This window comes from Diadema antillarum, unplaced genomic scaffold, assembly GCF_040938485.1.
Source record: "Diadema antillarum isolate AM-2024a unplaced genomic scaffold, OU_Dant_1.0 seq00001221_RagTag, whole genome shotgun sequence".
NCBI lineage: Eukaryota > Metazoa > Echinodermata > Echinoidea > Diadematoida > Diadematidae > Diadema > Diadema antillarum.
Window position 1 is genome coordinate 1,145,946 of NW_027272011.1, and position 72,089 is coordinate 1,218,034.

General features: G+C 37.7%; 1 protein-coding gene across 1 annotated transcript; it reads right to left on the reverse strand.

The window, feature by feature from the left end:
• Nucleotides 1-10,182: 10,182 nt before the first annotated feature.
• LOC139744944 (uncharacterized) lies at nt 10,183-54,596 on the reverse strand. The gene is made up of 5 exons (XM_071655357.1): nt 54,488-54,596; nt 37,146-38,459; nt 34,627-35,128; nt 13,547-13,998; nt 10,183-10,956 (listed from the first exon to the last, which is right to left on the reverse strand). The coding sequence occupies exons 2-5, from the start codon at nt 38,283-38,285 to the stop codon at nt 10,297-10,299; spliced, it is 2,754 nt and encodes a 917-aa protein (XP_071511458.1). The 5' UTR covers nt 38,286-38,459; nt 54,488-54,596; the 3' UTR covers nt 10,183-10,296.
• Between the last annotated feature and the right edge of the window lie 17,493 nt (nt 54,597-72,089).

Genomic DNA, 72,089 nt, shown 5'->3' on the forward strand with positions numbered 1-72,089 from the left:
TGTAACCTTTAGACAAATATCCATCCAAACAGGTTATCCTTACAGACACTACAATTCATCAATCACAAAAAAAAAAAAAACATACTCAGTCATGTTTTTTTTTTTTCTATTTTCTTCAAGAGGTACACATTTCTTGTAAGACAAGTATTTTGATCAAACTGCAGCACATCCGAGTCTCAAAAATGGCACATATCGACAGTGGAAGCATTTTCTCGGTAGTGAAGGAGTCGTTGTAACCCTTTTTCACATCACCCCTTCACAGGAAGCAGTATGAACCCATGCATTTTGCATCCATATCACGATGCACCCTGCTCCTTCCACTACAGCCCAAGACATTGTAATAATTACCAGTGGTAACCCTTAGCATTACACATCCCTCCAACACACCCCAGCTCTTCATGAGAACCCCAGGGCGCACAGCATCGGTAGTGGTGGTGTATGTGAGCCCCATCTCTCTACCCGTTCTGATACACCCTTTACTCTGAAATAAGCAACAACACAAAATTCAGTTGTACTAACCCTCCCCCCACCCCCATCATCTTACAATTCTACGTGCACCCCATTACTTCAGACAAACCAAGAACGGAGCATTAGTGATGACTGTGAGCCCTAAATATATGGGGTATCAGTTGTGGTTTAAATCTGACCATTTACCCCCCCCCCCCCCCCCCCCCCCCCCCCACGTCCCACCATAGACCTTTCGTTGTAGGTCCACGGTCCCACCTATCCCAGTGAGCCTAGGGCAGAGCACCGGTGGTGGTGAAACTAACTTCAGTGTTTTATACCCTGTCCTGATACACCATGCACATCCATGTGACCACTGCCCAGTAACCTTCATAACATCACAAGTCTTGAAAAGAATGCACTGTAAATTGTTTTGCCCATCACTGTACACAAACCTTGCACATCTGAACTCCAGATTTCGTCCTTAAAAGAGTCTGTAAACCCTAGCCACTATGTCACAGTACTCTGGTGGACAAAAATGGCACCACGGAGTTCCAGCTTAGGTTTCACAGAACATCCAAAACTCCTGGAAGGATTTCATGTACACATGGAAAATTGTTGTCTAGTAGAAAGGGTGACGCCATCACTTTTCAAGTCTGAATACACTCTTGCCCTTTCTACGTCCCCTCCGTCCATATATTGCGACTCTTTATGCTGAAAATACCAGACATCTCTCACAAATTTTGGTCATATATCAGACTTTGTGAAAATACCATGGGTGTGCAGAATCGGTATGAAGCTGTGGTCATTGCATGCCTGATACCCTGAAATAGAAATAAAGAACTTTCAACTTTCCCCCTTCCTGTCCAATTAAAAGACTGTTTTGGCTTTTGAAAACAGATATCCTCCAACTTTTCTTCCACCACACATGTCAATCATTTTCTATCTGCTTTCTTTTAGTATTATACAACACAAGCCTCACCAGTTTGTTTCTGCACTGTATGTTAAATGTTATATACACCCACCTCCCTCCCCATAATGTGCAGTAATTGTGGAAACATCTTGCCGATCGACCCAAGAAAAAGAACATGTGAATAAGCCCTTCCTTCCTAACTTTTGTGGTTCTAGTTACACATTGCATTGGAAATCACACAGTTTTCTACAGGTCATTGATGGTAGCACAAGTGACAATAATCTGTAACATCACATAAAGGTAATTAAAAGTATCACGAGACTAACGCTAGACATTGTACAAAATATCTGATTGGACACTAGGTAACAATAATCACTTCAAACTTTGATACGAAAAAGCATTAATACTTATAAATGACAGTAAAAACAAAATAAATTAACAACTTATCAATGTTCTGTAATCAAAGATACTGATTAATAAACTCCTAAATCCATCACCTACATGAATGAGCATTACAGATTATTCAATGTGATATATAGATACAATGTACCTGTGTTTGAAAAGAACTTTTTAGTTTGTAGTGTTCACTTTTGCATTAGGCATGGTTTATGTGTGCTGCATTTTTCTTTACTCTTTTTTTTTATTGTTGGAAATAACTTCAGCTTTGGTATACATCAGTTGTGCTGTTAAATGTGTTTGAAATAAATAAAAAGAAGAAGAAAAAAGAAGAAGGACATAAACAGGAAAATTAAGATGGTGAGGATACTAATTTGCCCCTATTCTTGTTAGTCATTGGTTGTAGTTGATTCCTGTAAACAGAAAGTCACTCCAAGCAGGCATAAATGTCGCCAGCATGACAGCATTAGTTTCGAGCTTTAAATCACCGGTCACATAGAGACTGCATAGCGACTGAAGGTGCTTTTTTTTGCTGTTAGAATCCAGAGGAGTATAAAATACACATTTATTGAAATAACATCACCTATGACACTCTGTCAACATCCCATGGCCTCATTTTCCATGCAATTCCCTCAGAGATGCAATACATAGTCAATAAAGCGTCGAAGACACGAAAGAAACAAAATCCTGGAGGCTGCTAAAAAGTACTCTGACAGCTCACAAAAAAGACCCATGGGTATGTTGCATTCTTAAGTCATCAAAATGCAGCTCTTCCTCAGAACAGTAAGAATTTTTTGCCCTCATTCACACAGGCCTTACCAATAGTATATATATGATTGTCTTTTGACGGTTCTTCCCTGTTGCAGCAGTTTATAATGCTGATAACTTCAATTATAAAGCTCAACTTCTGCTGTTTCCAACATCCAGCTGTGAGATAATGCTGGTTGCTACACAGACGTATAATAATCATAATTTGAAAAAATTCTACTACTAAAAAAATTATAATACATATTCTGGAAGGTTCAGTAATGCAGCAGTGATATCCTTGTGTACTGCTTACCAATGTGAGTACATGTACGTGATTATTATCATCCTTCCAGCGAACACCTGTTTGATATTATATGCAATATAAATCTCACCCTTTGTGCCTCTATGCTAGACCATCTGACCAGCAGTATCCAAGACAATTTTCTCGTAGGTCCTACAATGCACAATCACACACCAAAACTCTGCCGATCCGATGCGAGAACAACACGCACCGATTCTCTGCAACCACTCCAAGGCACATCCGTATCTCTCTAACTTGTAGTCCACCCAGCACTCATTGTTGCCTAGCAACCATCTGTATATACACCTAATAACTCCCATCAACTAAGCCATGGCAAATGTGTCAGACAAGCTCATAGACAGCCTTTTACGCAGGCAGCCAAAACTCAAAGGGGGTCTACAAGCTGCCCAAGACTGCTACTATGCCTTGTGGAAACTATGATTCAAGAATAATTGTTATCCTTTTTCAAGATATCTTACTGTTACCGGTATTTCAACAGCCGGGAAGCACCAAAAGGAAAAAACAAATAAACATGAAAATCATGAAAATCTTGTAACAAACTGATGCTTTAGGCTGTTTTCTTTGCGAAGTATCATACGTCATATGCCTCTGAATTATTCATATATTTTTTAAGGGAATGTTCTGGCTTTACCAATAGCTAAAAGATTTTACAAGATTAAACAAAAATATTGTACAGTTACTTGTTTTTGCTGTGTGTGAAGTAGAACTGGCATATGCTACACAGAGGTGATATCCACAATACTGTGATAATGCAATCACATTTAAAGCCATCAAAATAACTTGCTACAGAACAATCAGAAATTGTTTTATACATTGTAGTGTTGTTTTCACTACTTGATGTCTCCGTTATTGATATCGAATAAGATATCACGGATGACCATACAATTTGAATTTAGTGAATCTCCATTCTCAAACCCACATGGCAGCTTTGAGAAAAACAAAATAAAAATAAGAGAAAGAAAAACAATACTGAATAATACTCTACTAATTGCCCTGCTTCTATGATTATTTCTTGAAAGCACAACTTGCTCTTAGAAGCAAAACACCAACAAAATCAAATCAATTCAAATGCATTTTTTTTTCTGTGTTCATTCTTTGACATTAGACACTGAATAGATGTTAAATACACATATATGCACACACACACACACATGCAAATTGTTTTCCATGGTTACATATGTTACAAACAGGCAATATATTCATAACTTGTCAATGTATATTCATCACATTTGATAAAACATGCCGACAGTTTAAGATTTTTCTTTTTACAGTGCTGAGACATCTATGTTAACACGATCTTTCCTATGAGACCAAATTTGAATTTATCCATTTCAAACATTAATTTACAAGGGCTCTACTCCTATCACAAAATATAAATGTCTACAGGAATATATCACCTTTGTGCAGATGAGCCTTCTCAGAAGCGTACCACCATACATTTGAAGATTTTTCACAACTCAAACCAATCTTTTATCTAAATGGCACCGAAACTAAAGTTTTACATGATACATTCAGAGTAACAGAGTCACATTTCAAACAGAGTGATTAAATAACTTCAAAGTTTAAATAAATACAGACACAAATCTATTTGAAACATGACGATTATGTTTCTACTATTATAATAGCATGTTCACTCATATTCATCAGAGAAATATAATCATATTCCAACTTACATTTCTTTACACTTTCAAAAATTTGTCTCTACATACATAGTCTTTCATATCATACACTTGTGAAGTCTTGACTGACACAGCTCATTGTAGAAAATGAAACGTTCTCTAGTGCTGATTTGATATAGTAATAAGTAGGAAAACAGTCTTTTGTGATAAAAACTCCATTTTTTGCATATCGTAATCACACACAACCCCAATTAAGTCATCACACTTTTTATTGAAAACACCGCATCGCCCATGCTGAGGTCAATCCAGAGAAAGTAGGAACAGCTAGAGGCCAATAAGGTCACTTTTCAATTTCCAAACCCGTCATCGACATTTGTTTTTTTTTCGTATACTACCTGTTTTGTTTTGTTTTTTCACAATACATCACAATGAAATACCAAGTAGGACTCAACATTGGTAGACTCATGGCTGTTTCCATGGAAACATTCTCGTCTTTTACGCAGCGAGCCATACACAAGTGAATATCGTTATCCATGACCCAATCGAAGGACAAAAAAATCAAAACAAAAGATCTTTTTTAAAAAGTAACATATTATTAATGAGTTATTGCTTTCTGACAACATAGATTGGACTTTTGGTTGAAAGATTTGTTTTTTCTTTGCTGTATGCATATCATGTAATCTGTATAGGGTCTGCGTTTTATCTGCATTTATACGAGTAAATAATTAATCTTTTAGCGCATACCGAGTGTCCACTTTGTATGCATAAATTGATGAACTGAATTTTCATTCTTTCACTGTATTCTTTTATGGATGTTGGTTCTTACAAAATTATTAATTTCTAAAAAGAAAAACCATACAGTATTCACTGCGTGCACTACAAATTACATATGGAAGATCTCATTCACTTATTCTTCTCTGCAATTAGCATATGGCACTGCCAAGCAGAAGTTCTTGTTCTGCTTTTCCATATCTTTCTTCTTCTTTTTTTTCTTGGGGGGGGGGGGGGGGGAGTATAAATGGTGTAAATAGAAGTGTCATTATTACAAAAGCAAACTGTCACATAGTAGGTGCTGAGAATTCTTAAGATCAGAAGACCACATGTACTTCTGGTGATTGGAACTCATTTTTCCCTACATTTGAGCATTAGCTGGTTCTAATCGATTTCCAAAACATCCTTGGGACGGTAAATATGCAAACACCCCATGTGCTTTGCAATTAATGAAGGTATTAGACCTCAATACTGCCATCAAATGACCTTCCCCCTAACTCACACCAACATCAATACAAATTTGGTGTTTTCTTTTAAATTAGGAATAGTACAATGCTATCTTTATCTCAACATGCTGGGCCAAAGCATGCCTGAGCACAAGAGTTCACCAATGCGGATTAGAATCCCAGTATAGGCTAGCTAACATTTACAAATTTTGAATGGGCAGAAGTCACGCTGCTATGTCCTTTAGGGACAGCGATATGAATATACAAGTTCCAGGAACATCTTTCATTGTAAAAATAATCAATGAGAGATTGTAAATCTGTGCAGCTCAGCTCAGTCCACTGACCGACAGCTACCAATGTTGAGTCCCATACAGCATACAATGAAAGAATCAGTATTTTTTCTTCCCCATGTCCGCCACTTGCGCTCACTCGAATGACACTCTACATTCTGCTGCATTGCATTGCATTGCATTACTTCATAAGCACAGTTTTGTCCAATTTTTTCCTGTTGTTTGTTTCTTGTTCTTAGTCCCTTTAGTCTGTCTAAAAAAGGAAGTGTGCCACAATTTTGCGTTACGGCATGACATGACATCACTCACAGTGTGCTAGACTTGTGATCTGATTGTCGAGAAAATCCAACTTGAACATAGGGATTTTTAGGGCAAATCCAAGCTTAGTGCTGAGCTAATGATGGGGCAAGCTTTTCTTTAATTTCATTTGACCTTCATATGGACATAGGAATATTGAAGGCAAAAAAAGAAAAAAGAGGCAGAACTATCAAAGCGGTCAAATAAAAAACATCCCAGCAGTCTACTGGAGTAATGTATTAACAGGTTTTAAAATGTTGCAGTGAAAAAAAAAATAAACAAATTGAGAAATCACGATTTGCTGAAAAGGTAGAGAAATTCTTAGTCTTTGAGATACAGACACTACATAAACACAAGAAATTGGCTAACTTCGCATGGTGAATTTGGTTTGTTTGTTGTTTTTTTTTTTTTTGCTTTGAATAGTCATCATTTGCATGTGTAACCAATAATGTCTGAAATGATTATTTAAGAAGAGTGATGGACACTCACATCAACTTCTTCCAAAGTTCAATTGGTATTGCAAGGAAAATAGAGGTGAAAGCCCCAAACTGCATTCATAGATACAAGGTGCATGGGCCAAAGCTGGGACTTGCCCTGTGTTGAGAGTGACGTCGCTTCACTCTGAATGAATGCAATTCCCTCTCTACAAATAACCCTTCATTTCATTGTCGCATCATCTTGCGACATCCTACGTGCCGCATACAGACTCAGTCACAAGCGGTTTCTACATCCAAGCCGTGCAATTAAAGTGGAACCAGTAGGACAAAAATTTAACTCATTTAATCGTAGACTTGTATTCATCCAGGTTGCGATCTATGGGCAATGAGCCTCACATGAAAATCTCATTATCCTTGAAGAGTTAAGGTGAGATTTGATCTTACACTTTTCCTGACCTCGTAAAGTTCCACAGATTAAATGCACAAAGGTCACACAAAGATCCTGTAATGGAAATCAATCACTTTTTTTATGCTTCTTACACTGATGCAAGGCAGAGTATTATGTTTGATTGTTTTGAAGTCTGATGCTCAGCTCAGGTTCTCCTATTAAAAATTGTCAGGGATTTGTATAGTTCCCTCTGAAAGTTCTCCACACTCTCTTCAGTTGAAACTTATGCCAATAATTTTCACATCTTCAGAAACTGATTTTTTTTTTTTTAAACCAAAATGGGCATTTTGTGTGAAACTTGAAGAGGTAATGTTACATAGCTGGAGAGGCTATTTAATTCAGGATGGTATCTTTGCTTTCTTGTAACAAATGTCTCTCATGTAAATAATTTACCTTAAATGTGCATAGAACTTACCCCACCTTAACTCTCACACAAGCCCGGTGTATTATGCTTCAGTATTCTGTTGGAATTCTGTGCATTTTTTCATTCTTTTTTCTCTTGGTACTGGCTTTTTCAAACTGCACTTAATTGTTTTGATTGTGAGGATTGAGTGACAACAGTTATGCAGCAAACAGTCCACATTATAGAGTGAGTTTCAGAAATTGATATACACAAAAGGAATAGTTAATTCTCATATCCAGACAGTAATTAAAGTAAACTGTAGATGAACATGGTACCAGTATTTTTCTTGAACTACTGAGAAACAGAAAAAAAAAAAGAACTTTGTGAGAATGAAAAAATAAATTCAGTTTCAGTACTGTGTGACTACATCCGAAGACACCAACATTCTAGAAAGTCTCCTGATTTTTTTTTTTTTTTTTTGTTCGTATTTAATCCCTCAATGCAGGTCCCTACTTGCAGCATTTACATGAGTGTGATACCAAGAAACATGTGCACTCACAACCCAACTTCAATCAAATATGATATTCTACTAGAGTTCGATGGAAACAAACAAAGAGAGAGGGACATGCAATGACCAAGACACGAATAAAGGAGGTCTGATTTACATGTGGGATACGAGACAACACAACTCTAGGAAAATATCACATCCCTTTACTGCTAAAAATTCATGACAATCAGTCACGAATTGAGAGATTCTTGTCTGTAACACCAGCAGTCATTTGAGCTTTTCTTCAAAATCTTGACGCCTAATTTGTGTTTCTCCTTTTTACGTTTTGCGTACATTTACTATAAAGATGTTTAAGCGTTTCTTTGTCAAAGGCAAAGAATGTTCCATGCTCTTCTAGTTTGTCGGCGACTTCATTTGCATTTAATGTTCAATGGGCCTGACGACATTCAAAGCCCAGAACGGCGATACCCAAAACATGCCAAATATTAACATTCCCTTGAAAAGGCACCTTAATATTAAAGTGCATCGCGTAGCAAATCTCCGGTTATCCGCAGTTGTGTACAAAGCAGAGTAGAATCTATCAAATCATGACCGCCATGAAAACACATCATGTCACCTTTCCAGTGCGCCTGGCGATTACCAACCCTACACACTTTTGTGTGCTGTGGCGTTCACCAGACGCACAATATTTGTGAGACAGGTACTTGCATAGTATTTCACCTTTTCATCAGCTACAAACATGTGCAGTGTAGAAAGCCCTCTGTATTTACAATGCCACCATCCATGTCAAGTTTCTGAAAGAACTCATTCTGTTCAACCCTCTAAAAAGATGAAGCTGTTGCTGATGAGGTTATGAAGTGAACGGGAAAAAAAAAAAGAGGTGATCATATGACATTCTTCTTGAAGTCCCAAAAATGTATCGAAATACTTTTTTAAAGAACAGAACAACACAAAAATAAGGCTTGTACAAATTCATTTGAGGTCTATCTTGCATTCTATCGTACTTCCTTCAAGATGACATCAAGTTTTACCCTCCATCTACATTGAGTTTCATCGCATCATCTACACAGTAACGGATGGTGCTAGTCTGTGCCTGCAGACTAAACACCTTATGGTATGTTTTCCCAACACTAAGTTACACCCGCACACATGGTATATTGTCTCTTTTTTTTTCTTGCCACAAAAATAAGACAAACAAAAGGAAAGAAATAAATATATCAGGTCCCAGGGAATATGTGTGTACACGGAGGGAGATGCCCCACCTTCTGAGTAAATGATTTAAGTTTCTGTGTATTAAATAACCTGCCTCTCATTTTGCGTTCTTGTCTGTGCTACCCTCTGAGACACACGTTTCATACATGCACTGGCCCACCCCCAACCCACATTTTGGCTGTATTTTAGTATTTCATCCACTTTTCGCACTGCAATGGGCTAATCAGCACATGTCTGATATACGTACAAGTTTGATTTTCATTGGTGTATGCATGCGCATGGGCACACTTTCCAGTCGGCTTTCTAGTGCTGATTTCATGGGCTGAAGTAAGCTTCTGTTTGCTCCACACAAAATTTATAATCTTCCTTCAAACCTTTCAGCATATGAGCCGAAATCCCCCTACCCCCTCCATTTATTGCAGATATCATGGAGGAATACGTCTCACTATTCCTTTCATCTAAAATGAGTCTTTAATGTGTATATGTGTTTGTATACACACAGGCATATTTCTATGTGTGTAGTTTTCAAAGTACATGAAAATTTGACAGACGTGATCACCTCCATTAAAATACCTACACAGGACAATGATATCCTCTGAGTTCAGTATTTCCCAACTCATCGAAAGTTCCAATATCATAAACGTCTGTGAAAACAAAATTGAGTGTGATCATTTGTGCACTCCCAGCTTGAATAGCCATTGTTTCCATTGTATGTTGCTGATATTTCCCATTGTGTTGCAGATTGCAAGAGGCTATTGTGTAATTGTATCAATGAATGAAAGAAAAACAAGAAAATCATCACTACGTAAAAATAGAACACCACTTCCTGGAATCATGAGGATACTGTCGGAATGGACTCTTACACGCATACCACTGCTCAATCTCATCAAGTTTGTGTTCAGCTTTCCTTGAGCCCTCTTCCTCTCTTCTTGGAGGAGTCCACTGGGAGAGTCAGCGGGAGACCTGTAAATGACACACACACCCATACGCGCACACTCACACACACCTTGCCTTGACTGGAGACATCGCCTCAGCTGATCCGTTTCATCTTAGATACACCTTGGAATGAACTCTACACACACAGAACACTTGTCCCTGAACACTCACTGCTGCTGTTGCACCTTTCCAAGGGTCTCGGGGGCCACTGCTGGCTGCTGTTGCTGTTGCTGCTGTTGTTGCTGTTGCTGTTGGAGACGTTCCTTCTCTGCTGCTTCCTGGTTGGCCTTGACAGGGTCAGACCACCGTCTCTTGGGTGGTCGCATCAGCTTCATGTGGGCCATTTCCTTCTCGGGGACAATGTTGAAGTTCTTGTCGATGCCATGGTCTGGACTCTCATACTGACCTGTGGAGGTATGCACCGGCTGCTGTTCCATTGCCTGACTGGGTGAGGTGGAGGTGTGGCCACTGCCACCACCGCTGCTGGGAGGGAGTCCCTGTACGACAGGTGTGGTCCCTCCTCTGTGGTGCTCACTTGGTCCATGCTTCGGTACCTTCTCCTCCAGACGACGGCGTTTCAGCTCGGGACTAGACAGGCCCTGCATCTGCACCTTGCCATGCTGCTGTTGCAGCTGTCGGTCGACTTCTGGTTCCTCCCTTGACCCAGGTTTGCTGTTCTCTATGACAGTCAGCGAGACGCACACATCGCCCACCGCCAGTGTGTGGCACTGCAGGCCATAACTCTTCTGGGAAAGTTCGGGGCGGACAGATGACCATCCTTGGCCAAACACAAAGAATGGGTGCTCGTACGGAGCCTCAACAGTTACCTGCGAGGAAAGAGGTTAACAAAAGGGGTGCAAAATGGACACAATGCCAGAAAGTAGCATCACTACATCTATTCATGCCTAGAGATTAACCCGTTGAGGACGAGTCCCAACTATAATCAGCTAGTGTCTATGGAAAATGTGTGTTGTATCAAAATCAAACCGTCCTCAACGGGCTAAGACTTAATAAATTCCTTTATATCACTGTGGTGAAATTGTTCATCCAATTCTCCACTGTGTAATGCCAAAGACAGGCAAAACATTCAACATTGTAAAACTTGGAGAGCTTGCTACACCTTTCATTCTAGCATGGAGAAATCTCCTGCTGTCTTTGTGTGAAGATATCTAAAACATTGAGAAGAAAGTATTGATTGAATATCGCTCATTTCTTTGATGGTGTTTGGCGCCATTTATGATTCCCTTTTCAAACCAACAATACACAGAAAAAGCTGTAATCAGTTTAGAGCAATCACATGAAATCTTCAAAATTTAATAATCTCCTGAAACTGTCACAAAACGCTCCTCACAGCTTGCAATATCATCTATCCATGAATGTGTACTAACTTTTTTGGAGATGAGGAATTTGAAACCAGTAAACGGCGAAGTGCCCAGAAAAACTTCTGCCGACTGAAAGTTTCTAAAACGACTCAACATCTAAGTAGCATGACGCCACAGCTTCGTGATGGTAATGGGAAGCTATTTGCCTGCTCTCATCACTGTATAACAAGCGCAATTTTTCCCTCTCTGATACGAGTATCACAAAGAGCTCTAGAAAGGAAGGGCCTAGTCATCAGTCTCTGATGACTCACACAGTGTCTGCAATTTTGTCAGAAGAAGCGCATAGATAGCACATTATGGTCTAATGATCGGCTCTCCACATGTGAAGCAGATACCTTCTCAAGAGACTGGAAGGTGAAATAGAGAGCATGAAATCCCATTTGAGGGTGGCAGGTAGCTCTTTGGGCATTAGAAACTTGGCTGCTCACAACACTAATATGTGACCCATCATCACAGAAAGTATGACTAACACTGACTGATCTTATTTCACTTTCTGATTATGGTAGTATTATATATTTCACGTTTCAACACCATTTGGTGACGTACATCTTGAATACAGAGGGTCAACCCAAATAATCACAATAATATGCCCTTAAGAAACAGAAAAGTTTTAGTTTTAAAACATACACATCCAGACTCTGAAATTTGCACAGGTGATATTAAAGGAAAGTCAGTTATTGATTGTTGAACATATGTCAAATTTTAATATTTTCCACCCAAAATGCTTACCAGAAAGCTCTGCTTCACTCTGCTTTCAAGAGTGCAGCAGGAAATATATAAATTTTCTAATGTGTCAAACAGGAGAAGGCACAAGGTAAAACTTTTTCCGGCTCAAAAGATCTTTTATTTACTGAGTGACAATTGATTCTAATTTCTCTTGGAACTCATTAAAACTTCCAACATTCTAAGTTGCTCCTCAGCAATCTACTGACAGCATGCTATTTCCAGAATTTAATACCAAATAAAGTGCTGGTATCTGAGGATATAACCATAGAGGAAAAAAATACTTGTTTACTATCTAATACTACTTAAAAGTAAAGGGTAGACTGCAAGGTTTGCTTTTCCCTGACTTCATCTATCATCCCATCATGAACAGGGAATGTTTTTCTCTGCTGGAAGGAGTATCTGCATCAAGTTACACCATCTTGTTAGACATTCTATAGAATGTGCCTATATCCATGGCCAGACAAATTCTAATAGCTTTTGTTTGTTGTTATTTTTGTCTTTATGAAATAGAGGCCTATGGGCCAAGGGTAGGGTATTTCTATGCATATGATTATTACTTTATTATCATGGCAGTGACACAAATTGCAGCCATAATCGCATTTCATATTACACAAATAGGGCATGCTCTATGATGCACTATACTGGATTGTAGAATGACAATTTATACTAAATTATCCCGAGTTCTGTTTTGTTTCACCGAGGCCACAGGCCGAGGTGAATAGAACTGCACGAGGGATGATTTAGTATTTGGAGTTCTATGGTCCAGTACTGGTGCATCAATAGAACATGCCCCAATTGTTGTAGTAAATAGGTCCCTCAATCTACATGTACGTGTATTTTCTGTAGGTCTAGGCCCTAAATCTAACATTAGCCTCACCATACTGATTTCTTGTATGCAGAGTTAACCGTAACCTTGTTTACGTACAGCTAGCACAGCCACGTATGCGTACTGCAGAGCAGACTTGCGTATGATAAACTGCTACTTTTTGCGTCCAGTGCTCTACGCGCGCATGCGTTGAATGCTTGGCCTTGTCCTAGTATATCCCTTGCTGTGCAAATCTCTGCGTAAATAAAGCATAGGCGCGCTATAAGCGTTCTGTAGAGTGGCATGACCGTCTACTATACTGAAGTTTTTCCACAATCACATGATGCAACCTAACCAATCACAACACAAATTTTACTCTACTTATTTACTATAACCTCAAAGGTACCTGAAATGTACTAAGAGAACACTCATTGGTCAGTCTATCAGATCTGGAACGAGTCACTGTGACTATTCCGGACCGCAGACCAACACGGCCAAACCTACCTGTGCCTTGTGCTCGCCGACCAGAAATCCAATAAGGGCCAAGCCTCGATGGGGTTCCTCATCGATGCGCAACACCGTGCTGGAGTCAATCTTGAGGCCGTCGGTGTTGCCAGCGCTCTGGACAAAGTCATCCGTGGTCAGGTCCTCCACACGCTTGAGCACGGAGTTGGCCAGCTGGATGATGGAGCCACGGGTGAAGTAGGACGGGAGAGTGTTGGTGGACTGGTGGTGGTGTGGCTGCTGGTGGTGATGGTGGTGGTGGTGGTGGCCACTGCCTGAAATTGAGGAGGAGGAGGAGGAGGAGGAGGAGGAGGAAGAGGAGGAAGGAGATAGCTTCTGGTGCCTGCCGTGGTGATGGTGGTGGTGGTGATGGTGGTGTGACTGGCCACTGGGAGAGGTCTGTGTGGTGTCTGTATGAGTGGAGGGGTAATGAAGATGGCCTTCTGCACCCCCTGGAGTGACCTCACTTGGACGCATTGAACCCTGACCTGGATTTGGAGAGAGCATGTACACATCAAAAGGCATGACAATATTTGTCCAAGTACACAGCAACACTTAAAGTAAAACGAGTTGAAATACAAGAAATGTGCATCATAATTATCATTATTCAAGTGATCCTCATTTTAATACACAATTGCTAGTTTTTGCTTAAAATTTTTACTGAACTTTTGTTTCTGTTTCCCCACTCTAATATCATTTCTTCTTTTTTTCTTCTTCTTTTCAAGCTACAAGGTGTTTCTTGTGAGGAGTCATTGGGAAAGGCACTGAATTTCTCGACCTTTTCCTTATGTGTGATTATATGTGTGCAAGCGTGTGTGAGTCGTCAAATATGTCATGATATTCACTATCAAGTTTCTTCCTCTTTTCACTGTATGGTGTACATTTTGTTTATTTTTGTTTTGTTTTGTTTTTTGTTTTTGTTTTTTTTAAGCTTTCTTATGTGTTTGTGGTTTTCTGGTAATGGGTCCACAGCTACCAGAAAATGCACAAGAACAGCAGAGGACTGAGTCAGGACTGACTGAAAACCTGGCCATGACACATCATGATTATTAAACTGACTGAACTACCCTGGGATGCCCAGCAGCCATACTGTACGTAAGCCCTGTGCCGGTGATTCTAAAATAAAAGAGAAGTATAACGCAACATGATCTTCGTCTTTGTATCAGTGAATCTGGGTTATGAAACAATGGGGGGGAAGGATGGGAGGAGGCACAATATGTGAAGGCCATTGTATTTTCATCATTTTTTTTTAATGGAACAAAGTCTGTAAATTCATACTCCAAAATAAAGCCCCCTCATCAGTTCTGCATCATTATTACCACTTTATAATAGATTTCATGACTGTTTCTAAGATACCACCAAGGACTCTGAATCCACAGTGCAGGTAGGCAGTTTGCAAGCTAGATAATACACCAGTCATGAATTACCAGGTTATACAAACTCATTTGGAATAATATTTCCAAATGCAGAACTGCTGTTATGGTTTGTTTCAGCAGAAAAGAAACAAAAAATATGTGATTGCTTTCCCTACACGTTTGTCAATGTTGCCTCTGATGAAGATTCTGCTCGGATCAAAAGCTCAGGCCCCTTTTTACTCCACAATAAAAAGAGAAAATAAATGAATAAATAAATACTGGTAAGATAAGGTGAAGATATTGTTGTCATTATGTAATGTATGCACCATATGCTTCATGATACTTTTATTTTCCTAAATTTCATGTGTGGACTGATATTCACAAAATAAACAACATGCCAAAATATAGTTTCCCAAAACATAAATGCCATGCCCTTCACCTCTACAGTGGGAAATTGCTAACTTTGCTCTTTCATTGGGGACGCTGCATATTTCTCATTATGTTGCTGAAGTTCTTGAATTCAAATTTCACCAGTCACCAACATGCCTCGCATGTGAAAATTTTCACACTATCATCCACGCAAAACATATGGCGCAAACCGATACCATATACAGCAGTTTCTCGAGAGTGATTGACGACCGAACCAACATGGAGTACATTTCTTCTCTGCGTGATTCACTTGGCTTTTGTTGCTGCAGCTGTGAGCATTGTTTTAATATTTTCATGAGATTCACCACACAGATATGGAACCAAAGACTACCAGTACATTTTGGAGCAGGGTCTTATTCTCGTCTCTGCGCCCATGATGTCAAGAGAACTTGGCAGGACTCGCAACGCAGCTAATGTGGGGGGAGGGGGGAAAAAGACAATGTGGCCTGTAGTGTGATGACTGGTTACCAGTGACATTTTCCACCCAGTCCTAGGGAAATGACACAAGTCACCGGGGCTGGAAAAGTCACAGGAATTGACTGCCATTGTTTTGTTTTGAAATGCAATGACGTCAGCACAGAGAAGTAAAGGACTGGACTGGGCCTTGTCTTTCGGCTAATCCACAAACTGGTAAAAATGCTGGGAATGTACCCATATCGAGGTAATTTGACAACAAATGTGATAGAAAATGCAAAACTGACAAAGAAGAAATAAAAAAGTTAATGAGGGACTGGGTCTTTTCTTTCACCTGATCCCAAAACTTGTAAAAATGCTGGGGATGTACCCATACCTACAATAAATTTGAGGCAAATTGAAAGAAATGAGACAGAAAGTGCAAAATTGACAAAGAAAAAATACAAACTAATGAGGGACTGGGCCCTGTCTATCTGCTTACCCACAAACCTGAAGTTGTAAAAGTTTGGGGGATTTACCTATACTTTTGAGGTAATTTGACAAGAAACCAAATGAGAATTTATGATTAACCTCCCCCCCTCCCCCCCAAAAAAAAGGAAAAAAAAAAGAAATACAAAGTGATGATTGGAGTGTTTCCTTTAAAGTTGGATTTTATCCTACCTATTTATAAAGTTATATGGAGGAATACTGATTATGGACTGGAAGAGAAAAAATCTAGGTAAATGAATACAAGTTGTACCTTCAAAACATTAAAAAAAAATTAAGGAAAGGAAAAAAAAATCATTCCATCCAATTAAGTTATAAAAAAAAAACAAAGACAGTATTTCTAACTTTTTTTTATTTTTTAGTAACTCTTACAAGCTGTTGTGAATAGCATACCTACACTGTATGCTGCTTGCAGGATACTCGATATTTAGCAATTTTAAGGGAGAGATGTACATCAGCTACAGGAACTACTTTTTTATTACATGGAATTTAAACTATCTCTATCATCATTAGAAATTAAGTTCAGTAAGGTTTTCTCTCTCACTTAAATCTAGCCCAATACAGCATCAAAATGGCACTACTGTGACAACACACACACGCATATGCCAACGTTCTGTCCTTTTGACACACCCCAGAGGTAGCAAAAGTGAGCATGAGTGAGACAATGAGAACGGGGGACTTCACTGCTTTAGACCTAATGACAATGTATAAAAGTGCACATTGATGAACTTTTTTTGTTCAGCATAAGTTATTCAACATTTTTTATTTCCTTCTTGAGTTACTGAGTGATCATGTTCTAAATTTTCGTGTATTCAATACGTCACTATACACACTTTACATACAAGTAATATTGTTCATTGCAGACTTTGCATCGACAATTGTCCCGTACTAAACAAAGTGAATAATTTTTGTTATAAAACACTGGAATGGTCTGATTATCAATCTGTACAAATTATACATGGGCAAGCATGTGTTAAAAGGAGCCCTGGGTTGAAACAAACATCCTGATTCCAGGAATTTACATGAACACAGCATACACGGTACATCCTTTCCCAATTGTTAGCCAAAGCATTACAAGCTCCACACCACACCACTAAAACTCTGATGAAAATGTGTTTCGCTACATGTTATTGCTGTTTTGTAATTAATTGATTCCATTCATTAACAATGCAATCAAACTGATATTTTGTCTCCTTTCCCCAACCCAGCATGCACTTCTCTCATCTTTGTTGAAACCTGCAGACATCTAAAATATGCCAAGGCAATATCAATGACATATCATGAAAGAAACTAAACTTGACATTACAGCTGCAGCCATGTGTGTGTGCTGCAATGCTGTTGAGCGCGAAAACACACTGGAGAAGTGAGACATCAAAACTGTGTTAGCGGGACAATGAAGGACTGGCCGCTATCACGCACTCTTGCCAGCGATCCAGGCGGTGAAAGTGACAAGCCGGCCAAGTCCCTGCTGGCAAGGACCCAATAAAATGATGACTTCCCCCTTCCAAACTTATCCATGCTCCTCTCCCTCACTCACACACTCTGTCTGTCCCTCTTGTCTTGTCAATCCAAACTAGCCATGAAACAAACCAAGTGCCATGCCGCACCGTCCCAAGAGAGTAATTTACACACATTTAGAGGAACTCAGATTCATAAACGAAGGTACCTCATTCATATAATGCCTTATAAAATGCCATAGGAACACACAGATTTCATCTTATAACCTCTCACACAGCTTTGTCCTATAAATACCCTTCCCTCAGCTCAAATTATTGACTCCGTCACTGCCACTTGTCCCTGCCACTAGTGACTCCAATGTACAACACATATACTGCATAGAACACATTTACAGTGCTCTATTTGAGAAGAGCCACATTGAAATTGGTTAAAACGAAGCGGAAAGAGAGGGCTTAGACAGTGTGTTCCTTTTCTATCTATCAGATACAGGAGACACTTTACGATAAGGCAGAACTTGGCAATTTGTGCGGGAAACAAAACAAAACCCGGCCAAGCCATTAACCATGTGGTCTCCCTTGTTTTGTTTTGATGCATTACAGAAATGTGTGCCAATTGATAAACCTTGGCTCAGTGCGATAATTTTACTCGCCAGAGACGGACTGACTGAGCGCCAAGCCAAGAGTGGGTATAACGGAGAGGATTCCCTGGATGTGTAGTAGGAAACCTGTAAGTGTACATGTCAGATTTCATTGCAGCACATATTGATTTCACTAGGTTCTCAAGCCTATGAATGTCCATCAGACTTGCTGCCAAGCAGAGTGAATCCACTTTTCCGGGCTGGTGTGTACAAACTCTTGCACAAGCCCAACCAGTCTAAAGGTTGCGTTACTTCAATGACCCACGCCCCCCCCCCCCTTCTCCCACCTGCCCTCCATCTCTTCCAACACCTAGTTCCTCCCTCTGTCACATCTGCTTAATTGTGTACAAAGTCAAGAATACTTCCCCAACAAGGTTTTCTGTCATTTTCCACCAATATCACCATTTCTACAAACATGAATGCACACACAAAAGCACAATACATGTGTACATACACACACATCCATATACACATCAAAACATACAACAAACATAAATACATACATAAATTCACATGTACTATATTAAAGGGAATGTACAATATTGGTTGAGGTGAGGATTTAGCTTTGAATGTTTTGCGAGATATTTAAAAACCAATCTTTGAAATGTTAAAGAGCATACAATTCTTTAGGGGAACTGACATTTTCTTTGATGAAAATTGGTTTTGAAATGACTGAGATATCCAAAACTAAGGTAGACAAAGAGATCCTAATAAAAGTTGTGGCCTGCTGCATTTTTGTTAGGATTGCTTCTTTGGACATCTCAGCCAATTCAAGACCAATTTTCATCAAAGAAACTGTGAATTCCTCTTTGAACTACATATTGTTTCATATTTCACAACAGGTTTCTCATTATCTCACAAACACACACAAAAACAGTTGGAAACCTGCATCCCTATCAGAATCAAAGCTATGCCATCCCTTTAAATCAGCTAAAATAGGATTTCCTTCACTGGTGAATTGCCATGAATTATCAAAGTACAGGAAAAATGTTCTATTGTGCTGCATTTGAAAGAACTTTTCGTTCTTCTTTGTAATCCATCACCCTGTTTTAAGACGAGTTATAATTGATTATATAGTTGATTTCTATCAGAAGCCTATGGCAGCCTATGTGGTAAGGAAATTTAACATCGATCATATCTTTTGATAAAACGGGGCCCAGGTTTAAGTTATAATCCTCAACTCACAAATCTTGCACCCATGCACACAAAAATTACTGTGAAGCATTGTTTTTGCATCCTTATCATGTGTAGCACTGTATCAACATCACAATTGCCTGCAAGTACTTACCACAATGCTCAGATTACCACTTCTTGAAGTGTTCAAAACATTTGGCAATACAGTACTCTCCGCGTAATCGGGTATCGCTTAAACGGGTACTCCGTTTAATTGGGTGGTATTGTCAGAGTCAGTTCCAATGCACATTAAAATTACCGGATAATCAGGTTGCCTCTCCGCATAAACGGATAAAGAATTTTGGTGTAATCTAATTTCTTCCCCACATTTTATCGCAGATATAACACTTCAAGAAATCATGCAAGTCAAATTTTTCACGGCTAATCACATTTTCTGCTTAATTTGCAAAGAAGACCTATCATTTTGGGAGTGATTAAACATGCAAACACTTGTACACATACTGACTATGCAAACACTTGTACACATACTGACTTGCCACACGAAAACGAGCATTACAAATGTATTTGGCACTCACTAACTGCATAGACAGACAGGGGTTGAACACACTTGCGCTCCTGCCTTGCTCCGCAACAATATTCACAATACGAGAAGTTTGCAACGAAAATCAGGCCATGCACCATGTGGCCAGCTCAATATAATTTTGCTTTTCCCCAGTCACTTCTCGAAAAGTAACCCAACGTTCTACGTGACTTGCGCACGCAAAGAGACGTGTTCATTTCGGAAAACGTCTGCGTGTTAGCGAGGAGTCTATAGTCAAACGACAAAGTGTTCTGAAGACATATTTGTCCATAAAAAAAAGAGTGTAAATTATATTTCTCTTGACTGAGCAAGTGTCAGGTATTTATAATGTGCCGTGCAAGCACAGGTGTTAAGCATACATTGTAGGTGTTTGGTGCAGTATACAATGCATGTAAATACACACTGTGTGTGTCAATTGTGAATGAGACGTGTTCTTCTGTTAATCGGGTACTCCGCTTAATCGGGTAAGAAATGCTCTGCCCGAGCCTACCCGATTATGCGGAGAGTACTGTACCATTCTTCATACTAACTACAGTATGTGCATCTACAAATATATGTGACATGTGGGTGCTTTGGAAATGGTCCAAGTGAAATGATAATATTCCACTAACTCTCTAGCTTGTGAACTGGGAACGATGAACTACAATGTACACATGTGCACCTCTTCAGTTCTTAAGATGTATCTGTGTCATGTGCATGATATAAAAATTGTTCATCACAGACACTTGGAAAATCAAAAACGATGAAAGAGCAGTGTGCAATGTTGAAAATGTTGCGCAATACCAGATGCAATCACCGCCCACATGGTTTCGGTCTCAGTTGCCACAGTGAGCTATGGCATCCAAAAATAACCACACCACAGCAGTATGTTTAAACTGCTATGTCTTCAAAAGAATTATACAATGTGTAGCTAGGAGACTGGCTCTGAAAAGGAAAGCAGTTGATCTAACCTCTATAATAAAGATTGACTTTCATTTTTCAGATTTGTGTACGTGTGTGTGTGTGTGTGTGTGTGTGTGTATGTGATTGCTCAGCCTATCTCCATTGCATTCCATTTTGGTGTACATTCTAACAAGATTCATTTTGAATTTTAGGTAAAAATGCTGTTTTGTTGGTTTTATATTCAAATCTGAATTAAAATTCACTCCTCCCTCTGCATGAAAAGCAGAAGGAAGCACAGATGTAATATCAGACCAAGACAAATAGATACATCAAAATGAGGGGAATGAAAATAGATAGGCATGTTGTTTTGGTGAGAAGTCATCTTCACATGATCAACCTAATGGTAGAAATAAGTTGTTTGTGTTGGTAAGCAGTATATTGTGAACAGTATCATTGTGTCAACATGAATACATTGATATGTCATTATGTGAAGGGTCTAATGCACCAGTTTAACTCACATAGCATGTACTACTTTTAAAGTAGGGTTATGCTATGCGAGTTAAACTGGTGCATTAGAACCCTCACTCAATGTTTCATCATAAAACCAACCACTTTTTTCTCATACATTGTAAGTTTCATGCCATGCATTTTTTTCCTTTTTTGTGTGTGTGTTTTTGTTTTTGTTTTTTTTTTGTTTTTTTTTGGGGGGGGGTTCTTTTAATGTCCTCTACAGGAACAAATAATAAATTTTAGAACTGAATGATCTAAGCATTTTAGCTTCCTTCTTCGACAATCCATATGGCAGGAAACTATGGGATAATCTACATAATTCAATGAAATAATAGAGTGACTACATTTTCTGATTATGCAGGACAAAATTTCCTTCCCTCCTTGAAAGTCATGCCTGGCAAAGTGCCAAAAGAGAAAACTGTCTAACAGATCATGAGATGTATGTTTTATCAGGTATTACACCAAAATCATAATTAAATGGTGTGATCTTGAGAGTTAGCACTTCATTAGATATTTTTTTTTTTTTTGCTTTGTTGTTGTGTTTAGCTCTCCCTCCATGCCCCCCTTCAATAAACTTAAACGAGGTCAATCATTTTTCAGTCATTGATACTAGATTAGTCACAAGTATATTTGGCTTGGGTCCACAGAAATTGTGTCAAAAGTCGCAGATCAAAATCATATTGCATTCCATGGGGTTAATGTCCTTTTATCTGGCTGAAGACCCTTCAGCTTATCATAGCAGACCAACAATGGTGGAATGTAGATGGCATTTTACTTGTCAGTCATAGAAATCACTGAATGAAACAACAGTGGAACTTATAGTTTAGGAGGATGGTCTGAAAATGAGTAAAAACAGCCTGACCCAAAAAACAGCAACAAAACAAAATACTACAGAATGACAGCTGCTGAGGTAGTTTTGTAACCTTTTAAACCACAAAGCGTATCACGATCCCAACTTCAGTTTTTAATTTCCTCTGCTCGTTTGTTTGGATTTTTTTTTCCCTCCACAGTTATCATCTTGCCAAGTTTCTTACGATGGCCTGGTATCATAATCTGTAAACAGATCATACCCTGATACAGTTTTCATGTGCTGTGCATGGAATGAATGTCCTCTGATCCAACACCTGATTGCAAAACCAAAGCATTCTTCAAAACAAATTATTTTTCTCACCCATTCCTATGAAGAATTAGTGTGGTGGTCCAACCTCAATATTACCCTTCTAGACCTCAAATTATTCCATGAATCTTAACATCCAATCATAATGAAAGTTCATTCACTGTACACTGTTAATTTACTCTACACTGTACTTGTAATATTCAAGTAATGAAATCTGACGGCTTTCACCTTATACAGTATCCGTCACAATAAAGTTTCACTTCTAACGTTAGCTAACGGAGATTATCGTTAGCTAACGTTAGCTAACGGAGCCGCCGGGAAGTCAGCTAACGTTAGGTATCGATAACTAACGTTAGCTGACTAACGTTAGCTATCGATAGCTAACGTTAGCTATCGATATCAACTAACGTTTGCTCATAATGTAGGAGTAGTGAGGGCTAACGTTAGACGGAGAATTTCGTCTGTTCGGAGTTTTATTTTACTGTTCAGTATTACGGTCCTCCTCCGAGCTCCGGAGATCGAGACACACGGAAGGCCGACATAATTTACAACGCTGGATGCACCACTGTCCCTACACTGACTATACGGACGTGATAGATCGGCAAAATTAATCTTATTACATTGTATGTATTATCTCATAAACACATCGGCAATCACGCTCACCGACTGTTCGAAAAAGCGAAGATTTGGGTGTAGTTTTCATGGAAAACACAGCTACCAGCTCGCGCTCGTCGACACTGTTTGCAAACTCACGATGCATACAGATACAGTACAAAATCGTACACTCAACGATCTGTCTTGACAGTGAAATGTTCATAATGTATAACGTGTTGAGTGCAGGAAATCCCCTTCCCACATACTTCCACCTACCTGTACCAAGTACTAGCTCTGCCAACAGCATGTGTGTGTCGTGTAGTCACGCGCACGTGCGGCGCTTCTGAACTAGTAACTGATTACGGGCGAATCGGTTTCCGTGCTAGAGCATCCCACCTGTTGTACAATGTACTTAGCCTTCAGTTTGTATCATTATGTAATTTGGAGGGGGTTCCGTGAAGCCAGACGTACCAGTGATGCCCACGGAAAATATCCCCAACGATAATAATACTGATACAATGTCAATGTATTTCGGTAGCCCAGCGACCTCCGTGATATAAAGTAGCGTTCCGTGTACTGAAAAACATTATCAACGTTTGTATAGGACTAATTTTTTTTCCCATAATCTGTTATTGATTCCATATTCAAAACAATTTCACAACAAATCAAATCACATGTATTACAAAATCCACGATTTAGCATGACATAATTATAATGAAATCAAACCAAGCTGTACTTTCAGCAGAAACAGTACATTCGTAAAGAATGTACAATGCACCAGAGAAAGAAAACATCATACACTGCTTACTTACTTTCGTTAAAATCAAATCGAACTGTACTTTCAGCATGACAGTACAATGTTAGGCCTAATGTTAGAACTAATGTGAGGCCTAACCGATACTTGGGGTGAAAAGCGGCGGTTCGCCGGGCAGACCGATCGAGTGTATCGCCATTTTATTAGGTGATCCGAGTATTTAATTTTTTTTTTTGGACATTTCCCTGTCTTTTTTTTTATTTCGATGTCGTTTCCGATCTTCATTGTGAGATCGGCAAGCATTTATGTTTAGCTAAGGCATTTTTTCTCTCTCTCTCTGCTGAGAAGATATCGAAGCGTGGATGAGCGTCGGTCCCGTAATTTTGAAATGAATTCTATACCTCTCAATGTGCACCAACACTTTATTTTTTTCTCTCTTTACGATCGCCAAGCTATTAAAAGTGTTTATACTGAGTATTTACTGGACATTATTTGCAGGTTTTCCGAAGAAATATAATTATAACAGTATGACATTTATTTATGCGCGCGGGTACCGGGTGTAACTTGACAGTAAACGTGCCTAGCATGTTCAATACGCTGTTAATCTTGCAGTTTATTTATATGCTACGGTAGAATGACTGAATATTATAAAGACTCACTTTTAATTGCAAATAGTTATGTTTATACCTATACCGAGAAAAAAAAAACTTTCATTTTCCTTTTTCTATTAAACAGTAAACGGCATGTATGAAATACAAAAACCAAATCAGCTAACGTTAGAGAGACAAAACTACATGTCTACCGGGTAGCCAGCGAGTTTTTCTCTGTGTAGGCCGAATTCAGTGGGTTTTATTCTGCAATTGCATTCGCTACGAGGTTTTGGTATCATACATTAAAGTAGAAAAATAACAAAATTCAAATGTTGATAGTTGTAAAATATTTCATTATGCATGCTACATGCAATTGACACGCTTCATCGTGCTTGAGACTGGAGAATACGGTTGTGTTGCCATTATTTTCGATTCTATAAGTTCCGTGCACATCGCGTTCGATACGCGGATGAAGTGCAAAGATTGTGAACATTGGTCTTAGATTGATATTTGTACTTACTTATAACTCCACACGTTCAAACCTTCATCGACGTAATGATTCATTATAGCATCACTTTAATTTCATTTTGTCTTCTTCTCTTAAACTCAGTTAATGGCAATGCCATGTAAGAAAAGCAAAAACTAACGTTAGCTAACGCTAGCTAACGTTAGCTAACGTTATTCTCTACTCTCAGGAAGTTCTGCACTAACGTTAGCAAACATTAATTTTGATACTGAAGCATGTCAATTCGTTCTAGAGCATATACATAATGAAATATTCTTACAAGTATCAACATTCGCATTTTGCGATTTTGTCTACTTCTATGCATGATACCAAAACATTTTGAAGCAAATGTAATTGCAGAATTACAGACCATTGATACCAAAGAGAAAATTCGCTGGGTATCCGGTAGAGACGTGCAGTTCTGGTCCCACTAATCTAACGTTAGCTAACTAACGTTAGCCATTGTGGTTTTTGTTTTTCATACATGCAATTAACTATGTTTAAGAGAAAAGGCAAAATGAAATTAAAGGGATCGTAATATTCTCTTAATGAACGTTTGAACGTGAGTAATTTATATTTGTGTACAAAATTAATATAAGACCAAAGTTCACAATCTTTACGCTTCATCTTCGTGTCCAACACGATATTCACGGAACCTCGCAAAAATTATGGCAACTCAATCCGTATTCTCTACTCTCAAGCACTAACGTTAGCTAATGTTAACGTTATACTGAAGCGTGCCAACTTGTTCTATGAGAGCACGCAAAATGAAATATTTTTACAAGTACCAAAATTGGCATTTTGCGATTTTTGTTTACTTTTATGCATGCTGTTATAGAACAAGTTGACACGCATCAGTATAGATTAGCTAACGTTAGTGCTTGAGAGTAGAGAGTATACGAGGTGAGTTGCCATTATTTTTGCGAGGTTCCATGAATATCGTGTTGGACACGAAAATGAAGCGTAAAGATTGTGAACTTTGGTCTTATATTTGTACACACATAATCAGCATCCCTTTTAATTTCATATTGCCTTTTCTCCTAAACATAGAAAAACGTATGATAAACAAAAACCACAATAGCTAACGTTATAGCTATAAACGTTAGATCAGTGAGACAGAACTGCATGCACGTCTACCGAGTACCCAGCGAATTTTCTCTGTGTTATCAATGGTCTGTATTCTGTAACTACATTCGCTTCACAAGATTTTGGTATCATGCATAAAAGTAGACAAAACAAGATTTCGTGAATATCGTGTTGAATACGAGATGAAGCGTAAAGATTGTGAACTTTGGTCTGATTTTTGTATGCACATGTAACCAACACACGTTTAGCATCACTTTAATTTCCTTTGGCCTTTTATAGTTAATGGCATGTATAAAAAAAACAACAACATTAGCTAACGTTAGCTAACGTTAAAGAGACAGAACTGCATTGTCTGTACCGGGTATACAGCGAGTCTTGTTGTTATATTGGTTTTATTCTGCAATTACATTCGCTTTACGAGGTTTTGGTTTAAGGCATAAAAGTAGACAAAATCGCAAAATGCCAACGATGATACTTGTAAAAATCATTTTGTTACTGTGCATGCTCAGAAGAAGTTGACACGCTTCAATGTTATAGGGATATGACATGAGAGAATACGGGGTCTGTTGCCGTTATAATTTTTGCGAGGTCTCGTGAATACGCTGTATCATGCTGGTTACGAAGATGAAGAGTAAACATTGTGGTTTTTTGGTCTGGAGTATACCATATTAAAAAAAAAAAAAACAACTTAGACACGTTCAAAAGTTCATTCACACTAACAGAATTATATATTAGCATCACTTTCATTTCATTACGCCTTTTTTTTTTTCTTAAGCATAATGACATGTATGGAAAACAAAAACCACAATAGATAACGTTTGTAGCTAACGTTAAAGTAGAGAGACAGAACTGAGTGTCTGTCCCGGTTACAGGTTGTTTCGGCAAATTTAAAAGAAGGTTAATAAGGACATGCTTACCGAAACGTTGAGATAGAGAAGGTTCTATTCAGGACCAATCTCCTATCCACGAAAGAATTCAAGGCGTCCCTTGAAACCATCCGCCTGTAAAAGATTAAGACCTCATTGTCTCCGATCACGCAATGATGATGCCACTTCGAGATGCACGATGAAGACAATTTGAATCGCGGCGATCGTTTGTTGACGAACAATAAAAACCTCGGCAAGCGGGAGGGGCAACGAACAAAGGATTGTCTTAATGACTTGCTATAGAGCTTCTCAATGGCAGGAAGAGAGTGTGACAATGGATGCCACCTGTTACGATCCAGGGATGATGAACATGGGATGTAAGTTTTTAGAACGTATATATGCTTATAGTATATAGCAAAGTGAGATACACATTATAGAGAGAATGAAACGTTACCGTTTTTATCGGTAATCGGTAATGATAGACATCATTGAGACTACAGTCATGTTGATATATAACAGTATATATATATATATATATATATATATATATATATATATATATATAATGAGCAAATATTTTCACTCGGATGTTTTATATATATATATTCATAATTAATCTTGCGTGGTCTAATATGAATACTCTTCAGTTTAGAAAACCAAGAGAAAGTTACAATGTATTAAGACAGTCATAAGTAAGTTGGCGCATCGACACGTAAACCTTTTCAGCTTATTCTAGATGTTGGTGACACAACATTTGCTCCTGCAACAGTTGCGCCGGATTATGTTAAGACTGTAGGGCTTTAGATTTAATTTTGATATGATGATTTGGACTTGGGTTAGGGTTATATAATGTTTGTAGGTAGAATTTTGATTGGATTAGTCTAAGATATTTCATGGGAATTAATGATAACAGTAGGCCTAATAAAATATACTGAGATGGATTTTCATCTTTATCTGTTGAATAACGCGAGCGTGAGCGAACAGATTACAATTTACAACGAGTATAATTTCTGTCTGTCCATAGTTCATTTCCAGAAATGAGGTATCAAGTCCTGTAACCCATACCTATACAATTGTACTTTCGAAGCAAAATCTAGTTCGTATAGTTGTCAAGGACCTGTGTGAGGAATGTGCTTTCAATCCGTCTTTTGTCGTGTGTTTTTGTCGAAAATGCTAAACCATTATCGTTGATCGGGCGATGCGAGAAAATTCTCCTTTGAAACCGGCAGGCTTTTGTTGTTGTTTTTGTTTCTTGTATACAAGGACTTTGGTTTTGTTTCTGTTAAAGTCCGAACGTAATTAGCTGGCCCAGTTGATGCAGGGAGTTACCAGCTATATGTGACTCTTTTGAAATCGGCAGACCTTTAATCAATGTGCAAGATTTAGCGTCTTCTTTTAATGGAAATCCAAGGAGGTAGGCCTTTATCACGGCTCGCAACTAAGATTTTTGACTTTGGATGATCTTGGTACGCGATATCAGCGTTGATTGACAAGGAAAGACACCTTTGAATCTCGCCAAATCATGCCATTACATGCAGTAATTAAATGAATTACAAGAAAGGCAATACGGAAATACATTGTACATTTAAGTTTGATTTCTGCTGTGCTTGTTCATTTAAAAAGTAATTGAACATCACGACAAACTACATGTAAATGTTTATGAATTTAAGAAAAGACATGAAGACAATACAACTTTGCCAAACTAATATTGAAACTACCTCCCTGTTTTGACATTCCGCGCGCCTTATATTCTCGCTGATGAACATGTCTAAAAGCGTCGTCCCCCCCCCCCCTTGAATATCACGAAAAGATTTAGAGTTTCATCGTTTATCACACGCACAACATTGATGGTTCAATCTCGTGTTGTTGCAAGCGTTGCGGAGATGAAGCGAAGAAATGCGTTATCACAGTCATAATGTACATTACACTGCATATTTTTGTTATACCTATCATGATGAAGAAAGAAGATTGCACTGTTATTTATTGACCCACCCCCCCCCCCCCACACACACACACTCACACGTCCACATTGTTTACACGTTACCCCAAAATATAACGTTTTACATTTTAAAGACATGGCCACCTCTGCTATATTGTCTATGCTGTTTATAACTCTGACCAGCTGATGTGGCGAGACTGTCTTTGCAGAGCAATAATTCTGATGCGGCGAGACTACGAACAGTAGACGCGAGCGAAGCATCCTGATCCACTTTCACTGTTCGTACTTCGTAGTCTCGCCGCATCAGACGTGTGGCTCAGCAAAGATAAGTCTCGCCGTATTAGATGTACATAGCGTAGCAGCAAATAATAGCTGCATCCTCCGCCTATAGGCCACTTCTCGTTGAGTTTACTAGTATTACACAGGCGCAACGTGTGGAAAAAAAAATAATCATCGTACGAACGACGGATGATGCACATCCGCAAAAGTAGTTATTGTCTGAACAAAAAGAATTTTCTGCGCTCCAAAAAGACATTTCAGAGTCGAAAGAGTCATAACTACCTGCATTAACTGGGCCAGCTAATTACGTTCGGACGTTAAAAGAAACAAAACAAAAGCCCTTGCACAAAAAAGGTCTGCCGATTTCAAAGGAGAATTTTCACGCATCGCTTCAACATCGGACAATGGTCCAGCATAGACAAAAAACAGCAGAAGTCGGACTGAAAGAGACATCCTCACACAGGTCGTTGACAACTAGATTTTGCTTCGAAAGTAAGGCATGAGTTACATGACTTGATAGCTCATTTCTGGATTATGAAGAGACAGAAATTATACTAGCTCAAGTAACTGCAATTCGTTTACCAACGCTCGCGTGATTTAACAGATACGAAATATCCATTCACCATCTGATTATTTGCTACGTCTCCACTTAAAAAAAGTATACAACATGTACATTGAGGTATATTCTGTATAAGTTAGAAAGGTTTACTGTCGACGCGGAAACTTACTTTTAACTGTCTTACTTTCAATCTTCTTTATATTTACCATTTCAAAACTTAAAGTAAACTCACCCACGTATAAGGCGTAGATGCTCTAAACACATTACGACATAATTTATGCCAAAGTACGCTTTCATCTTTCACGAGAGCTTTTGTGTAAGCGAATGCAAAACTTTTTGGGGCGGGGTTGTTTTCAATTGTTTGCTATAGTCATGCGTTATTTTCAGGCTGTTTCATTTTTCAATTTCATGGATTTTAAACATCGTTTTCTTTAAGTATTCCAGTTCTCTCCCCCGCCCTCCACCTCACTGAAATCAGAAAGTCTACCATAAATCTGATCGATAAATACAACGTGGCATTTAGCGATCATGGTTATGGCAGATCACGGTTATGGCATACTCGATTAAGTACACTATAATAATCGACTGATATTTCGACTATGAGCCAAAAGAAAGGCTCTAAAAGTAAAATCATTATGTTGCTTAAAATTGTGATTTTTGCAATGATTCTTTTAACTCAACTCACTTAGCTAATTCTTGGATCGACATTTCCAGGCTAATTACACGCTGTATATTACCAGAACTCCAGTGCGTGCATTCTTTCGTCTGGCACCTGATGGTCCGGCACCTGCTTTTGTGAAAAAAATTTTCACAAGGGTTGGGGGAGGGGTGTCAAGTTTCTTCTATCTGAAGAGACCGCATACAATCTCTTTGCGTTTTCCCCTTATTCTTTGGTTCTTTGTGTTGTGTTTGTGTGCTTCTTTTTGTTGGGTTGTTTGTATTTTCTTTTAATCATTCATGGGAGGGGAAAGAAGAGTAAAAGAGGGAGAAATGAAATAAGTATGCCACGTATGTTGTACACCAGCATCACAATCATCACCATCACTTCGATCCTTAGCCTTTTTTCATTCAGAAACACGACCACCATCATCACTCGAGAAACACACCGAAGCAAACAAATCACGTAACAAAGTACCAAGAACCTTCCCGACAACAACACAAACGCTACAAAGATCAAGCTGGATAAAACTTCGTTCAAAGTATTTTGTTAGGGCTAACGATCCACTGTATACACAAACGTATTCTGAGGACTAGTCTGAGCTAACGTTAACCCGAGTGATTGTACTACGCTACTATTATTACGTTACATAATAATAGGGTTATATTTATAGGTTTGTGAATTTATAATTACAGTATTTATGATAGTGTAACACCGAGGATCGTGAACTGATTTAGCGAGATATTGCCGATTTTTTTTCTTTCCGATTATTCATGATCTTGAATATTCAACGTGAAATCGGAAAATCCTTTTTTTTTACTTATTTTTTTCTTTGCGAATGCATATTAGAAGTTCCCCTTTTTGACTAAATATAGGCCTAGTCTTCATCGCTAAAGCGTTTTATTGACAATACTTAATGAACAATGATAAAAAGAAGTGCTTTGTCCAATATACTCATTAAAAAAAAAAAACGTTTCTGCGAGCTCGCTGATATCTGACACAGGGTAACCAACAAACTTCCGTTAGCTAACGTTAGATGCAGGAGAGGGATAGAAATTTCTCAGAGTGTACATCTAATGAGCTTTAGGTGGCTGTACATAATGTGAGAGAGAGAGAGAGAGAGAGCGTGTCTGTAAAGAATTATACAGACTAACGATAGCTAACGTTAGCTAACGTTACGACTCACGCTCCATTGTAGTTACACAAGACACAATTCTTTGCGAATTCATTAAAAAAATATATTTTTGACTGAATATAGGCCTAGCTTTCATCACTTATGCGTTTACTGACACTAATTATTGGACTGAAAAGAGAGGGTTGGTCTGTCCTGTTCAATACTGTCTCCTCAATTCTGCCGTTAGCTAGTAATTTAATATTCATTGTTATCTGACAAAAGGTAGGGACGGGAGAAAGGAAAGATATTTCTCTGCAATGCACACCAAATGAGATTTGTGGATGGATGTGTGTGTGTATGTGTGTGTTTGAGCGTGGTTAAAATATGTAATGTATATAAAAAAAAACCAAATAACGTTTGTAAAGCTGTAGTTGAATAGGACTAAAGCTAACGTCAGCCCAAGTAATTGCATCATAGGAATAAAAAGATCCGTCTGTCCGGAGTCTTCTTTTCTTTATTTATCCATTAATTCTTTCTATTTTTTTCATTTATTATAATTATTATTTTATTTATCTTTTTACTCTATTGCTCTCACCTCCCTGGGTCAAGGTACACACACCTGCACTACAGGTTGCCACGCGGGCCCAGCAGTGCCATGCGCCGCGTGCTACTCAATTGCGCAATGAAATCTCAGCTCACAGACTGATCGACATCAACACGTGTTCGCTACCAGTTATTGTATGCAGAGACATTAATGCGCTGTGGCGTGGTATTGTGTCCATACTCAACTCGCGAGCTCGCTATATAAAACGCACGGTACACAGCTATCAAACGAAGAAGTCTAACGTTAATGTTAGGAAGGCCGAATGTACTAACAGTTACAGCCAGTGTTGCCAGATGGTGATTTCGGGAACCAAAAAGGGTGAAATTTGGTGATTTTTGAAGTTGTTTGGTGACAAAATTTTAGCCTGGTAACCAAATCAAAAATTGGTGATTTTTGGTAACTTTTTGGTGATTTTTAGACCAATGAAAAATAATCACACTAATTGAAAACGAAAATGCATTTTGCCCAAAGTTTTCCCCTTATTTCCTTTAGAAACGTGAGATGTGCCCCTTTTTTTGTCACTCGACACACACAAACACTCACATATCCATACACATCGTACACATTTTGCATTTAGTATGTGTGACTACGGCGCGCCGAAAATTGCACCGAGACTCGCTCAGAGTGTTTGATAAAGGTTTATTGACATAATCTTGTCTTGAAATTGAAGCCTTAGCTACGCTTTTCCAAATTTGGTGATTTTTGATGGCTTTTGGTGATTTTTTACAAGCCTTTTGGTGATTTTGCTCTGTTGGGACCTGGCAACGCTGGTTACAGCTACACAGTCGAATGCAGTGACATAGTAACAGTAAGAACGTGAATGAGAAGGCATCAATCAGACTGCCTGTAACAGTGTACGCTGTATTGCCTGTAACGTTAGGAATGATACGAGGCACGATCATGCTCGCAGCTCGATCCATGCACCACAGGAGCGTTAATTTACATGATAAACTGTCCACTAGCAAAGTTACGCTCAATCGAGCGAGCACTACGAATTCCCGATGCCTTCAGGACCGAGATATCGAGTGAGCTTATCGAAGATTAATTGTATTTCTTATAGTTATGCATGATGCAACGTAGGTCTGAGATTTTACGAGACCTAGATCTAGTGCAGTATCTGGAAGAAGTTACCTCTGTGACGCGACCTGCAGGTGGTGGAAGCGTGCGGCACCGCCGCCGCGCTTCCGAGTTTTCCGTTCCGAAAGCAAAGAAGAAAAAATCACGATCGCGAATTCGCTTTTCGGAACCGAGAAAACTCTAACGTTAGTACTCGAGTCCGGTGCACGAGTTTCCATCGAGCCAACACACAAACGAGTTAGCTGCCAGCTAGCTAACGTTAGCTGGCATCTAACGTTAGCTGCCAGCTTGGCAGCTAACGTTAGCTACATTATCGATAGCTAACGTTAGGTATCGATCGCTAACGTTAGCTTTCGTTAGCTAACGTTAGACAGGACAATTTTCACGACACCAACGTTAGGTGAAACGTTAGGTGAAACTTTATTGTGACAGATACTGTAGCTGTTATTCACTGCTTTTTGTTTCATTCACTGATGGTCTATTATTAAAAACATGTTTGAAAACTGTAATGAATCCACTGCCTACCCATTTATTCAAAACATAGACCAATATTCACAAAGGTAGTTTTAAATAAGACACATACTGTTGTTTGAATTATAAAGTTCATGGACTCAAACAAGCACAAAATATGCATTGCAGAAGTGTGTTAAAGGGTGTGTACAGTTCTGGTCGAGGTGAAGATTTAGTTTTTAACGTTTTGTGAGATATTCAGAAACCACTCTATGAGATGTCAAAGAGCATGCAGTTCTAAGGGGTATCAAAAGTTTGTTCGATGAAAATCGGTTTTGAAATGGCTGAGATATCCAAAAACAAGGTGAAACAAAGATATACTAATAAAGTTGGGGCATGTCGCCTTTTATTATTAGCACTTTTTTGGATATCTCAGCCATTTGAAAACCAATTTTCATTAAATAAACGTTGAATCCTTCTTAAAATTATATGCTCTTTCATATTTCATAAGAGGCTTTTCATTATCTCACTTAGGAATGTTCACAACATGAATCCCTACGTCAACCAGTACTGTACAGTCCCTTTAACAGCATGCCTTCAATGTTCTTGTTGGATGTCTTTTTGGTGTATGTGCTACAGTATATGTGTACATACATGTGAGCATCAAGAATGTAATCCATGGACTAGATGCAGCCCATCACGTAGAAAATCTATATTTCAGTGTTTTGGTGCTGAACTTGATATCACAATCTTTACTACAATATCCATTCTTAGTACCTACATCATAAGGTAGAATAAAGATTTCCTATTATTCGAGCCCAATTTTGGTTGCATAGTCATTAAAACCCTTTAAATAGCAAAACTGCAAAAAGACAATTGTTTGATAGAAAAAGCTGAACACTCACACACTCAATACAATCTATGCCCCAAAGTAGGCTGATTTCAGACAAAGACTTGTTGAGGGAATGACAACAACAACAACAACAACAACAAAGATTCTCACCTATGACTTGCTGTTCCCCTTCATGGTGACTTCCCGATGCTAACCCTGGGACACCAGCACTCCCCAGGCTTGAACCCTGGAACTTCACTGACGGGGTAGGCCGCACCTGGGGTGTGGGACTGAGGTGCCAGGATGACAGACCAGATGTTGACGAGGAGTACGTCGGTGAGTGGTGTCTGGGGGGAGGACCCTGGTAGGGCACGGCAGACGGCATGCCGGCCGAGATACTGGTGAGGGGCGGTAGGCTGCTTGAGGGAAATGTGTAGATGTTCGTGCTGCTCGTGTTTGACGCAATGGGCATGGGCTTGGAGATTGGGTTGGACAATGCCTGGGGCTTGGCGCCGATGTTGATACCGATGGTCGGCGGCGGGAGCTCCACACGGATGGTCCCCTCTGTGGTGGCGACCATAGCCTGGCCTGGTACCGAGCCGCAGTAGAAGGTGTTGGGGAGCAGAGCCAGCTGCACGTGCCGTGATGAGTCAGCATCGCTGCCACCCAGTACCTGCTTGAGGTGAAGGTTATGCAGCATCACAACTCAGGTGAAATAATCATCAGTGGCTACATCACTTCTTGCAAATTGTAAATCAACTGTTACTGATAAAATAATAAAGTACACCCAGCATCATCCTAACCATGCAATTGTAGCAAAAACACTACAACAACAATATTACGCTTCAAGCTCCTCCCTTGCATGGAGTATTACCAATGGAAGAGCCATGCATAAAATGAATGACACAATCACTGTATTCAGAGTGACAGACTGCAAACAAAAACATGACCTCAACACATCCCTTCATATACAATTACATGGCCGGGACATACCCATTAAATGAGTGACCATTGGCACAATAGGAAAATCTTGTGAGCCACATGACTCTCACTAGAACTCCAGAATGTCATGTGACATGTGAAAAACTGCAACTGTAAAAACAGTTTTCTCTGGTCGTCTTCCTGTTTTTGAACCTTGACTGTTGCTATATCTTAAGACAGAGTAGGTCTGAATGGCTTACCAGTCACGACACTAGGTCATCCCAAAGTGAAAAATAAATGGCAGGACCAAACACCTGCTAATTGTATAATCTATTCTGGGAAATCACCTTTACACTTCACTTCATACACCTGAAATCAGAGCACCAAATGGATTTCTTTTATAAATGCAGAGAATAAGAAACTAACATACATTGATGATTTCACAGACAGTAGATACAGTATGCTGTAATGTTAATATGAAATACTTGGAGGTTTATAACTGACCAATACAATCACAGAACAATAGATGTAATGTCTCTCCTTGTACATACTGTGGGATGAATGCATACAGTGTAAATTGTACATTACTGCAATACCATATGACCTCACTAACTTTCATTTCTGAGTGTTTGTCCTAGCATAGAAGCTGTCATTTATACTCTTGCATATTTTAGGGTGGGGGTTACTGTATATCATCTTGGTCGAAGTTTTTAGCATGCAATCAGATGAGGGTAATATGGTAAACTGTATCATAACCATTACTACAGTACACACTCTTATGATTGTAGTTTATGTAGAGGGTTCATTTAATGCCATAGCTTCTTAATATAAATGTAAACAAAATATTATGGATTGAAAAACTCACTAATTTTTACTGTACTGTTTCAATAAAACATGAAATTTTAAAGGAAAATTTTACAAAGAAACAAGTTCTTGATAACATTAGTTCAGCACAAACAAACTTGGGGATATAATCTGAGAGTTAGAGAGTCAGTTCAGGTGTTGGTATGGTATTGAATATGATTATTGATTGATAAATAATGATATGAGAAATGATTGAAGTGACCTTGCAAAGGCCATTGTACCCACAAAGCTCACAAAAAGACAAAAAATTAATTCCCAGTAAGTTCGAGAAAATATACACTTCGAGTCAACACTTCTGATTTCAAACTTACAAGTATATTTTTGGGAAGAACAATCCTGTTTACTCTAATCTCAAGTTTGGAAGCATAAATCTACGTGAAAGTGATAGTTTTTAGAATTAAGTCTCTTTTGTTGATACTCTTTTAGTTCAATGCCATGTTTCTTCTGTACGATATGTTTTTGCACATTTTCTTTATAAAATGACAAGTGCAATAATACACAAGTACTTTGCACAAGCTTTGTAAAACAGTCAGTAGTACCCTCTTTTTTCAAAGTAACATTATGGGGGGGTATTTTCTATTATTTCATGATTCTTACATCATCTTGAAGCTTAGAATCTCTTCTTTCAAAATCTATACTACACGAAAAAATCTTATCAAGAAACTTCTGTGCATGACAGTGGCAATTTGCTCGAGGAACATTTTGTGAACCATGTCAAGTGACCAAACATTTAAAGAGCAATGGCTTTCTGACATTTCTTTGATTTTGATCAAATTTTACTGATGTTGGTGTTTCTGTTCCCTTGCCTACGTGAGTCACAAATTCATTCTTAAGGTACATTCTCCTCTAATTTTGACATTTTGCGGGAACGCATCATAAACTTTGTCTGTACATAAACAATATACCTTTGAGGTTGGCATGTGCATGGGCTTATTTGGAGATGGACCCTTGGAGTCTGGTCGTTCACCATGGTCCTGGATGGCTACTCTGTAGGATCCCGCATTGGAAACCTGCTGGAATGGTGACACCCTTGCCTCCGGGATGCTTCGATGAATCTGAGCCGAAGGAGACAACTGGGACATCTCTGCCAGTCTTCGGCTCTCCAGGATCTGTTGTTCTCGCTCACGAACCTCATTCAAGAGTCTCGTGGATGGGTAGTGCTTTTCTGGGCTGGCTCTTCCACGCTCATCCCCAGGTTTTTCTGTGTGAGATCCTGCTGGTGACACTAGGGCACTACTAGGTAGGATTCCTGTCAGGACGTGGGGAGCGACAGCTGTGGGTAAGTATCCCCCTTCAGGGAACATCCCCTTGGAGGTTGGGACAACTCCAGCCATCATCGGTGAGAGAGGGGTGTAACCTGCAGGGATGTAGCCACCCTGGAAATAGGGTGGAGTCGGAATGAGGTGACCCTGCAGGTGCTGTTGTGCCTGATTTCCCATGCTAGCGAGCATTGCCGAGTAGGACTCGATACCATGGTATGGTCTGGGATTGGAGCTACTGTGCAGATTGGAGTAGGCTGCAGCAGGGGCCGTGAACGCGCTGGGGTAAGGTGCAAACACAGCTGTTGTTGAAGACGGATTGATGGCAACGAGGGGTGGTGCTGGCTGACCTGGGTACTGTAACATTGGCAAAGTTCCTGGGTTCAAGCCAGCCCCTGCTACAGCAGAGGTAGCTGGTACACTGGGGTAGGACCTACCCCCATCCGATGCGCCCAACGGGTTGTACAGTCCATGATGTGAGGCAGATTCTGTGGAGCTGCCCGAGGGCGCCCTTGACTCTTCTCTGTGTCGTTCTTGTGCCAACTCCCGCTGGCGGTGTTCATCCTGCATCACCGCCTCACTCGGTTTCTGGGTTTGCTTTACCTGAGGTGAGGATTCCTCGGTGGCAGCCTTGTTCGCCTCGGTCTCGTCTCCGTCTGTGTCTGATGTGTCTTCGATCGTGAACGGATGTGAGTTATGACAGTTAGATAGTTCTTTGGTGGTCGTTGGTTGAACGCTGTGATTTCTTTCGTCTGAAGTGCTAGGCTTTGCATTGTAACTACCCATTAGATGACAGCGACTCCAACAAGTAAGTGCCCATTCAAATCAAACCACTTGCTTTAAGTTCCCATCTTCCTACTTTTGGACAGCTGTCTCGTCATAGCTTGTCAAAGTGGCACAGAGCTCCAGGTTACACTGCACAGCCACAGGAATCCGGTGTTCCATCTAGATGACACCCACCTGGTAAAACAATCAACACAAGACAGCACAAAAGGCAGTTAGTTTCTCATACCTACATTGTGGTTCAGCCATAAGTTCCACTCAAACAAAAGACTTCAAATGTTTTCATGATTTGTCATGAGACAAACTCTATGAAACGATATATAACTCTGATTTTTTTTTCTTCAAAGCAAGACATTTTCGTAGAGTGCTACTTCATACACACCAATAGAATGAGCAACAAGTGGAACCCAAAGTTTACACAAACTGTTTGTTTCTGCAAACACAGAAAGAGTATGCATGTATCATCAGTGGCATTCTCCCGTAAACATCACTTCAATACCGAAAACAGCGAAGTGCCCTTTTGCAAAAACGATCAAGTAATCTGGAAGCGAGCATCCCATTTTTTCCCCCCATGTGTATAGTCTGGCAGATTGCACACACCTACACAATCTCAACGCAGAAGAGGCCTGTACGAATGTTCACATTCTACACACTTGCAGGCTCAAGTTTCCGCTGAACTTTGCATATGTACACGAGACCCACACACAATACACCCTCCCCCGAAGCCTACACAGCCCAGCTGATGTATCTCACTGCATCATCAATTTATTCTCAAATGGCATATGTAGGGGCTATATACAACAATCAGCACAGCGAGCGTGGCAACATGCCAATTACAATCGCTGCCAATCGTAGCCTTTTAATGTTGCACTTAACATGAAATGCAGGTGGCCAGGGATGGCAGCGAACCTGTGAAGGTTTGGCAAGCATAGATGAGTAAATGTCAGGTTCAGAGTATGTCGCTGGCACTGCAACACTTCATCTTTCCCTGGTGAGGCCTTTACAACTCTGCAACAGCTGTCTGTAATGATTTTACTGAATGGCAGACTCGACAATGCATTTGGTGCAATGTTCTGCAATAGCACAACAGATACGACGAAGACTGCTTTTTCCCACACCCAACACATTTCCTAACATCCATGTGGCTCTGTAAAATGTTAAAAACTGATCTCATTTCCATCGGTGAAAAGAGAGAAGACAAGGAAGACAAGGAACAGCATGTCAATGACTAAAGAATGCAGTTGGCTATTCCATAACCCTGTGTAATGTACACTGTAAAGACGTAGTTGAGTATTTTTTTTTTTAATGATGTACAGTTGTATATGTGTATTTCATACAAATTCACAAACGGTTATACTTCAAAACCAGCCTCAACACTCACTGCTGTTGTAGAAGTTAATGGAAGTTTTTAATGACACATTTACATCCCTCTCTTTCTATCTCCCAGTAGAAATACAATGTACTTGTATGTTGCATTGTTATGTAATGTAATAAAAGTAGCATACTGTATGCTGCTGATTATACACTGTAAATGCAACATCATTTCACATATTTATACAATGCTCTGTACTCAGTAATTACATTTCATTTATCATAGAACCACTTTCATTATTCCACAGAAGAAAGTTTCATACAAATTTGGATATTGAAATGAATGTTAAAGTAAGATATTTTCATCCTTTTAGGGCTTTACACTTGTATTCATGGTTTCTTTCATTTTTCTTTAACAATTTAGCAAGGTAATATGAAGTAAGAGTCAGTGGGGCCATTAACTAATGATATTTGAAGGGATTCAAACACAACTGGTTGTAAAATCTCCTATATATCCTATGAGGCTTGCCTTGGGGGAAAAAAATGTAGCACCAGTACACATTCTTGGCTACCCCTGTTATTCTACTCTATATTCAATATTTTTGCAGTTCATCAGAATACTCTACAAAAAAAAAAAACACACACACACACATCGAAGCAGACTACTACTACAACAAAATTATTGTAAATTCCATTAATGACAGAACTGAAGGAACTATTCTTTATCAGATTAAGAATTTATATGGTAATAAATATCATTTATGACCAGTGGATAATGATTGCTTTATAAATAATAAATGTGCTGCTCAATGTGCAATGGCAAACTTAAGTGTAATTTCAAACTTAGTTACGATGCTTGATTCTTAACAATAACTAGTAATTTGCTGATCAAAACAAGGCAGTGCATCAGCAGCATGGAAATCATGTTTGCCTTGTACTTTTGCATTGAACAGATGTCATTGACATGGGCGCAGGAATTCTGTGGAAGCGATCAAATTGACTTACCTTTGGAGGAAGGCACACAAAATAGAGGGACCATTTGTACATACTCATCTACTTAGATGTTCATTAGGTATGAGATTGGACTCGCTGTTTGCAGGCAGCTCTCGAATTTGTATAAGACTTACAGCACAAAGTAATACATGCAATATTAAAACACAAATACAAAGGAAAAAAAATATTCCGATTAGCTTTCAGCCAATGATGAATCAGAACATACAAACTGAACAATGCCAAAGACAATGTCAGGCCATGCAATGCCCTGCAAAAGCAAACTGTCTCAACTGGGTTTGGGGAAGTAAATCACGGGCTGTGAGATCCAACAATGCCGACTTACATCAACAAGCAGGCTTAGGCGGTCAAAAACATAAAAGCTAATGGATGGATGCACAGAAGTACCCTTTAGAACATCAGTTTACCGCCCCTTCTTTGCGTACCATCTATTTGCTCATTTATCTCTTTTTCTGTTCTCTTATCCATGGGACGTTGCATTGGGTAGGAAATGCAATGATGGCTTGAAACATTTCTCAAAAGCAAATGCATGTTGATACAAGATTCAGTTCAAGATAAATTCAGTTTTTTCATTCTATTCCATACCTCCCTCAGTTATCAAAAATGCCTGCCTGGCTGAATGATGTATCAATCAAGATTTCGGAGAGCTAGCTCTTCTTCTTGGAGCAAGCTTTTGTCACAGTGCTTCCAGACTGAGCATGTAAAGCAATTACATCATCATCTTCAATACTTGCAAATAATGTGATGACTATAGCTGATTATCAGTGTTTCACAAAACAATAATTATTCCAGTTGTCTGGTTGTAATGATATTTTCCTTTTTATTACTGTATTGAGAGTGTAGTTTAATATAATCAGTTTTTTTTTTATTCAATTCATCTATTTCATGAAAGTTAACTGTAATATGAAGTGTAGTGTCCCTTTAAAGATGAAATCCACAAATAATCTCCAGAAATCATCTCATGTCTCTAGTTTCACTTTCACTTTGAAGGATACAAGTTCTCTTTGAATGATACTTCTCTTCAATCAAAATTCCATCTTGATGTCATATTGGTGGCTAATGGAAGAATTTGCCTATGAAGGCTGCAATCTTTTTAGTGGAAATGAAAAATAAAAAGAGAAAAACCTTGTACTAATAGTTACATCAATTACTTCAACATTCCACATCATAAATCTAACGTAAAATGAGAAATGTTCGTGTGCATTTTAATTTCAAAAATTTCGCGAGAGCCAAACTTCGCAAAATTACAATGCACGCGAAAGTTCTTGTCTACACTATATGCATTGAATGTTAGAGGCAACTCGCGAAAATTTCATGCCGCAAAAAAGGTCTTCGGCTCCAATTCGCAATAATTTCATGCCGCGAAAATATTGTGTTTTACAGTCATTAACCTGTCGAGGCCAGACCGATTTTGCTACAACACGCATTTCCCATAGACACCTGCTCGAGTATACTCAGGACTCATCCTCAACAGGTTAAAGGGATAGCACAGTATTGGTGGAGATGAGAATTGGGCTTTTAACTTTTTGCGGGATACCGAGAAAACACTTATGAAATAGTATAGAGCATACCATTCAAAGAGGACTTCAAAGTTTATTTGATGAAAATCGGGTTTGGACTGACTAAAACATCAAAAAAACAAAGTAAAACAAAGCGATTGTAAAAAAGTGTGGGTCCCACACTTTATTAGAATGGCTCTATTTTGGATATCTCAGCCATTTCAAAACCACTGTTCATCAAATACATGTTGAATTCCTCATGGATTTACATGCTCTTTCATATTTCATAAGAGGTTTCTCATTATCTCACCAAAAAATGTTAGAAACCTGAAATTAGGTCTCAACCAAAACTATACGTTAATCCATCATTACACAGATTTCTATTCGCTCCATTCACATAAATAAATTAAAGCCAGTACATGTACATTGTACCAACATCTAACAACTCTTATGAGTAAGGAAAAAAAAAAATCGAACATCTAAAGTATGGTATAAAGTACAAAATATTTTCAAAAGGTTGCAGATCACCTCATTCAACATTTGGGGAGTTTCCAGTGAATTCCCAACTTACCTCTTAACAATGCCATACTAAAATGAATATGAAAAGTGCAAAACAAAAGAGAAATGAAGAGTTGAACAGAACATTAAACCCAGTATCGCTGTACGTCTGTCATACGATGCTTTCCAATTTTCCTTTCAGTTCCAAGTGAAAGTGCTGGCAAGGAGCCCGAGGTACTTTTTTTTTTTTTGGGGGGGGGGGGGTACACACACAACTCTGCTGAAGATTGCAGAAATGAAATAAAAAAAAATTTTAAAAATGCTTCTGTTCCATGTATTCTGGACATGTAAGAAGTACAATGCAGCAATTTTGATTGGCACTCAAACTAAATTACACTCACTCTGCCCCCTGCAGGAATGTAAATTTCTGCAAAGGCTTTCAAAATGCATGCACAAGGGAATAAATCATCAAAAGTCCATGTTCATCTTCTCGTGTACCAAGTGTGTAGTATTTGTGTGTTTAGTTCTTATCCAGTTTGTTCACAAGAAGACTGCACTTTCCCATGAATACACGATATTCTCTAATAAGGGTGCATTACAGAGAACGGTTTCCCTTCATCATGTCAATCTGAAAGCAGAAGTATATTTTTCTAAAGCAACAGACGCAAAAAATAACTGTCTAGATATACTGAGAACATGAAAATATGAGAACAACCGTGCTTAAATCTATGTACTATTTTGAGGAACTCGTAGTGTGTTGGTTGGATGGAAAGAGTTTTTGTTGCGAAAGTATCACGAATAATGTGCATCACACGGTCCATGCAAACTATAGCACAAGTCATTCCCGGGTCATTGTTTTTGAATATTGCAAGAGGATGCCAGCAGAATGAGGAATGCATGTGTCATGGCCACAGTACAAACGTGTAAGCAGCATGTTTTGAGCGAAAGTGAATAGCCAAGCCTGCTATAAGTACGCTGTGGTTAATTAAACTTGAGTGTGCGCACATGTTCACGTAATCACTTGATTGTGTATGTATAACTTGTGCATTACAACATTGGTCAATACCAGAACTGCTTGCATCAAACATTGCAGGCCAGGCAAAAAACACAAAAGTTGTCTATTGCCAGTTAGCCGGAAAATATTGGATGAGGGCTCATTCAAATGTGGCAAGCACTGCAAGTGGCACCATCTAAAACATGATGGCAGGTAACAAGAATAAACCAGAAACAGCCTATTTTCACAACACATTTGAATCTTTAATTTAAAATCATCTCACTTTCTTATCAGGTTTCTTATCAAGGAAACAAATTGCATATCTTTTACCTACCAGTATTCTTTCTTTTTTTTTTTCTCTCTCTCTCTGACGTGGAGCAAAACACTATCAAGCTACATCCTATGATGCATTTGTATACTTTACATATGATACAACATTGTATGTAATGTACTTTTGATGAGAATTGTCCCCTACATTAGACAAGGGGTGAAAGCAGAAAAGTTCATTGTGGAGCAGAGCAAGGGGCAGTATCAAGCCAGCCAACATTGAAATGAGTCAACCCATCCTCACGAGCACTCATTACTGGTCAATCTGTGAAACCCCTCTGAGGAGTTTGAACGATTTTAATGAAGGGCTGAACCAACAGAGGCTCATTTTGTTGCAAACCACAGAGGTACAACGTATGCTAAGCATCACTTAAGACAATGAAAGTTTGGGGGGCCTTCGTCTCTTCATTGCAGTTGTAAGAAAACTTCTGCAGGTGCTATTAAAGAGCCATTATCCTGTCGTCAATAAAAGCCATTTGAAAATGAGCAGCAAGTGTAGGTCACACAAATGTGTGTCAACTTTCAACCATTGTATTTGAAATTTAAGAATTAATTTTAAAGCAGTTTGTTTTTTCTTTCAGACACACCTCAGGTCACGTAATTCATGTCATAATAGTGTCTTACCTGGAGCAGCGAGCACATGCTGTGCCTACACAGCGTGTATAAGGCTCGACATAAGCCAATTACAGCTGTATGCCAATTTTTACATGATTATCATGATTTATAATCATTTAATGTTTATCAAATTATTCTAATTTTACTGCATTTCTCTATTTTTTTCATGCTACAAAATTTCACTGTTGCCCCCATCAATCAGTGGCATTTGATGATTTTGGTGGCCTGAACAGGCCACTAAGAAAAAATTTAGTATCAAGCCTTGCTACATGTACGGTATGACAATTTAAAATAATTGCACAGTTTAGGCTCACAATGCTTAATATAACAAAGCTATGACTGATGCATTCTATGGAAGCGTGCAAATTACAGTACTTTGTGCAAGTGTTCAAACATTTAATTTGCCCTACCATCACACTTAAACATGTTCAGTTTTCATTTGTTTTATGGAGTTAATTCTTTCCTAACCATACTAAAAAACCACTGGAGAAAACTAAAAATAACAAAATGGGTATATCACACTGCAAAGGGTAATTGAAGCTTGCAAAAAGAGATTATGAAGGTTTCATATCTTGTAGTATAATCAAGTAAAAGAGCATTCTGAAAATGCATATACAAAGTGTAATGACCTTAGGAATATACATTGTAAGCTATTGGATCAAGATAAAGTGTGGCATTGGATGACATCATAGTGTGAGCTGTAATATTTGTATCATGTAGTCAGACTATGCCACATTCTCCATATTGTATTACTACAATGTACAGTTCACTAGCATAAACTGAACCCCTCAGAGTACTCAATTAGTGAGAACCTTTTTCCACTGATCTTTTTCTTTAAATCTCAAAACATTATATGGGTATGAAATATCTCCCAACAAAACACCAGCTGTGCTTTGAGATGAAACATACTACTCCTGCTGAGAGCTCTAAGAAAAGACAAGATTGTATACTTTTAATAAGTGAGAAGAAGTATGGCTGCAATGCAATATATCTAACAAACATCATACAAATTATACTGCAGTGTTAGAAGATTTCTTCAGCAGAAACTCCCGGAAAGGCAGGGAGAACAAGCTAATCTGCAAACTGCTAGCAGCAGCCAGCCTCGTACACGGCGCAAGGGGAAGTGATCAGTAACCTCAACTTCGGCCTCATCAGCCTCAGCCTTAGTAGCACAGCCCCCCATGATGGTGGTGTGGTATGCAGTACCTAACCGACAAGACACAAGCTGACATGTATGTCACAATGCTGAATAATTTGCTGCCCATCTAGGCATTTGGGAACTAAATTTTCTGCCAAAGGCAATACTAGGAGACAACATTGACGTACTTTGCTGCCTCGCTTACAGGTGTACCTAGACAAGTCAAACTAGGTACGGCGTATTCATATAATATCTGGTAGCAGGTCAGAAGGAAAGGAGAGGATTTTTATCCACCCAGAAGATTTGCATTCATTTCATCTGAAAAAGGAAATTTGATTCTCTAGATGCCAACAAAGTACCAGCTTCCTAGTTCCCTACATGATCATGATCCAACCTGAGAAAATCAATGTCGACCTTCTCCCCTCGGCCCGCACCAGCCAGATTTTCTGGGCTGCAGAAGCATCATCGCACCGGCATCTGCCTTACTGCTCAGCCCAAGCTGCCCGGCTTGTGTTGGTAGGCATGAACTGCTCCGCCACTGCCCCTGCCTACTTCGTTATTAATATTCAGACACTATCCTCCTCTCTTTCACTCCAGAACCTCATCATTGTTGTCCTTCCACATTCCATGGATACAGGTCTTGTCAATTAGCTGCAAATTCAAAGTTATTTTCATTGTAACATATGGCTTCTCTTCCCACACAACATGCAGAAAGCTTGTGAACTGATAATATTGTTAATCCTCACTGAGTTCCAGAGAGACAGGGGTGCACACAACCTTTGCTGGATCATGAAACGAATTAACTCAAAAGAAAAGTAGTCTACATTTACAAGCAAACCACCTGTAGGTCAAATCCGTTGGAATGGGAGACCAAGCTATGACCTATAATGTAGAAAATGTGATTTTCAACTTCCACAAATTTAATGTGCACTGTCCACAGTTTGGTCAGCAAATATACCGCAACACAGGCAAAGTTGACATTAAAGCAGAGCCAACTGTAAGTGCATATTAACAATATATCAACCGTACATCCTGGTACTTGTCATTAAAAAACACACAGTTGGCAAAATCTGAATCCATTAGGCATGTTAACAGTAGACAATCTCTACGCCGCATACAGCAAAAACAAATACTGAACAGCTGCATCTTAAACATGTACGTGCTACCATGCACTTTCTCAAAACAATGCCAGTTGAAATACTTCCTAACCCTAACCCTATCCATTTATTAGTTTTGCTGGATTTGCAAATATAAACAGATCTCCCCTTTTAAAGCACAATTTGAGGTAAAGGTGTAGGCCTACCTGGTATTATAATCATGCCAGCATCCCTAATCAATTCCTTTCCTAACAGGATACTAAAATCCAAACACCGTTTGCTTTTATATTCATTCTATAAAATCACTGTCAGATTTCACTTGTGTTGCCACTACACTATCTTTACATCATACATGATTGATATCATCATTATTCAATAAACACTTACCATTATTCACACTCATTACCCTTATCATCATCAAAATATTTACCATCATACTGCTGACACTGTGGTTGTCAACATTGTCTTTATGTAGGGCATAACACTTGAATGTCAAATGTCATCCTCAATCCCTATCATAAAGATGTATGTCTAGAACTTGCATATGGTGCACTGGAGCAAGGTGGGTTACATTAAGAGGGTGACAATTAAAGGGTCAATAGGCCTATTATTTGTTGCACTGATATCTTTTTTAAAACCACTCGCAGTAGCAGTACTACATAGTCGACTCTAGTGCATATGACTGTGTGCTCATCACAGGAGGCTAATTTAGTACCATCTCGGACAAAGTTTATGAGATCAAAATGTTACAACATAAACGATCCATTTCCACAGACAATCAGTAGAAATGTTGTACACCGTAACCAGGTTTGTTTTGGGGTTTGTGTTTTTTGCTTTTGATGAGTATGCAAGTCTCTGATCACTTTGTACATTATGCATGCCATGTCGAGGTAGAAAACAGTAGAGGCAGACATAGCGTAATTATCCACTGACCAGTATCACAGTACATCAAACTTTCACACACACACTGCCTGAACACATTTATACTAATTTGTGTACTTTCAGCTCCATTTTCATGAATTAACTGAATCCATTTCAATATACTACAGATCTGTAGGGAACTCTGTTACACTACATCAACAAAGCTCTGTGCAAGAAATGTACCAGAATCTTGGAAGTCCAGCTGCCCTTGTCAGGCTGTATAATGCTGAAAAGGGGTACCACTACACTGCAATGTTAGTTCCTACAAATCCCACGGTGACCATCAAGACAGCAATTATGTGGCAAGTAAATGACTGACTGGGGAGTAAAATGGCTTCAAAGTGACAGACACACCGACTAGCAGACAAACACACAGATACATTGATATGTACATGTATAACAAATTGTTGATATCTAAGTCTCCATGAAGTGAAGATTGACCACTGCCCACTCAGAAGATTTCTTGCTATACTACAGTATTGACTTATCAGTTGCAACTTAAGGCACTTGGGTACAAATTATTTTGTTATTATCAGAACTGATATCACTACTACTGTCACTACTATATCATTGGTAGAAGCAGCATTATAGTAATAGGAGCAGAGGTATAATAGTAGCATTTTGGCAATGATCTGAATTTACCTGAAGTAAAGCTTCATAAAATATCCTTCTCTTCACGTCCTCTATCCATACCCCTTCATACCCCCCCCCCCCTCCCACCCCCATGGCAGCAGGTGTTACACACTGAGTGAATAATTAATTGTGTAAGACATCATTTAATCCAGTGAACTGTATTTAAAGAAAGCAAATCATGTTCCTATTCATACCCTCAGCCATGCAAGACAGCATGGCAAATCAAGGGTGCACTGTGTGCATCAAATAAAATTGTTATCAATGAGCATTCAACGGCCTTGGAAAGCTGGGTTGATGCAGCCCTGTCTGGAATTATGCATCTGTGCTGATGAGAGCATTCAGGTATCAGCAGCACTCAAATCAAGCCTATTGATGTTTTCCCTACAAATGATGTTAACACTACGTCATGCATCCTGTGAGACAGCAAGTGGCCAGTGTTCAATCAAGTAATGCATGTGCATATCTACACATGGCGAGAGTACGTGTATGTAATGGGAGTAGCCTATGTGTTGTGACCTATTGATGCTTGTTAGCGTTGTAGCCCAATTTACAGCTGAGAGAAGATCATGTAAAAGTTGAGAAGTGCTTTGCTCCACAAAGCATCCCATTTGAGAGAGAATACATATTCACACGGGGTAGAGTGAAAAAAAAATATATAAAATGCAAGCTGTTTATAGTTACAGTATATAAAGTTGTGTTTCAAACCAGAATTAGCAACTCGGAGATGCCTCTTTCATGAAAATCCATGAGAAAGAGATTGAGAATCTTGTGCCAGAATTTGTCATCTTTGAGAGCCACCAAATTTCAGTCAGTCGATTTCAACACACAGACAAAGGGAAAAAAACATATGGAAAGGGCAAAGACACTTCAGTATATTGCGCCTATCAATACAAATACATCTAATGCCCCCCTTCCTAATTACAGTTCGCTGGTTGTTCATAAAATCACAAATATCGTAATCAGTCAGTGAGCAGTACACTACAAGTATACACAGACTACAATTTGTACAATGGGTATAGTTAAGGATAACTTTCCTGATGTTTTTTCATTGTTGTACTTTGAACAGCTTTTACAGAAATGAGGATGATGCCTTCCATTATTGCAAGAGCAATAAGGGTAGCAGATAAGCAGCATGTTTGTAGATGCTAGCTCTGATCGTACAACACAGAGCAAAACAGGCCTAATACCTCAAGGTATCAGCTGAAAATGACATAGCAACAACAGATCCATTCAATCAGATTGCTGAGTCCCCCCCCCCCCCCCCCAAACTACAGGTTTATCACATGGACATGGACTGTAAAGCCAGATGTTATCCACTGAATGGTGATGTTCCTTCATAATAATATATTCATATAAATATATGAAAACCAAATATGTGTAAAGACAAACTGTAATGATTGCATATTCACAAGTATATATAACTATTATCACTACCATTTTTTTTTTTTTGTGACAAACATTTTAAAAAATCTGAGATAATCAAGCAATATCTAAGGTTAGTTTCACGCTACAACGTACATCAATTTCAGGTATTGTCAGGTTAAAAATGCTCTCAATAGCATGTACATATCCTAAGGAGCATTTATTCGACAACTGACACTCAATAATGAAGTATTTATTGAACCATTTACGACACAAATATGTAAATATCAGCCTTTCCGAACATTACAAATGTGACATGGTATCTGCCATGTAATATCCCCGCCCCCTGTCAGATCTGTTGACACCTTTTGTTTATAACTTGTCATGCTTTCTTGCATGTCATTACAAGGTTTTGGCTAGGACTACAATGTAAGTCACACTGGGTGACTACTGAATAACATTTGCTGGTCTTTTTTTTTTTAATCTGTAACTTACAGCCTTTGTATGGTTTTAAGAATGCAAAGTTGAGGCTAGATTTATCTGATTTTATGAGCTACTGCCATAAGAAAACAGTCCCATATTGATGCTTAAAAGTAGATTACATATCCTTGCTTTGATATCATAAATCTGTTATCTAAGAATTACTAAAATGTTATGGGTCCAGACTTCGTACATTTTCTATGTGTTAAGTTCACAAACATGCTATACATTACGGGTAGACAGAATTTTCTATAACAAGATAATTAAAAGGGGTCAAAGTTTTGCAATAACACTTGCAGACTGCCAGCAATAAAATGCAATGGACTGTAAGTTGTGATTAAACTCCACAAGTCAGTCATTGTTTTCAATGCAGTCATTCATCAAAGCACATTCACTTCGCATTCTGCGACTAACTTTTGAATAAAATAAGCACGTAAGTTTCCTATTAATCATCAAAGATGAGCTCCAATTTCTCAACCAGTATAAGCCAAAGGAGACGTCCTGAATGTTAATTTGGAAAGTGTTATCATCATGATACAATTGTAACATGTATCTAAATTGCACTGTATGCATGTCACACTTTCTTCAGAGAATAGAGTCCATCAGTTTATATCAAGCAAGCCTATGTTATTTGCACAGTTAATGACTTAGAAGAAAATTGCCTCTCGTATCAAATACAAATGTGCCATATGTTGTAATCCAGGGTGGGAAATCACTAAGTTTTCCCCTAACAGGGGATGATTATTTCTCATTACATCACTGTGATTCTCAGTTGTGAATTGAATCACTCTCAAAATTGTCTAAAAAGTCAAATTTGTATGGCATATATACTGTAGAAGATGTATGCACATTATATCTTTGAAGTCATGCAGTGTTGACATAAACAGCCATTTGATGCCCAGCCCACTGGTCATTAGGTCGCATGTATTCTTGTATTCAATAAATGCCCCTATCTGTCCCATGGGTTATATCTTTTATCTAAATCATTTTTATTTACTAAGATATATCAGGGAAGAAGGTTGCATGTGAACATGTCGAATACAAACTTTTATGATGTAACTGCACATTTTCCAAAGGACAAAGCTGCCTTCTTTATTTTTTAAATCATTGCAGAGAAAAAAAGAAGAAGACAAAATCATCACATTTCTGTGCCTAAACTGACACAGCTACTTCACCTACAAATGTACAGTAGGTGCTTCATAAGCAAATAATCTGAACATCACTGCAGTGATGATTCACCATGAACAGCAGTCAAATAAAAAAAAGAAAAAAAAAAGAGAGAGGACAGATTAGGGAAGCAGTAAAATCTTGGTATAAAGGAGTCAGGCCCAAATCAAATTTCATCCATTTGCTGTATTTTTGTGTGACAGCCTTTGACATTGACAGTTTGTTTAGTACACATATGCATATTTTCATGCTGTAGTATAAAAGCAGGAATGCCAAATATATGAGGAGTTTCATTTAAAATTAGTATAGAGATTGATGATAAATTGATGTAAACATTGAAGTATATTTGATAATCAAATTGCATTTCGAAGTAGCACCAAAGAGCAATGGGCATCTACGGTCAAGTAAAAAAGGAAGTAGTGTCTCATCCGGATTTTTTTTGAGAGAGGTGATGCGGGAGAGCCTTACTATTAGATATCTATTTTTCTGATCTGAAACCACTGCATACATGTGCAATTGCAAGCTCACACAAGGCACTAGTGTACATGTAGTTTCGCAATGCCTTGTATAATGAATTTCAGTCATGCACAGACTAACCCTAAGAATTCACAACCTACACGTACCCGAGACTACAAAGTCAGGTAAAAGTTGAATATTTGCCGTTAATTTTGGCACTTCTACACATTTTGGAATGATTTTACAGCACTGCTGTGCATACAAATGTGTACATCTCATAATATACTCGTGCACTGATGGTTGCGGTACCATATGTATCATGCATACCGCAACTGACTGCTTGCAATGAGTGCAGCGCAGAGCTTTTAATTCAAGGGATCAAATCATTCTGAAATGGACTACAGTGTCCCAACATGTCTCCTACCGCACGTTTGAGACTCAGAAGCAAGTGTCTTAGGGTGTGAAATATTTACAGTGAGTTTGTACCTTTGAAAATGATATGTGAAGCGGAAGGAAACTACGCTAGTGTATTACCCAGCACGGTGTAGCTGGCAAAAGTACATATTAAAATAACCATTGAAATCAAGCCAGGTGCGAGCTCATGAAATACATTTGTATGCATATGTACATCTACATGATGTGCGAAGATATGACTGCATGTGCGTGCATTCACAACGTACAAACGTACATATGTGCTGTGATGCTTTCTCAATACCTCGCCGGCCGTGTGCAGACCCACAGTACAGCAGCCGGTTTGTTATCATTCTCGCCTAGCAGTACGATATAGTGGTTACGCACTATATCATTAGTATCTGAGGAGATTCTAATTCAAATGCAATGTACATGTATGCATGGCAGCACTATCGGTGTGTGAATTTCCGATGTTTTTTCGGCCGCCCCAAAATAGTATTAAAAACACTAAAAAACTTGATGTGGCAACTCAAAAAAGATGCGAACAAGGTCAAGAAACACACATTTTCTATATTTTCATCACCACTTTAAAAAATAGTATTACAGTACACACAAAAAATCAATACACTCCAACATTTTTTTCATGTGTACTTGGCCTAATAGAATCTGATTATTGCAAAAGGAAAACAAAGAGATAAATTTCCCATTAGTGTAAAAATGCACTGCTTCATGAGATCATTAATGTAACATCAATTGCTCAGAATTTATTCAATCAATTTCAACCAATCAAACTAGTCTTGGCACGAGTTTTATATTGAAATCTCAATAATATACAGTGTACAACAGAATTGACAATTGGCATATTGCACTATTGTTAACATGCTTTCATTTTATCAATGAGAATGTAATTAAGGTTTTATATGGGTGATATACATGTGTATGGACAGCTACACCTACTGCTGAGACAAATGCAACCTGGTTTACTGCCATACCAAGGATCTGTCACCGGATCTTAAATACTGTAAATGGCAGATTCTGACACAACTGCACTTTATCATGTCTGCAGCATAATAGAAATACTATTAGAATAATCTGGGTTGTAGTGTTAATCATCGGTCACTTGTATGCAAATATATGTATATCATAGATCTATGAGAAACCTATTGTCAAATCACATTTGTCCTTTAATATTTTCACAACTTTTGCCAGTCAAATTCTACGAAAAATTCATGTAAAAACAGTGTACAAAATGTTTTGGGAGCATTTCCGATAGTGACAGTGATAGTGATAGTTTGTGATTTTCAGAGAAAATTACAAACTGACAAAGCAAAAAAAAAAAAAATTATAATAATAGACAGTCTAATAATCAAAAAAAAAATGTAGAAAATATCTAGCCACGGTAGTTGTTGCAGCCTACATCTGCACATGATTATCACGCACTAAATACAAGTGAAATTTATGAAATCTGAAATCACTTGAGGTAAAGGTGGCCAAAATATGACACAATATCCCAAATTATTATTATACTACACAATATCACCAATTTTAAAATTGCTATCAATCATTAAAAATTGTAACGTTAGGTGTCGAGGGTTGCATGTAGATCTAGTAAATTGTAGGCCTAATCCTGTAACAAGAATCTAGTTCTCATACTCATAGGTTAAATATGCAGCATGTAGGCCTACAGACCATTTAATAAGCAATTGCAAACAGTACCATCCATATCGATCAAACCATGGGCATGGTCACAGCTAGATGGTCAAGCTACTCCTAGTGACAGCACCTCAAACATCATCAGACCAGTTCAATTCAGTAGACACCTTAGTGACTAGAATCCTACATTTACAGATTTCTGATGCGGGATGCAGTTCACCTTTCCACTGCTGGGGGTTCATCTGGCACTACTACTACTAGTCCTTAGACTTCCATGTCTGCTGTGACATACAGTTTGGGAACAGGAACCTGCTGCATTTCACAGTCCGCTACTCAAACATACATAGTAACATACTGTCTAACTGTTGAGTTCCATTGTCATTTCTCTTGTGCAGTAACCCATGAATAAGCCAGCAGTGTAGTACCAGTAGTAGAGTAACGTAGTAGCAGCGAGCCTGCAGACAATCATTCATTGACTAGCACTATGCAGCCCGTATTGTGAATGCGAGTACACAAATGCGAAACGACCTTGAAAACTTCAATGAATTCACTGCACTGCGCGACATTTACGCTCTGATCACGAAATTAAACCGATAATGTACATCCTGAGATCGCAATTATTCCATACTCACCCAGTTTCAACGATGTCAAGACGGAATTTCCTCTAGTTTTATGGCTTCATTCGAACACCTCATTTTTGTCAGACGTCGTTCGTCGAGTTTCCCAGACTTCACCGATGACATGCCCCGTGAATGACCTCTAGTATAATCCCTGGAGTGTAATTTGCATACGCACTCGTCAATGCCCTATGGTAGTGGCGAAGATGCAAAACACAAAAGAATATCTGAAAGGTAAGAGTTGTCTGCCATAGAAATATTATGGTGCACATGCATAAGACCATGTGTGTGCGTATGACATTTCGATCTAACGGATGTCTCTCTGATCAGGCATAGATTGAATTAGACTTTCAGTGCACTTTGCATACCATTTTCATTTCCGTTCAGGCTAGAATCGATGCGATTGGAGGAACACTGTCTGTTTACTGTCTTGAATTTGGATGCAATGCAAACAAAGTGTCTCAGCTCAGTCGGCTATTTTTGACTCATTTCTCGCTGCAATTTGTTGTCATGACCGAATGCGGACTGGTGAGGACCGACAAAAATGCTAATGAAACACAATTAGAAGCCAAGCACGAGTAAAATGTGTATACTTCACGTGAGAATAATATGCGCATATTTCCGAGTGAGTATACAGCAGTATTATGTTTTGACTGATATATATTTTCAGCTGATGAGAGTGTTTATAGCAGTTTCCCAAAATTCTGAGCGGTTAGACTAAGAAATGAGCACTGTGTTGATAAAAAAAAGGTCAACCAAGGGACTGCTGAATATTAAAAGATCTAATCGAGTGGGGCTGATGGCATTCACATTGCTTAAGTAATTCAATTCAGAAGCCTGTAATTGACGTAGCATGTGAGGTAAACTCCAGGTTGGCCTCTTCGTGAACAGTTTTCGATGTTTTCTTTCCTCCATGACTTCCACTCCTTCATCCTGTCCTCTTCTTCCTTTTCTCTTCTCTTGGTCTCCTTCGTCGCTTTATTTTCGATCATCATTACGCATCACCATTGCTTTCATCATTACTTTATCCTCCTTTTTTAAATTATGAATTTGAATATATTTCTTCCTTTGTCTCTTCTATCTCTTTATCTCTTTATATCCATTATCTAAATTTTCGAGTTCTCCCGTTTCTTCATCGTTACTGGGCGTGCTTTTTGTGGGGATTTTGTAGTCTCCTTGTATTTAGAGTTCATTTTTCGCTCATTCAAATGTCATTCTTGCATTTTTTTGCATACATGTATGACAGGCATATCTCGCTAGATTTTCAGATAATGCAGTAACAAAAATCATATAGGTTTCATTTCTTTGTCATTATCGGCATGTTCCAAAGAAAAATATTTTGCTATTATAGGTGTGGTTAAACGGGGATTGACAGCAACAACAACAACAACAACAAAATGCTTATAATAGCATGTATCATCTTATTTATCATTTGTATATATATATATATATATATATATATGTATATATATATATATATACACTCAGCAAAAAGGGAAAGTAAACACTTTTTCCAGTAAAAATCTTTGTGTCGTATACCATATTAAGGGTTATTTCATTGGCTGTCGACCTGGTATAGGTTAATGCAAAGGGAAAGTTATGTGTGAGTGCACAGATTCGTTTTTGTCCTCCAAGGCACAAAAGTAAATATTGCAGAATTTCACATGTAGTGATTCATTTGCAAATGCACTTCAAGATAACAATGATAACAAAAGACAAATTTAGCACAACGAGAGACGTAAATGAATAGCAAAAAAAAAAAAAAACGTTCTTATTCCCTTGTATCACGTTATATCCTCAAACGAAAACAAAGTGGTGAACTGAAGAAGGAAATAAGAATTTTTGTCAACTCATATTCAGATGTTCTAGAGAGTAAAATGCAAAGGTGATAAAATGCAACGATTTTTTTTTTATTTCGTTCTTTTGATTCAAGGATTTAAGAATTCATGAGACAGATTCAAGAACTTATCATTTTCAATGTGCTTAATTCGAAATAACATTTCAAATTTCGACCATTTTTGTTAACATTGCCTCTTTTTTAATGTCATTTGAATTTGGCTTTGACAGAAAATTCTTCATTTTCTCCATTATTTTTTGCCCTTCTTTATCTTTGGAGGCTACATGGATATCAATGGGTAAATTTTCCAGATTAATTTTTGTTTCCTATTGTGTTGGATTTGTCTTCTGTTCTCATTGTTATATGGAAGAGCAGATACGCATGAGTGAGATATTGTCCATTTTTGCAATTTTTTTACTTTTGCGCCTTGTAAGAAAAAAGCGAATGTGTTCACTCATGCATAAAGTTTCCCTTTTTTTGTTGACCTACCAGGTTGATAGCCAATTAAATTGCCTTTAACATGATATATAAAACAGTAATATTTAGCCTAATGTTCTATGAGAAATATGAGCTTGAAAAAGTGTTTACTTTCTCTTTTTTTGCTGAGTGTTTATATATATATACTGTATATATATATTATATATATACATATATATCTATACAAACAAATAAAGAAATGGAATCGAAATATAGATGAAAAAGAACAAAAGATAAGAAGAGTGAATTTTGATTGTATCCAAATCGTAGATGACTCTTTTTAAGCAAATCATATCAACAGAGGTATATAACTAATTAAACGAAAATAGTCAACAAAAGTATAAATTAAGTCACACTTATAATGATATTAGACAATTAACAAATAAGAATCGCTTTCCACCATTTGAATATGTGTGAATTAAAGCGTAGTTTATGCATTACATTGTCATCGATGTGGAATTGATTTTACAAAAACAAAAACAAGGAAAACCGAGGAAAGAGTTGAAAAAGATTCACTCAAATATAGAGCAAATTACACACAAAGAACAGAGAAGAATGGTAATAATATCATTTTCAAAGACATATATATTTACATACATAAGCAAATGAAGAAAAGGGAAACGAAATAGATGAACAAGAATTAAAAGAACATATTTTTATTGTATCCAAATTCTATTTGATTGTTATTTGTATCAAGCAAATTGTATCAACAGAAACATCTGATTAAACGAAGACAGTCAACAAAAGTATAAGTTAAGTGCACACTTATGATAATAATACTATAGGCCTATATTAACAAATATTAAGGATCGCCGTTACAATAATTTGCATGTCTGTGAATTAAAGTGCATCTTATACATTACATTGTCAGCGAGGCAGAATCAATCCTAACCACAGCAAAAAAAAACAAGGAAAATCTAGCAAAAGGTTGAAAAAAAATTGACTCTTATAGATAGAGCAAAATTACACACAAAGAACAATGAAGAGTGGTAGGGACCTAATGATATCATCTTCAAAGATATCATATTTCAAAGACTCGCACGTTATTCGAGATTGACATAATAAATTCGGTCACAGTAATGTATTGAAAGTATAAAATGAGATGGTAATCATGGCATCACAAATCTCCAAATCGCTTGCTCACAAATTTTATACTAAATCTCTTTTTCTTACATTATATGCTATGAGGAAAAAATTGCATTTTCCCTTCTCTATACCGCTGTAACAATTTGCAATCAACTGGTTTCTAAAGTGATGTGAGATTTTGATCTATGACATCACGCCTTAATATTGTTTAATTATACTCCCTGATGTGACCAATATAACTTAATTGCAATAACTTGATGAGCTTTTGAATTAAACGTCATTTTTAGACTCTGATATTCAGCTATATGTTTGTTTGACTTTGATGTTATACTCTTCCAATTGAAATGAACTTGAATGCAGAATGTAGTTTCCTTTGCAGCAGTTTCACGGGCATGACGATTTTCGTTCAAAAACAAAAAACAAAAAACAAACAAACTTTCTCTTCGGAACAAAGTTTCCTTTACAGCTCTCGTGTCCCTTTTGCAAACGTGAAGATTGATTTTCTTTCATTAGCTGACATATATGTAGAGGTAGTTAATTCAGACCTTTTACAAGAATGATAAATACGTCCAGTGAATTCATTTGGACACCCCCCCCCAAAAAAAAAAAATCTAATAATGATAATGATTAAAATCCAACCATTATTTTTGATACAAAAGGAGAGCGTACTGTCGAGTGACATGGGGTTAGTTTTCTTTTCTTCTTCTTCTTCTTCTTCTTCTTCTTTTTAAGACTCAGAAGAGTATTTCAGCAAAATTTTTGAGAGACATTATTTTTCAAGAGTTGTTTTTTTTTTGGGGGGGGGGGTTGTTTGTTTTTGGTTTTGTTTGTTTTTGTTTGTTTGCTTGGGTTTTTTTTAGGGCTTTTTTGTTTTGGGGTTTTTTGTTTTTTGTTTTTTTTTTTGTTTTTTTTTTGTGGTTTTTTTTTTATTTATTTATTTTTTTCTTTGCAAAAGGGATATACGACCTTTAAGGTTGAAACGAAAATGAAAGTTAAAGCTCTCTGGAAATTTATTCCAATCTACTCAGTATATATTGTTTGACATTGCATTATATATTCGCCAATGTTTCTTCTATGTTGCGGGGTTTCCTAGACTATAAAAAGCAATGTATGACTCACAATGTGACTCATCTATTGACTGCAACGTCACCATTACTATACTTCGTCTTGTCTATACGTATTATATAGCAATATGCCTGAAATGCGTTTACAACCCAAAGTATATATATCTGTACATCGACCGATATACCCATGCATGTGTATATCGATTTGTATATATAAACGTGCCGCATATGATAATAAAGTTTATGTCTCAAGACAGAACTTGAATGTCTTCAATCCAACCTCAATTTTATTTTAATTTATCTGTCTCTTTTTTAACTTTATCGTGGTCCCCCTCCCCTTTCAAAACCTTTCCTATTAACTCTTCTTATCCACCAAATTCACAAATAAATCTTTGCATCTCAAATTTGCTCCTGTTATATACCACATTTCGTGTGTGTTTTTGGTAATTAATGATGGTGCTTCTATTATATGTAGTGCTGGCGTTGCAAAGCATGGTATGATAAATTTGTTATCATGAGTCACCTGTCCCGTTGAGCTATTGTGTACAGTCATTACTTTATCTCCATTTAGATGTAACATCCGTTGGTTGAAATATGAAATGCAACATTTCGCATATAAATCTCACCAGCGCGAATATAACAATCATGTGAGTTATAGTCTGATCCGCAATGTATCAGAAACTTAGTTTGAGACTTGTCACTTGTCGCCAGTGCTCTATAACGGTAGATGATGTGTTTATCACGCTTTGTTTATATAACATCATCAGTTTACTTCCAGGTTGTCCAATCATCATTGTTATGCTGCAAGTTTCCATTAAACAAAGATGAGTTTCCCCCTGACTCAGAAAAGTGAGTCACCAGAGTACAACAGAAACTCGTGATCATACTCCGATATTTATATGAAAGAAATGACGAAAGAAATGGCCTACATTTTTTCGTTTTAAAAAGGCTGCATGCTGGAAAATACCTGCGTATTCTCTGTTTCAATCATATATTGGAAGAAAATCTAAGGAAATCCTCAATTATCTTGCTTATAATCTTTAATTAAGGAGATAATATTTAATGAAAGTATAGTGAGAGGCAACACAGGGTTCCAAAATTTTCTTTGGAAGTAATCAATGCGAAAAATCAATTTAAAAGGGGTGGGACGGTGCCGCGAGGGCTGATCCCTTAAAAATTGTTAATGTATTTAAGAAAAGCAAACTCTTGTTGTCACCATCATGCACATCACAAGAGTGTCAGTCCCCGTTCCATCCAATTCTGTGCACTTTCGCTCTCCTCACCTCGGCTGCTGTAATCCTTAAATATTTCACGACAGCTTTGATATCGCTCAGCAGTTAACTTGCCTTGCTTATCAATATTCCATGCATCTCCACGGAATTTCAATAATTAGCATGCCTTAATTTCTTCTCCCTCTCCCTTCCTCCCCTATCTCCTCTTCTTCATTATTTCCATCTCCCCTTCTCTTTCAGTCTATCTCTTTCTTTCTTCTCTCTTTTGTTTTCAGCGAACACGTCATCTAGCTCCCCATCTCTCTATATGATGCACGTTCTTTCAAAATATTATTATCCTCCTCCATGCGCTCACATTTTGTCCTATCTGCGCTTGTTACTCAGCCCCGTCATTTCCCTTCACTGTTACTTCTCTTACCGATAACTTGTGTCTCGAGCTTTCACCATCACTGTATGTCATAATCTCAATAAATTGTGTCCCTCTGGGTCTGTATTTCATCTCATACAAGGTCTAACACACAGCATTGTTTATGCCATATCTTATACCCGCCAAAGGCGCAGCATATGCTTTCAAACAAAAACAAAAAAGGGCTGCTTCGATTAGAGAGCGAAGAAAACTTGAAAACAGCTTTATTCCTTTCTCCTCGAAGTTTATCTTTATTCGAAGGCTTTTCAAAGCTATTTGAAGTTTGTTTGTCAAGGCTTGGGTTAGTATTTTCCACAACAAACTCATGTTGCTATGACGTGATACATAATGATAAAAATATCATAATTATTGAACCTCGGTGCCTGAATTCGACTGAATGTGAGTGTGTGTGTACGTGTGCGTGACGTTGTACGTGCATGCGTAGCTTCTTTTCATTTATAGCTCGTATGCACTGTCTCCACACAAGAGTCTTAACAGTGTAGTAACGCCCCATACAAAATGGGTCACGCAACAAGGAGAATAAACTTATCATAATGTTGTCGTCCAACTCCGCCAGAGGACATCCCAGGCGGGCGTGCAAGGTTTGATTGCTCAGTGTCATGCCGTGAAATGTGATGTAATGGTCACGTGGACAGGCTGCTGCTCATGATGATAGCGGAAGTGCATGGTAGTCATTATACAATATCTTGAGGGAAGAGTTCGCCATCTCTCTCGGCTATAAACAGTACAGTGCGGGTGGCGGATATGCACATTTTAAACGAAACAAAGAGACACATATACGCATTGTTGAAAGAGATCTACATTATGTCAGCAAGACGATACTTTTGTTCAACTATTCCGTTTTGTTTTCTACACAGATCAAGGAAGGCAAAGATATAGACAAAACATTAGATAGAGACCAAAATAAACCAAAGCACACACACATGCAGACATAAACACACACAAACATAATTATGTATATAATATTCATGTTTATCTTTATGTAACAAATATATGTATAATAATGTATGTTTATTTTTAATGTCTATGTGTGTGTGCATGTTAACGAATGTACATGGGGAGGGGAAAAGAGGCATCCCAGTGTTACATTCGAGTGATATGAATGTCACGTATGCAATAAAACGACAAAATTATGTATTGTTGCACAAATCATATAGCAAAAGGTTCACCGTACAATGTACTAGAAAACTGATAATTCTAGATTGACTGCTACAAATTTCAAAACAATATCAAACAAGAAGACTTACAACAAAGAAAATTGTACGTTTGACAGATGTATCCATTCATATTTTTCATCTGTCATTTACAATTACATGAGTTTTTTATTTCATTCTATTTGATATGTACGTTTTCATGTTTGTTTTTTAAAAGATTGCAAATTTGAATTCAAATCAACTATGCAATTTTATTCACAATTGGCAAGTACCATGAATTCACAAAATGCTGATTATAATAATTTTGTATTATACCCCTTCGTTGATATGCATTTAGGTATATATTTATCTATGAATCATCTGCCATAGCATCTATGTTGCAATTTTGCTCACTTTTATCTGTGTCTCCTCGTGTAAAATATGATCATTATTAAACATTAAGTCTATAAATAGTGCTATGGGAAAAGTCTATGAAGTTTAACAGGTTCTTCTCAGTTGGAATATTTAGTGAGGTCTCCTTTTTACTAGGATATCTGTTATTGTTGTTGTTATAATCCTGAAACAACTTCTCTATCTTTCCTTTTTTCCCTGTATTTTCCTACCAGTATTTTCTTTTTTGATTCAGTGATCTGTAATGATCTGTAAATATTGCATGTAAACTTTCGCCAGTGTCATTTGCATGTTTTGAATATGATTTCTATTAATCCCTTTCATTCAAATTTTCACTAGTTTGTTGAGAAAGAAAGCTAATTGTCAGAAATGTAAATTAGACTAAAAAGACAAACCGGCAAAACAAAAGACACGAATCGACGATCATCTATCAAATACTGTACAATAATATTGAATGTATTATCCCACGTCATAAGCATCAGAATTAATGGAGTGATCGCGGTACTATCCCGACTATCACTGCAATCATTTCAATATTTTATCATTAACAGGAATTTAATGTTTTTTATAATTTGACGATTGGAAGTTGAACGCAGAAAAATGGAAGAGAAATCATTTTTAATTTTGATTGTTTCTTTCAAACAAGGTATAATGCATGTAAAAAAAAATCCATATCCATAGCATTTATTTAATTACTTGAATTGTGAAAACTAGCACAATAAATGTGATGCGTAGAAAAAAATGAACAAAACTAATACAAATTATTGAGAAAAGTGGCGATTTACAAAGTCATACCTATATATAGTTTGTTACATACATACATGCAAACATTGTTTGTCACATATACATACATACATACATACATACATAGTTTATTATTGAGAAAAGTGGTGATTTACCAAATCATATATAGTTTGTAACATATACATACATACATACATACATACATACATACATAGTTTGTCACATACTCACACAGTTTATTATGGAGAAAAGTGGTGATTTACCGTAATAACTCATCTCAACAATCCACATATCCATTATCTTAAAAGTTTTGAGAAAGTCAGAAACGTGCATGTAGAATGTTGGTTATGAATGAAAATATTAACAAATGGCAAAATTGACAAATGGTAATTTTGTTTCCACTTCACGAAATCATACATAGTTTGTCGTACAGGTTGGAGTAATTTTACGTGTACATGTGTGCCCGTGATTGTGTAAAACATGTGTTCTATGAATATGTTTGTTCTTTTGTTTATGTTTCAGTGTCGATTTGTATTGATTTTCTGCTGTAGATATGAACACAGATTTTAAGTTTCCGTCAACATTTTATGAAACAAACGTCTTGTTACTCAATATATAACAGGAACTTATGAATAAACACATTTTTTTAAAACTAAATATTCCATTTATGGAAATCATGATATTCAAATACTGAAGAGAAATTTCGAATCCTGTGACATGTATATGACAAATGCTAGAAATACAGTGAAATAGACTCCATAAATTCATGTATAGTGTATTCATATTATTACACACACACACATGCACACATAAATTATTTATACACTCTGCAAAAAAAAAGAATAGAAAGTAAACTCTTTTTTGAGTTCATAATTTTCATAGAAGATTCTGATGAAAATCAATGTATTATATACCATATTAAAGGTAATTTAATTGGCTATCAACCTAATAGGTCAATATGAAGCGAAACTTTACGCATGGATGAACACATTTGTTTTTGTCCTCCAAGGCACAAAAGTAAAAATTGCAAAAATTGACATATTGTCTTTCAATTACAAATGCCCTTTAAGATAACAATGATAACAAAAGACCAGTTTAACACTATGAGAGACATGAATGAAATAGCAAAATTAAGTTTTCGTTCTCTTTATCTCTTTATAACCTCAAACAAAATCAAAGTGGGATACTTAAGGGGGAAAATAGGAATTTTCTGACAACTCAAACTTCAAAGAGAGAAGGGCACAAAGATGATTAAATGAACAGTACATCCTTATTTCATTTATTTAGTTTAGTTATTTAAGAATTCATGAGAAAAATTCAAGTACCAAATATAATTTACAGTTTTCCTAATTTGAGAAATCAAATCAAAATCCTACCATTTTTGTCAATATTGCTTCTTCTCTCATTTCATTTGAATTTGCATTTGACAGAAAATTCTCCATTTTCCTCCGTTATTTTTCGCCCTGATTAATATTTTAGACTTCAACCATATTATAGAGATCACAGGTATATTTTTTCAACTGAATTCATGTTTTTATTGTGTTAAATTTCTCTTTTGTTGTTATTTTTTCATGTAAGAGCATTTATGCATTAATGACAACTTGTCCATTTTTGCAATTTTTACTTTTGTGCCTTGGAAGAGAAAAACAAAGGTGTTCACTCATACGTAAAGTTTCCCTCTTTATTGACTTACCAAGTTGATAGCCAATTAGATTACCTTTCATATGGTATATAATACATTAACATTTAGCAAAAAATTCTATGAGAAATATAAACTTGAAAACGTGTTTACTTTCTTTTTTGCTGAGTGTATATGTATGTATGTGTGTGTGCGTGTATGTGTGTGTGTGTGTATTAAACCTACATAGGTGATTAAGCCAAGAGTATCGCAATGATTATGTAGTTAAAAAACAACAACAATTAACAATGCATGTGATTTTGGCAGCATCTGCAAAACAAAACTAGGATCGTGCTGAGTGACAATGTTATTTAATCGTTAATTTTTTTTTCTCCATTATTCTCATCCTTATCATTCTTGCTAGTCTAATCATTGTTATATACGTCTTCAAATATAGTTTTGCTTTCATTATCATATTAAATCATGTTCCTGTATTTTTGATGCTTTTATTGTCATTTTCAATACATGTATAACAGTAATCTTCAAAGTCTAATATCAAAATCTCCAGGGTATTGAATACAAACGACCAGCTTTGACGCTACATGATAACAGTGACTTGACAGACAAATCAGCTGAAAAAAAAAATCACTGTTTGTGCATAGGAATTCTTTTGCAGGTATAAATAAGGTAAATAATCTGCAAACACATACACTCAAACACAATAAAGCAAAGAAAAATGGAGTACAGTAATTGTATACTGGTTTAGTTGATAAGATTGATAGGAATGATTGGAAAACCTGAAGTATTGTTTGTGCGTGGCTAGTCTTTTACCCTTAAAAACTGTTGAATGCAACCAAAACATGATTCATCCTAGTGATATAACATTCAAGATGACAGCCACGTTGTATATAGGCCTGTCATGAGTGACTACTGACGTTATTTCGATAAATGCAATCTCCAATTTTACGAACATAACACAATATTCGATGTCATCTGTGAAACTTCTATATACCCTGCTTCCGATTTTTGTTGAAGCAATCGAGAAAGGGAAGAAAGAGAAATACTCATTTTTTCATATTATGCACTGGATTTCACATCAATCCATCTTTCGAAACTGTATCTCTTTTTGTGTGTGCCACCGTTAAAGAAAAAATAGGGGGAAAAAATCCGCAGAGAGCAACCAGCGGTCATGTCTGGTCACACACGTCCATTGACATGAATCCTCAGCTCAGATAATACCATGCGAGACATTTCCAAACTTCACGTGTATCATTATGTTGTGCATGCATCTCTCGTCCATCCATTTTTTTTTTCTCTTTTCGTTACCAAGCTCTGGAGCAGCTACACATATGCCTCGGCCAGTTAATTTATTACAAATAATATGGAGAAGCTGTGCCGCTCGGCACAAGAAAATGTCAAATAAATTTTTGATGGGACGCCCAGACAAGTGCATGATAGTTATTTTTGAGGCGAACAGGTGAAGAAGAATTTGCCGAGCGAGGGGGGTGGGGTAGGGGAACTGTGGGGGGGGGGGGGAGGGGGGTAGCGGGAAGTTGTGAGTGATAGCGAATCGAACAAAGAAGGTCAACACTGACACACACCAGTCTTGCCCCTAGAAAATCCATACAAATTTACTGTCAAGAGCAACTGTTTAGAATATCATTTCCACATTTTACAAGGAACGTTAAAAAAGGGGTAAGAGACTGTTTGAACTGTAAAATCACATGTTTTAATGGGCGAGTGTGTGATATGAGAATGACTGAAAATAGTCAACATTAATAGACTATGTATCAAATGGGATTGCAATTACATCATTCTAGAATTGATATGACTGAAAAAAAAAATACTTGTATGTAGTAAAGGTCAGTTCGGTTTCAGTTCAGTTCAATTTAGTGCAGTTTATTTCTGCATTCCGTTTTCAATATGATATACAACAAAATTTGACAATATGTCATAAATGACATTAATTGTTAAGAAAAGTAAGAGTATTATTTTCTGTTGAATATATATATATATATATATATATATATATATATATATATATATATATATATTTTACATGCTACACATTTTAAGGCAGTTTATATACCAAACGCGAAGAAAAAAGATTTGTGCAGAAGTCAGGGTGAAGTTTGTTTACACACGGAAATCAATTATAGTTTTCGTCGAGTGTGATCTAATTATTTTGTTTCCTATTCACCTGCGACCGCCGCTGCTTGAAACTGATCGGGTCTGAAGGTAGCTGTCCACCAGCCCTCCAGGCCGACTCCTCTCTCCCTCTCCCTCTCTAGCTTTTCCTTCATCCATCCTCACTAGAAATAAGGCTTTTTTCCCCTGCTCGACTACATCAATCCTCAACTTCTCGCTCATCATTCACCATCTAGTACAGGGGTTCGCTCCTACCCCTTTTCCTCATCTGTCTCCTCCGCCGCCGATGCCGCCAAGTCATACGTGGCATGGAGGGGTCACCTGAGGTGGACACTGAAAGGGAGGGGGTAAGGAGGGAAAAGATCGAGGGGAGGGGATGAAATGATTACTCAAGTCAGGGGCAACACGATTAGATATTCTGTTACTATTGAATCTGTTTCCAGAACTGAGAACAAAAAACAAAAGCAAAAACAAAACGAGCTCGTCACTTAGCTAGAGTATTGATAGTAACAATAACCTTGAAAGATTTCGACTTAGAATCCGTGATCGGAAAGAAATGCTACAACAAAAACGAAAAAAAAAATAGCAAGAATAATGATAAAAGGCAACATGACAGATCCTAAAGGGTAAAGGCTTGGCACACCTGAACACTTCCATTAATACACTTCAATAAGTATATGATCGAATGAATGTGATTACGAATCTCATTTTGTTTTACTCGAATATTTTGATGAACATGAACAATGGGGGTGGGGTATGAATAGGAGACTAAATAGACAGCAGGAGACAAGGAAAGTCAAAATTAGAGATAAAGAGAAAGACAGAGGCACCCACAGTCGAAGAAAGAGGAAAAAGAGGAGAGAAAGAGAGAGAGAGAGAGAGAGAAAGACAAATTTACGCGAACCTCGAAAGCAGGGTACACCCTTTCGTTGAACTCGGAACGACCTCGCGAGGATGAGAAATCAGGGCGGTTGAGGCAATCCGACCGCTCGTTATACTATGAGTCGGATTATTGGGGAATAAATTACAAAGAGGGGATGCGGAATGAATCCGACCTTCGCAAGCTTTCCTCGACGACAATCGCAAGCCGAGGAAGAAGAGAGGGAAGGCGGGAGAGAGAGGGAGAGTGGGGAAGAGAGGTGGAGAGAGGGGCAGAGAGAGGGAAGTGCTCACCACGGCCCATCCGGGGGATGCAGGGCAGATCGGAAACGAGAATGCGCAACGTATACAGGCGGGCGGATGACGGCAAGAAAGACTGGGGGGGGGGGGGGGGGCGGGGTTCGGACGAACGGGAGGGTGGGGTCACTTATGGTATGAGGAAGGAACGTGATAAAAAAACGCTTCAGGAAAAAACATCTTTGCTTTCAGCGGAAGATGTAGAAGTAGGAAAACTTTTTACTCTTTGATGAATATTGGAAGCGCGATTAAAGGCAAGGTCGTGTGATTGGTAAATACGATAGATGTAAGCACACGCCGTTAAAAAGCCTAATGTATTCCTATACGATGATTCAATTTAAAGTAGCATTTCCAACATGGTACTACCTTAGTAGTAGTAGTTATTGTTGTTGTTGTTGTTGTTGTTGCTTTTTGTGATAAACGACGTCATTATTAATGTGGACACGCAAAGGTATAATAATGTTTATATACATAATTATGAAGAAAGTCTAGGAATCAGTTCAATTCTATTCAATTTAATTCAATTCAATTGAATTTATTCTAAACCAAAAACCAAGCATGTATCAGGGATTACATAATCATTGTTACAGAAAATTTCATGAGTTAGGCCCTGCATATGAATGTCTTTTTTGGGCCCCTTAAGAATCCCAAACGTGCCCTCTTTCATTTATATTCGTACATGAATAATAACACATTATCTTGACCAGTAGCCAGGAGATAAAACGGAGGGTGGGGGTGGGGAGGCAGGAACGCGAAGAAAAGCAAATTGAGTAAGAGAGGGGACTTGGTGTGGGGGTGGAGGAAATTTGTCCCTGTCCCTCCCCTGATGCCGGGGGTAGTGGAGTGGATGCCAAGGGTCCCCCGTGCGTTTTTGAAGGCAGATTGATATGTTTGCGGTCAATTATATGGCTTCATCTCTCGCGATAGAATATAGACGAGGAGAAGGAACGCGTGGGGACTGGCGCGGGGGTGACGTCAACACCGTCTCGCACTACAGCTAACCTCAAAATTTTCATCAGCCGAGCCAGCCTGCCCCGTCGGCCCGCCCGCCTACCTACCTGCCTGCGTGTATATACACGAGCGAAAGCTGGTCAGGCTATAGATGACGAAGTCTTCCCGAAATAGACATCGTGGTGAACAAAGAGCGAAAGTTGTGGGCTCAAGACGGCAGAGAGGTGATTAAGGGGAAAGTGATTCGTCATAGCCCAGCAACAAAGCATATGGACGAAAGCTCAAAGGCCCATACAGAATAATGACGCAAAAAAAGCATACGAGAGTTGAAAAAAAAAACATCTTAAAGTTGATGATATAAGGACTTCAAAATAAGCAAAGATTTGCCATTGTTCTCGACATTTATCTGCATAAGACAATTTCGATTATTAATCATTCTCTCTACATCTCATTCTCTCTCTTTCTATCGAATATTTTGACTGTAATAGCAATTACAAATGTAAAAATTTTCAGTTGTACCTTTCAAGTTGTATCTTTCAAACAAGGTATTTGTTATGCTAACATTTTTCAAGGTTATAGATTATTAGTGGAATATATGAATGGGATAATCAAGAATGCAAGTATTGAATAAACAATTGAAAGGAAGTGTTTGCATTTGGCACGTCACGGATGAAATACGAGTCAAATTGTACAGTGTTTAAATCATTTATTTTCAGAATAATATCCGTAAACGTATCAAAGTATCAACTATGAGTGAATCTGAAGTTTGAATTTAATACCTTTTTCATATTGTACCCAATATTTAAATGCAAATGTAAATGATGTGACTTACACCTAGATGCCAATCATCTCATTAAACATTATGTGCATTAAATTTTTGTATGTATATATATGGTATTCGTTTTTTTACCTGTTGTTTAGCTAGTACAAAATTTGCCTGTGCTCTTGTGTGCGCGTATGTGCGTATGTGTGTGTGTTTGTAATGTATGAAACAATACATTTTATAGATGATAGTTTTTTTCAGGATATTTTTTTTTCTTACATGACACCATAAATTCGTTAACTTTTCAGTTAAATGCCTCTGACAGAAATAGTACTGTCAAATTATATTACATAGGCCTATTTCCTTCATTACGTTTCCCTGCACATTATATTCTGTGTTTGTATGTGTGTTCGTGTGAGTGTGTGTGATTGCAGGGAGTATGTTTGAAATTGACTTCCAACGATGGTAGAGAAGAATGAAAATAGAATTTCAATGATATAAAACTTCTTCAAAGCTGGTACGCTGAAAACATATTCAACAATATATGACAATAATTAACGCAACAGTGGTTGAATATGTCGCATCACGATAAATTTCCTGCAGATGGTATGTCTTTATGATATACCAGCTATAAACGTGAAGAGTAAATTTAGCATTTCACAAATCAAAATAACATCTTTGTAATGACCTCTGCACATCAGATTTAAGACAGTGATTCTGTAGAATGAGTGTTTTTTAATCAATATCTTATTCCAACATTCTCCTTGTGAAACGAAAGAGTTCGTTTCTCAAGAATCATGACGAAACTCGCAGAGAGTAATAACAACACTACTAATCATGCTATTGCGACGATTGCTCTCAAGACACATTTCAGTATTTTCCTAACTAGATGTGATGTTATATTTTTAGGCCATCATCAGTGCTTGTTTTAGCACAAAAAAAAATCATGATTTCAAATACTGACAAGTTAATGTTTACCAGTGTGAGCAGTTAAAAAAAAAAATGTTCGAGTCATGACATTTGAGGCACATGTGTACCATAAAACATCCTACCTTTCGCAATAAAACGTAAAATATAAGGAGACATCACTGTTTTTCTCAATGAACTATATAACTGTAAATGGTTTATTCCAGAAACAATTTTATTATAGCAATTATTCACATTTTGTATATTAAATAATACTTGACCTTGATTATACTAATTAACATTTTTACATTGTTTGTTTCTATCCCTTACTAATTTTTAGAACTATTTTGAAGCACTAAAGATGCGTTTTTGTTTCATCTGCAAATGGTAAAGGTACATTTATTATAATTGCATTATTTTTCATTGCAATAATCTCATCGCAATCACAGGAGAGATATCTTAACTAATATTGGTTTAGGTAGCACTTCAAATGTCAGACAAACAAGCGAAAGTGAAAAGATAAGGTCATTATAATTAATAGGAATCTTGAATCCATAAAATCTTGCAACGAAGTGCCGCGTTCAAGAGCATGCTACTCATTAGTTCATTTTTTTTATTGATGTCATTTAGGAAAGCTTAAAGGTCCCCTCTTGTGGATTGCATAAATCATCTCCAGAACTATATGACTTTTAGATTGACTCATAATTTAAATGTTTGAATATTTTATCATCTTTGTTTTCGGTAAAAACAAATGTATGTGATGGTATGAGAACATTTTCTGGGAAAACAATCAACCCGATGAAATGATACTCGATATAACACAAGGCGAAGCACTTGCTTGATTTTACTTTTGAAAAATGGCCTGCAGTACCCTTGATTATATGATTGTGATTATAATCCTCGCTTATACTTTACTACTTTTACTGATTTCGAGTAAATTTCTCACAAGCTAATGACACTACATTTCACATTCATACAGAAGAGATTCGTAAATACGGATGCAGAAAAAAAAAGTATTACAAAGAATGTTCTCATATCACATCCTTGAAAAACGTCATTTTCCCACTGACAGTATCGATGGCCAGACTTCAGACTGTCTCCATCACCGACGTAATGACTGAACTGAGCCGCTCAATAAACTGCTTATGTTATCTTTGCATTGTACGTGGAAGATGTCTGAACTCCAGACATCGAAACCGGAATAGGCATTAAGTATGCATTCTATTTGGGCTGTTATACAAAACCTTTTAAAGGCACAATTTACCATTTGCAGATAAAACAAAAACCAAGCATTAGTGCTTCCAAATAGTCCTAAAATGTGAGATGGGGATAGAAACAACCAATGTAAAAATTTGAATCAGTATAATCGATGTTAAGTATTGTTAAATATACGAACAATAGTTATAATAAAAATGTTTCCAGATTAAACCGTCTACAGTTATGGTTTATTTAGAAAGACAGAGATATCTCCTTATATCTTAGGCTTTGTTGCGAAAATTTCATATGGTAGGACGCTTTGTGATACAACTGACCTACACATTTTATATGCATCAGATGTGATATCTTGAAAAAAATTTGAATCACTGCTCCCAAAGGTAAACAGGACCTTTAAACTAGAGTGTTTTGGAAGGGTTATGATATTCA

Coding starts and splice junctions, on each gene's coding strand:
- LOC139744944 (XM_071655357.1), bottom strand. CDS start 38,285: ATGGGTAGTTACAATGCAAAGCCTAGCACTTCAGACGAAAGAAATCAC. Junction 35,129..37,145: donor TGCACATGCCAACCTCAAAG/GTATATTGTTTA, acceptor CACCTCAAGCAG/GTACTGGGTGGCAGCGATGC. Junction 10,957..13,546: donor TCGGCGAGCACAAGGCACAG/GTAGGTTTGGCC, acceptor CTTTCCTCGCAG/GTAACTGTTGAGGCTCCGTA.